Here is a 71122-nt window from a genome sequence, read left to right on the forward strand (position 1 = left end):
AGAAATCAATGAACGCATTTCAAACATGTGCCATCAAATAAATTCCAAGATCTCAAAACAAGAGAACTAATGCACTAAGCAAACTTGTATCTCCTATGTTTTGCCCACCTCACCAAGAAGGTACTAATTGAGGTGTTAAAAATCTCATCCATCCAAAGACTTAAGGTTCAAGATGTGATCACTGAAAAAGGGCCAAATTGGATGACTCCCATTGAAAGGTTCCTCAAATGGTAAATTACCTAATGACCAGACTAAGGCTAAAAGGGTTCGTATCAAGTCATGGCAATATGTGTTACAAGGAGATATCCTTTACAAAAAGGATACCTTGCACCACTACTTCGATACGTTGGCCCAGAACAAAGCCAATATCTGATCAAAGAGGTTCACGAAGGGATATGTGGAGCTCATTGTGGCCCAAAATCGGTAGTGTCAAAGTTGATGAACCTCGAACACTTTTGGCCTTCCATGCATCGAGATACCTCCGAACAATTGCGAAAGTATGAAGCTTGTCAGTTACATGCTCCGGTACCCAAAAGCCTCAAACATGACCCCGTTCCCATCTCCTCGGCTTGGCTATTTCACAAGTAGGGAATCAACATCGTTGGTCCATCCCCACTAGCCAAATGAGGAGTCAAGCTCTTATTGGTAGCTGTGAACTACTTCACCAAGTGGCCAAAAGTAAAACTATTGGCAAAAATCTCAGGGAAACAGGTCATTGATTTTGTTTACGAAAACATAATCTGTTGTTTTGGGCTCTAGGGGTACTAGTCACGGATAACGGGAAGTAGTTTGCCGAGAAGCCTTCTAGCTCCTGGTGTAAGGAGTTCAGAATAACCCAAGTATTCAGCTCGGTAGCTCACCCACAATCCAACGGCCAAGTTAATAGGACAAACAACAACATTGTTGAAAAGATTAAATCTCGATTGAAAAGATACGACAACAACTGGCTCGAATAGCTTCCCAATGTGTTATTGGAAATTCGAACAACCAAGAAAACGAGCCACAAGAAAACACCCTACAGCCTAATGTTTGTATCAGAGGCTGTAATCCTAGCTGAAATCGGAGTAACAACACAAAGAACATTTAACATCGACCTCGAGCCAAATAAGAAAGAGGCGATGTTGAATTTGGAACAACTCGAATAGGCTCATGATTAAGCAGCCATACAAAAAGCAAGGTACAAGCAAAACATGGAATTTCATTACAATACACGGGTGAAGCATGAACACTTCAAGCCTGTGGATTTTGTGCTTTGAAATAACGAGGCCTGCAAGAAAGAAAGCCAAGGAAAGCTCGGCCCTAAGTAGGAAGGGCCATACACTATCCTTAAAGCCCACAAAGGGGGGTCATACAAGTTGGCAGGTCCGCAAGGCAAAAAGCTTCCCCACCATTGGGATGCCAAAAACCTTAAAAGGTTCCATGTTTAACCAAAACGTGTTACAAATAGTTCCAAAAAGTTGTTCTATTCCCCTAGTAATCAAAGTACTTTGAAATGAATGAACAATGAATCAAAATTTGTCTTTCTATCCTATAATCAGGTTGAGAACCTAGCAAGAAACTCCATGGCAAGGGCCATGTAAGGGGATGAGCTCCCAGGCCACATCGCTCAATAGGTTCAAGGGTTGAATGGACCTATATGAGGGGTGAGTTCCTAAATCAATACAACTCCATGAGACTCATAGAAATCTTGAAAAACATGTCTCATAGACGGGTTTGAACAGCCTACACCAAATGTTCCTTAAGCCCCAACATTGGCTTATGAACCAAAAAGACTCTAAGTAAATGTCATACATAGGATAGAGGTTGTATCTTCTTGTTAAAAATATCCTAAGGCTAAGTGACTGCAGCACTGAACCCTTTAAGGTATAAATAACATAAGATGCACCACCCAAAACAAAGACAACATACAAAACCAATGAAAACACAAGGGAGTAAACAGAACAACACAATAAACATAGCAAGATAAGTTAAAGATAGCAAGGGCCATAGCCATACTGGCCATCAAACATGAAACATGGTCCACAAGCCTTCCAGGCTTTAACCACCAAAGGGATCTAGACGGTTCCTTTAAAACAAAAAGATGTTTAAGCAAACAACCCATAACATTGTTCGACATGCTAAGAAAGCTATGAATTAAAGTTTCTTCTTCATATGGCAGCATCAGAAATGATAGACTTTGCTGCATCATCTTTATTCGAAACCCCATCATCTTGGGAGTTTTTAGCCTTCCTCTTTTTCCTCCCTATGACACCCGTTGTCTCGGAGGCTTCAAGGCTTGAACCCTTTGAGCCCTTACCACCTTCAGAACATGTTTCTTCGCTATCTCCGGAGCAAGAATGTTTCTTCGAAAGGGATTTCAACACTTCACTACAAACAGCCTCATTAAGGCCCTTGGGTTTTAGCTCTTGCAAAACAGGCATAAGTATAAAAACATAACAAAAATAGCATAATTAACCAGCATACCATAGCAAAGAAAGTCATAAAAGACTTTCAAATAAAAGTTAAGGCAAGTCCTAGTAACTTGTAAGTTTAACTACTGTTCAAACAGCCATACAGGCCCAACACACAACCAACAGGAACCTTAAGGGTTCCTGGAAACCTAATATTGTTCAAAGTAACATTACAAACCATAAGTTGTTTTGCTAAGAAAGCTACGAATAACCATTAAACAGCAGAAGGCTTAGAGATCCCAGAACCTTCAGCTTTGGCCTTCTTTGCTTTCTTGGACTCCTTAGCCTTTGCACCACCATCACCACCCACCGCTGAAGCCTCCAAGCCCGCATCCTTCGAAACATCCGGCACACTTGAAAAAGTATCATCACTATCTCCGGAATAGGATCTTTTCTTCGAAAGTGAGCCCAAAACTTCCGCACAAACCTTTTCATTAAGGCCCTATGGTTTCAAATCCTGTAAAACAGATAAAGGCTTACCAAAACAAGAGGAAACCTGATGTACATAAGGATAAGTCAGCCTTTCCATCTGTTCAACTGAGCCTTTAAAAACATCAGAAGCTTCGGGACGAAACAAGGGGGACTTTTCCAAAGGATGCCCAGCTTCATGCAACTTATAACCAGCAATGAGGCCTTGGTGTTTTCCCAAATTGAGCAACTTTGTATAAACCTCACCAAGAGCGGAGTTAAATTCAGCAGAATGAAGCAGATAAGTGACAACTTGTTGAAAGCCCTGCTCAATCAACCACTGGTTATCACTAGTTGCCCGGGAAACCAAAGCCTTCAAGCTCTCCTTTTCCTCATCAAAGGCTTTCTGAGCAACAGACAAAGCCTCCTTGTCTGCCTTTAGCTTCAACCGATCGGCCTCAAAACTCTTCTTAAAAGCACTCATCTCAATCTCATGCTGCTTGGACAAGCCTTCAACCTTTTTCGACCAAGCTTCCTCCTTCTCAGCAAAACCACTTATCTCCTTCTTCATCGCTGCCATCGAAGACTTCATTTTGTCTTTCTTCTTAGAAAACTTTTCGTACTCTTGCATCCTCTGACGAAAACGGGCAACGCCCTGAGGAAGCATGGCAGCAAGATTGCAAGTGCTTAGAATCATACGAGATATGATCACATCATCATCCATTTCGGAGATAGTATTATGAACAGAAGGAGGAGCAATATGACTCAAGGCATCTTCACAAACAGCAGCGTCTTTAAAACTGTCGTCAATTTTCACAGACCAACCTGGTACATAAACCGCATCCGGATCCAACCCTTCAACATCCATGCTCGAAGAACCCTGAACAGGAGCAGCAGCAACCTTCTTGGCCGAAGCCTTTTTGCCATGAACAACTAGTTTCTTCTCTTTCTCAGAACCCGCTTCAACACCTTGATCCCCAGACACTTCGACATCATCACTCAACTCCATCGGTTCAGTAGAGGTGGATTGAGGAACACCTTTTAAATGACGAGTAGATCGCCGGGTCAAAGTCTTGGGGACAAGAGGTTTAGAAAAACTTTTCACGTTGGAAACACTAACATACCCAGTACCCTCAAACCTTTGTTCAGCACCTTTCACCACAACATTCTCATCAGGGATAACAGAAACGTCCCCAAAAACAACATCAGAAGTGTCGTCACTCTTAATGAAATCCAAGGCAGACATAACTGCAAGAAACAAACAGACAGAACATAAGACATAAATTAAGAAAAACACGAGAAAAGTGGCAAAGAAAATGCATACCCGTGCCATCTCTCATCAGAACCGGATCCCGATTAGCTTTTTCCCACAACTTACTAACCCCTAACAAGACTAGCAAATGCTCAGGAAAGGGACGAACCCTTGAAGGGCATTCCCGGATGGCTTTCAGAAAAGCATCATTCAAGTCAGATTCAAGGGGTTCCGGTTCATTGAGAACAGCATCCGGGTGCCTCCACACCATTTTAAATGGAACAATAGTATCGGAAACCCAGAAAAAACGATTCTTCCAAGTCCCAAGTGTTGTAACCATAGATGAAATAAGGCAGGAATCAACCTTGGATGTTTCAAAGGTAAACCAATCGCCATTTTTGGCCAAACGGAAAAAACGGCGAAAAAGCAATAACGAAGGATCATATCCGAGGGCACGGCACAAAACCTCAAAATGTAAAACCCTAGCCATGCCCTTCGGATGAATCTGACCGAAGGAGACTCGATAATACTCCAATAAGTTCAATACAAACAAGGAAAACGGATAACGAAGGTTTGAAAACTCGAAATAACGACAATAAAAAGCGACAAAACCAACCGGACATTTGTCAATCGAAGCATCACACGCAGGGGCAGTAGGTTTAAATTTAGTCCCAATACCATATTCCATGCAAAACAACTCTACTTCTTCCTGGGTTAATCGGGAAAAGGATTTTGCTAAATCCTTAAGAGCACCCATTTTTTACAAAGAAAATATGAAGAATGTAACGAAATAAAGGGAACCGGAACTAACCTTGAGAAAAAGGAAAGGAGTTGCAGAGAGAAACTTGATGGAATTATGAGGAAAGCAAATGAGAAAATGTAAATGTAATAATCTAATATAGGGGTAATAATGTAAAACAATAAACCCTGCAAAACCGCCACCCTACGAACTGCCATACATCAATCAAATCAGTTGTCAGATATTCAAAATTGAAACATTAACCGTTGACAACCTTCCAAGCCTTCAAGGCAATAAGATAAATGCATAAAAGTCAGAAGTCTTTGAGCTACTCCCAAAAACCTCTGACTTGGGGGGCTGATGACGGGGGTAGCCCGAGACTAAATAAAATGACCAAATATGTAAACGCCCAAAAGGTTAAAAGGTTCAATGGTTGAAAAAGCTGAGAAGATAGAGTAAAGTAATACGGGAACAGTAAACAAGTCACGTCCCCAAACAGTCTCACCAACCACAGCCGTAAAAGCAACGCAGGTCCACAGAGCACATGCTATTATCCAGGGGTCAAAAGGCTTCAACCCCCGAAAGGGTAAGCCCCTCGCTGCAAGCTAGTTCACTAGTCAAATGAATGCCTCTTTGGGAGATGTTTTCTCCTATATAAGAGACACTTCATTTACTGAGTTGGGACATTCCGATCAGATTTGCTTCCTTAAACTCTGGTCCTTCACATCGTACACTTGCTTCACGCAAGTGTCCCTCACTCACATTCAATTCACACTTATTCTTTTTGTTCCTCCATCCTTTTCTGGACAACACTTCAGAATTGGATCTACAAACAAGAAAAACAAACTAGTGAACCTCCTTCCACGTCTTGCAAACGTGGGGGGACCCCACGACCTGCGTTAGGCAAGGTTAATCCCTTTAACCCTTCTGCCTAACGACCCTCGCTACTACGTTTGGTCTGTTATTTGTTGTCTCAACACACCAGGAGGTAGAAGGTTTCTCGGCAAACTATTTCCCGTTATCCATGACTAGTACCCCTGGGAACCCAAAATGATAGATTATGCTTTCGAAATCAATGACATGTTTCCCTGAGATTTTTGCCAATGGTTTTACTTCTGGTAACTTGGTGAAGTAATTCACAGTTACCAATAAGAGCTTGACTCCTCATTTGGCTAGTGGGGATGGACCAACGATGTTTATTCCCTACTTGTGAAATGGCCAAGCCGAGGAGATGGGAACGGGGTCATGTTTGGGGGTTTTTGGGTACCGGAGCATGTAACTGACAAGCTTCATACTTTCGCAGTTGTTCGGAGGTATCTCGATGCATGGAAGGCCAAAAGTGTCCGAGGTTCATCAACTTTGACACTACCGATTTTGGGCCACAATGAGCTCCATATATCCCTTCGTGAACCTCTTTGATCAGATATTGGCTTTGTTTTGGGCCAATGCATCGAAGTAGTGGTGCAAGGTATCCTTTTTTTGTAAAGGATATCTCCTTGTAACACATATTGCCTTGACTTGATACGAACCCTTTTAGCCTCAGTCTGGTCATTAGGTAATTCACCATTTTGAGGAACCTTTCAATGGGAGTCATCCAATTTGGCCATTTTTTAGTGATCACATCTTGAACCACAAGTTTTTGGATGGATGGGGTTTTTAATACCTCAATTAGTACCTTCTTGGTGAGGTGGGCAAACGTAGTAGGAGATACAAGTTTGCTTAGTGCATTAGTTCTCTTGTTTTAAGATCTTGGAACGTTTTTGATGGAACATGTTTGAAATATGTTCATCAATTCCTTTGATTTCTCTCGATACTAATACATGTTGGGTTCTTTTGCTATGTAGCTGTTATTGTCTTAGCTTGAGAGAGTCTGTAAGGACTTGAAGCTTTTGAACCCCTATTTCTTTGGCTATGTAGTTGTCACTTACTTGGTTTGAAGCAAGCAACGAGTTTGTGAAGACTTGAAGCCTTTTAACACCCATATTTTTGCAAGCTTGAGCCCGACAATCAATGCTTCATACTCAGCTTCGTTGTTTGTATTCTAAAATTCAAGACGAAGGGCATACGTGAATTCCAATTCGTTAGGATCAATTAGAACTAGCCCTGTTCCTGACCCTTCAATGCTGGAAGCTTCGTCGGTAAAGAGCTTCCAGGTATGGGGGTCGGAGGGTTCAGTGGAGGTTGTATTGACTTCCGTTGTGACTTTTTTAGGGACTTCTATGATGAAGTTAGCTGAGACTTGGGCTTTGACAGCTTTTTTCAGGACATAGGTGATTTTTCAAGTACATTCTTAATAGGTTAGTCAGTGACTACTTGTATCGGGTGTGACTGAAAGTACCTTCGAAGCCTTCTAGCCGTTTGGACTAGGGCTAGAGCAAGTTTTTCTGAAGAAGAATATTTGATTTCTGCTAATTTTGAAGTTTTGGAAAAGCACACGGGTATCTGAACTTTGTTTCGTTCAAAGATCAGATCCGTACTTATGGTCTTTTCAGCAATCGAAAGGTAGATAGAGGTTGTTCCTCCTGTTTCCGTGGCTAAAATGGCTGGGAGTGAAGCCAAGTGTTGCTTCATTTGGTTGAAGGCTTCCTTTTGAGGTAAAACGCTTCAAAGCTGTAAGCTTTCTATTGAAGTCTTTCTTGTTAGCACATCCCTTGAGGGTTGGCTTTTATGCTTTGTTTCCCCATGATATGCCCTACAAACGAGCACTTGACTGGATTAAGCTTCATGTTGATCTTTCTCGAGTTTTGGAAGGTTTCTTGTATGTTATCGAGCATTTGGTATCCCGTTTTGCTCTTGATCACCAAATCGTCAAAATAAGCTTTAATGTTTTTGCCGATTTGTCCGGCAAACGTTTTGTCAACCAGACGTTGATAAGTGGCACATGCATTTATTAAACCAAAAGATATTTTTTGATAGCAAGATATACCTTCATCAGTGTGAAATGTGGTTTTTTCTTCATCTTTTTTTTTTCATTATTAGGATCTGATGGTAACCCTTTTAGGCGTCAAGAAAACACTTGAATGGGAAGCCTGTGAGCGAGTTATCCTTGAGGTCTATCTCGGGTAGCAGGTAGCAATCCTTTGGGCGTGCTTTGTTCAACTCTTTAAAATCGATACACATTCTCCCAGCCTTGTCGGGTTTTTGAACCATTACCGGATTGGCTACCCATGATTGATACTTAACCTCTCGAAGGATTCCGTCTAGAACAAGCTTTTCCATCTCTTGGCGTTATACAAGGCTTCTGTTAGGGGCTTGACTCCGTTTCTTTTGTATAATGGGCTTAACATCAGGTGGAATCCATAACTTCATGTTTCAACAATGCTACGAGGGGTGTCGGTCATATCTTCCGGGCACCAAGCAAAGACATAGTGCAAGAGCAGCTTTTTAAGGTATGAGATGGTTTCTTTGGAAAGGTTAGTGTTTACCCTTATCCCCTGTTGAGGATATTTTAGGTTTATGTCCAACCCTTGTTCATCGTCTTCGTCCTTTCTTGAGCTTTCCCCTTCAACTACAAAAGCTTCTTGGGTAGGTTGAAGGGTTGCTATTCCTTTTTCAGTGGCAAACTTCACAGTACCTTAACCAACTAAAACTACCATTCCGAACACACTTTGCCCTGGCCTTCCTATGATGGTATCATAGTTGGAAGGGATATTGATCACCGCAAAAGTGAGTTGTTCGGTTCGTCCCTTTGGTTTCTCGTTGAACAAACATTATGGGTTATTTGGCCTAAAGGCTTGATAGGTATGTTTGCGATACCTTCGATGGAGGATTCAGACTGTTGAAGCTTTGAACGTTCATCGTCGCTGAGAGGGTTAAAGCATTTCTCAAACATGATTTTGGTGGTTGCACCGGTGTCAATGTAGGCCTTGTGTGTCTTGATGGTTCCTATGTTGGATTCCATCACCAGAGGGTTTGAAAGCAACTCTCCTTATGTTGATGTTCCCATGCCTCGAAATGATGGCGTTTGTGGGAAGCTTTGTTTCCAAGGTCGACCATGTTCACTATTATTATTATTATTATTATTATGATTATTATTATTATTATTATTATTATTATTATTATTATTATTATTATTATTATTATTATTATTATTATTATTATTATTATTATTATTATTATTATTATTATTATTTAAACCATCTTGTCCTTGACCCCGTTAACCAAGTGAGCCAGTTCGGACTTGACGGCTTCTTCGATCCTATTTTTGGGTTGGAAGAAATCATTGGTATGGTGACCTTTCTATTCGTGAAACTCACTATATTGGCTTGATTTTTTCGATCTTTTGTTTTTTGGCAAAGTTTGAGGAGGGTGGAAGCTGTGTTTTACTTCTTCGGTTGCCAAGATCTCTTGCGGAGTATTGGTTAAGGCTGTAAACTTTATGGTTTTTTCTCGGCTTGGAGGGTTCCGGCCTTCAGGCCTTCTGGAATCCGATCCTTTGAACCATTTGTCATAAGAGCCATACTGGAAGCTCCGGTTAAGAGTTTATTTTTTTTTATTTTTTTTTTTTTGTTCTTTGATGTCTACAGCTTATTCTCCTTGAATGTGGGCCTCAGCCCTTTTGAGTGTTTCTTCAAGGGTTTTGGACAGGCATTTATTAAAGTCTCTTGTGAGACATTTGAAATTTATAGCATTCATGAACCCTGTAACCCTAATCTTTTCATTGGCGTAAGTTAAACCTTCCTTCTGGTACCTTTCGGTGAAGTCTCTGAGCCTTTCATCGTCATGTCGTTATGGGAAACCTTTGCTAAAATCGTCAAAGGTCTGAATGCTTTGTTCAGGAAGGTCATTAAACCATATGCGTGGAGACCCTTCAAGGGTTCGTATGAACATGAGACATCCAGGGTTGGGCCATTTTTCAATTCTTGTTGCCCCGACGAAGAATTGGAGGTGGTTTTCAGCACCGTAATAGTATCTTTATCTGGGTTTGAAACTCGTACTCGACAATTTGTTTGGAAGAAGCAAGACAAGTTGTTGGGCTTGTAAGGTTTTGAGAGGTATTTTACTACCCTTGAAGCTGGGTTACCGCTTGAGGTACCCTGGTGAGTGGTTGGCATTGGTTGATGAAATTAAGGTTAAAGCCTTGAAGGCTTTCTGTGTCATCAACCAACTTTCACGTGCTACAAAGGAAATTGTGCCATCATTTGTGTCATCAGCTAGGGCATAAGGTTAAATCCTTAAAGGCTTTCTGATGGTACTAATAAAAGATGCCATTATCTGTGTCATAAGGTTAAAGCCTTACAGGCTTACTGTATAAGGCATTCCCATGGATGTGCTCATGACCGCACCTCGAGCCAAAGGCGGGGTGACCATGGCTTGTTTTCACGAAGTAGCAATGGGAGGGGGAACACTTGAAGCTGGTGACTGTCATAATTGATCAAGAGTGGTTTTATGCCCCATAGGTGCACCAGTTGTAACGGGTTGGGAGGTAAATAAGGGAAAAGCGGTTGGACTCGGCCTCCCCAAAAGCTAAAGGGCTTGAGTGGTTGTTCTGTCATACTGGGACCAGCTTCAAGGTAAGATGTGGCTGAACGTGAGCTGCTAAAAGGAAGAGATGGAGGACCAGGTGACAATGAGGGTTAAGACTCCTCATAATTTAGTCTTATTCTCACCCTTTTTTCCCTTTCTAAGCTCACATGCTAGTTGAAAAGAAATCTTTGTAAGAAATTTCTAGCTACTCCCTCGGGTGCTAGATCTATGCGTTCCGGTGTATGCATTGCATCGATTTGAGTAGGTGCAATCCCTGATCGAGATGGGGGTTGGTGTTTGAAAAGAAGTGAACTCCGGGAACATAGTTCCCGTTGGAGTTCTTCCGGGAGTAGAAAGAGGTGTAGATCTAACCGGTGAGATCCGACCAGGATATTGTGTTAAATCGGTGTTGTTAGGCACCTGATTTACCTTGCCAAGAGACTCGCTTTCAGACATGATGTAAAAAGAAAATGGAGCTACACAACTGGTCTTTAAGATAAAGTAAGCGGCGTAGCCCCACGGTGGGCGCCAACTTGTTGACGCAACAAATACAAGACCAAGGCCTGTAGCGATATCTCCGGGTAAAAGGGTTCAGGGTTTCAGTTAGCCTAACGCAGGTCGTGGGGTCCCCCCACGTTTGCAAGACGTGGAGAGAGGTTCATTAGTGTTATTGTTGTTCTCCTTGAATTCTAGACCGATATGAAACCAGCCCAGAACGTAATCGTGGGAGAAGATGAGTTATCTAGTGTGAAGAAGAGAAGCATAAAGCTAGTTCTCATGGGAGAAGAAGAAGAGAAGCAAGCATGAAGCTTGTTCTCGAGAGGGAGAAGGAGAATCAGAGAGTTAAGATAGTTTTCTGCTGATTCTGGAGTGTCCCATATGCTTAACATGGGCTGCAATTTATAGGGGAAGAGGTTTCTCAAAGGGGAAACTTTTAACTAGTAAACCTGGCTTGCAGTGAGGGGCTTACCCTTTTAGGGGTTAAAGGGTTTGGACCTGCGGACAAAAGGGGGTTCTCTGTGCACATGTTCTGTCTGTGTAGAAATGGTTCACACGTTAAGTGTTGATGTGACCGGATACTGTGCTTGTCCTTTTTACTGTTCATGACCGTTGGACTACTTCCGAACCTTTTAACCTTTCAACATTTTAAACTGTTGTGTCTCTAATCAGGTTGTTAAGGTTTGAGCTACCCCCGTCATCAGAGTTCATTTACCTCCACATCCGAAAATGGTTCCCTTGACCAGGACCAGACCATTTGGTGCCCGATGTATCTCCTTCTTGGTTCAACCTATCCAATTATCCATAGCCAAACAATCTTTTACCTTTTCATGAGTTTATTTATGTGGATGTCATCTTGTTTTAAATCTTGAATAATAATTCCTTTTTTTATCACAAGTAGGCCAATTTGAATATTCATGATTCTTTACTTATCATATAACTATAAAATACGTATACATATGCAAGCGTTCACGTAACATAACAATCTAAAACAACCATATATAATTCATTACTTGTCAACATCCATTAGTCAACTATTTGGCATTTACCACCAATTTTTATATAAAAATTGTTAGTGTGCATATATAGACTATCATCAAGTGACACTATATATACATACAACTACCCCTCAAAAGATCAAATTATTTGAAATTGTTCTAAAGAACTTAGAAAATGGGTTCTCTAATGGCAGGTTGGGGATCACATGTTCATGATCTTCAATATGGTATGTTTTCTTCTCTTCTTTTATTGATTTGAATTCAAGATTTCTCATGGAATCCCGATCACAGACCAGTGGCGGATCCAGAAATATTTTCCAAGGGGTTCCTTTTGGTATATTCTCACTAATTTTTTCGAAATCATTCAAGGTTTCTACTAACTTTTTTCTATTTTTTTCCAAACGGAGGGGTTACTGGGAACTGGGTCCGCTGGTGTCACAAACACAAGCTCAATATATCGATCAAGTATGTGTTTAAGTTTCTCTAATGGGTTTTTGTTTGTAGAGAGGAATAGGTCACTAACCAAAGAAGAGATCGCTAGTTTTTGGAGATTGAAGAAGATGGAAGAGGAAGAACTTTTCTTTCTTAAAGCTTCTCATAGACTCTCAAAGGAAGATAAGGTACAAACAATCATAAATATATATTTTTTATTTATTTATTTATTTATAAGTTAATATATATCAAAGACTACACGTATTTAATTTTGGGTTTTTTCATGGATAATAGAGTGAGCCTCTTTCTCCAAGTCTTGTAAAGGAAGAAGATAGTATGGAACCACTTCTAAAGAAACATGGCTGGTATGGTTTTTTTTATTATTATAATTTTATTATATTTATTTATTTAATTACAAATTTAATACATTTTAAATTTAAATTGTGCTTTATGCAGGTGGATTAGTAGCAAGTGGGCTTTTTTGAATGAACCACCAAACATGTCATGGAAAGCAACATCCAATTATGTTGCACAATTTCACATTGCTACTAAACACATTGATACCTTTGATCTCCAGCCAGCTTCTAAAGGCATTACTGTTTAAGGATTAGGTTCAAGAGTGAACACTAGTGTAGCTTGCGAACTGAGTGAACTAATCCTGGCCATACACGTTTGTAGATCAATGGCCAATATTTGATGTTGAAATACACTAGTGTATTTTACGATTTGATGATGAGATCCTGGCATACACGTGTGTAGATCAATGGTCAGAATTTGTTCACTCGGCTCGTAAATACACTAGTGTTCACTCTAGAACCCCACCCTACTGCTTAAAGACCACAATATTTATAAAAAAAATTGTTGGTTTGTTACATTAAGTCATTATCTTATTTATATAACGATGATATCATAGTCCAAAACTGGAATTTGTAATATCGTTGTAAACGTGTAAATTGTGTGTGTTTGGGTCTTGAAGTGTACATTTATTAAACGTATCATGTCGTTTTATATATGTTATGGTGTTTTGTATAGTATGTTATAGCGTTCGACCATCATTTTGGTATGTTGTGTTTACGTTGCTAGCACGACTAGATTGAAAGATAATGACACGATTGAAAAAGATGTCGATGTTCATGACAACCGTTCATTTCATCAAGAAAGTGACATATGAACTATATGATAAGTTTTTAAATTCTTTTAATAATATTGTACAACAAGGAATCTTTGTACCCTCCAATTATTTAAAGCAAATTGTCATTAATAAAATTATCAAGTTTGAAACTCAATTCACATGATTTAGTTTGAGTTGAGATGTGCTTTATGATGTCCTTAAGCGGGTAGGGATCTCGGCAAAAAAGGAAGCTCCGGTGAACTTTTTGACCGATCCATTAGAAGGGAGATCTACCCTACGGTCCACTGACATTCTTGTTTTTGGGTGGGAAGGAGGGAAACATGTGTGCGTCGATTTGACAGGTGTGTCCCCCCTCGTTGAGCTAAGGAACCACGGGTTTGTGGCGAGACAGGCGATAGCCAAGGCAGAAGCGAGCAAAGTAGCTAATCACGAAAAAGCTTACATAGAGAATCAGCATGTGTTCGTCCCATTCGCTTTCGATACTTTTGGCGCTCTCGCCCTTGAGGCGGTGTGGTTCCTCAAGCGGGTTCAGCAGGTGGTAAGCAGTAACACCGCGCATGTTATGGGGCAGAATTTTGTGTTTAGCATGGTAGGGTTTGCTATTCAGAAAGGGGTAGCGTCGCAACTTGTTGCTCGTCTAGCTGCCATTAGTCTGTAATCGTCTCTGTTTTTAAGACAAATATTTGTACTTGCATTATAAAATTATGTAATTTAAAAATAAAAAAATAAAAAATAAAACCTGGGCTCAAGTTACTTTTTACCACTAGTGGTGATAGAAAACAAAAGTTGATTTTAGCATACAAATAACCTATATACGCAACCTAAAAAGCTATCTATACCACATCCTAATGTACAAACAATATGTCACGTGTAAAGAGGCGCTCCTGATGTATGCGCCTAATGTACAATAGTCCCCGCAAGCACTGAGAAACGTTGGGGCTTGCGCCTGATTGTGCTTCGCGTCTAGACGTGCTTATTTAAAACCAAGCCGACACCAACACCGCTAACCAGTTGCTATTGGCGCCACCACAGTCGTTGCCATCACCATTGACGCTAGTCATCATAAAAAGATATGGTGGGCGAGCCAAGCATGGCCAAACCATCTTTGACCCAAACTCAATTGTCACGTTTTTTCTTAAAGATGCTCATTTCAATCTACTACACTTGAGGTGCACAAAAAATGGTTCCAAGAACCTAAGCCGACTTCAAAACCCAACCTGACCCGTTTGCAAAAGCGATCCATATAGGACCCGGTTCAGTTCTAGATCAACCCACTAGTTCTTAACCGGTTATTGTATTCTAATCCATGAATTGGTTCTCAAAACCCATTAACCGACTATTACCATTAAAAAAAGAGTTAATTACTGTTTTTGTCCATGTGGTTTGTCAAAAATCACTACTTCAGTCCATTAGTTTAAAAATTGCGATTTCAGTCCCTGTGGTTTCACTTTTGTAACCATTTCAGTCCCTGTGGTTTCACTTTTGTAACCATTTCAGTCCCTGTGGTTTCACTCTCGTAACCATTTCAATCCATTTATTCTGTTAGTACAGGGACTGAAATGGTTACGGAATTGAAACCATAGAGACTGGAATCGCAATTTTTAAACTAATGGACTGAAATAGTGATTTTTGACAAACCACATGGACGAAAACAATAATTAACTCTAAAAAAAATTAAAAAAAATAAATAAATAAATCTAGTCATTTATAGCCATTAAACTAGCCAAAACGAATTTTAATTTATGTTAACTTTATTTCTTTAGTTTAAATTTTATAAACGCAAAAAAATATAAAAACTATATAATATGTAATTTTGTTAGATTTATCGTTTATAATAATTTACATTGAATACATATTTAATGTTTTTAAAATTATTATAAGAGTTATTGGATTTTATACACAATAAACGGTTAGTGACCCAAAACGGGTTCCACTTGGAACCGATTTTAACTCGTGTTAACCATACCCAGAACTGGTTTTGTGCACCTCTAGTTACATAAACCAACACAAACCGACCATTTGCTATTCATAAATGGTCTACATGTGAAAAAGAAGAAGAATACATTTAATGGATTAGTTTATATCATTGAAAAATAAAATTATATTATTAAGTATATAAATTATTTTGTACAACTCTACAAGCACTAAATGATAACCTACTCATAAAGAGGTGTTCACAAACACACAAGATAAGATTCATTATTGTTCAATGATGGTTGATTCACCTTGAAGCAACAACCTTTAGCTTTAAGATGCCATCATTAGGATTATATATATATTTTTTTTCATTCGAGATAACCGCCTTTCTCGGTCTGTCTTGTATACGAGTAAGAGTGGCGTTTTATAAAAAAAAATGGTCAACTTGGTTCGGTACGTAACTATACAAGATGAACCAAGTAAATCAAGAATATTGACCAAATTTCAGATAAGTTTTGATGATGGTGATGGAGATGGAGATGGTGAAGGTGATAATGATGGTGACGCGTGTATTTCTTTCTTGGGGCGTCCGATAGATCCAAGAGCTCGTCTAGACAATAAACTGACCTCTTTGCTACTTTGGACAATGCCCTCGTTCTTTATCCCACCTACATAACACATAACAAAAGTTATTTCAAAGATTTAACGTTTCTTTCTTGAACGTAAAACAAGAATCAACGACCAAGATGACAAAAGTTGAATGATCATTTAGACGATAAAAGAACATACAAATGTCATGAACAATCATGTTATACGATTACATACCATTGTGATCCAAGACGTTTGCAGATGCAGACAACCGAATGAGGATAGGTGTGACGACAGTGAGAGCCGCCCAGAAGAACAGTATCACGACAAAGGTTCTCCCCAGCATTTCTTCAAGAAATGATTGGTAGCACAAACTCACAAAGCTTGGAAACTTTGTCAGAGAATGTAATTTATACAACAACACACACATATATACATATATATTTATAAATGAGCTGTAAGAGATGAATATGATTAAGAAAGATAGTGTTGTTAAGAATATAAGATTATTATAACCACCACCACTTCAAATAACCATATTATTTGGACATGAAAAGGTCAGAAAGTACTTAACAATGAACTTGGAGAGTCTCTCTAGGTGGTAGTTGAGAAGTGGTTGTACCAATCAGGTACATACAGATATGACAAATATTCCATTTGGTGGGGTCAAAACTGTAATTATACATACCTTATGCAATTATAAGGTTCTCAAACAAAAAGGGCCACCTGTTAAGTGTTAACTGATGCATATATTGTAATAAAACCAGCAGACAGTATTATTCTTAGAGAATCATTTACGCTTAATCGGCAATCAGAGTTGTTTCTACTGTGTTATAATAGCAAAATATCAGAACTCGTTTACTGCTACACTATCATCCTGAAATCTGAATCCTAGTCAACCTCGGTGATTTGGTGAACCGCCAGCTGCAGGTGTCTTCCTTCCGCCGTATTTCTGAGTCACGAGAAAATATGAGTTGGTCTTCTTGGCTGAAATTTTAAACTTTAATATTTGTATAAGAGTAAACTGCCGTTTTGGTCCCTGTGCTTTGGTCACTTTTGCCACTTTAGTCCAAAACTCAAACCTTTTGCATCTGGGTCCCTCTGGTTTCAGTTTTATTGCCATTTTGGTCCAAAAATGAAATCAGATCACATTTTTCTTATAAAATCCTGCTATTTTGTCTTTTTCCTCAGGGGCAAAAATGGTCATTTCTTTTTTATAAATAAATACCAGATTTTATAAGACAAATATGACCTGATTCGCCCCTGAGGAAAAGGTCAAAATTGCAGGATTTTATAATACAAATATGACCTGATTTCATTTTTGGACCAAAATGGCAATAAAACTGAAACCACAGGGACCCAGATGCAAAAGATTTGAGTTTTGGACTAAAGTGGCAAAAGTGACCAAACCTCAGGGACCAAAATGGCAGTTTACTCTTTGTATAATAATACGGTGGTCTTACCTGCTTTCCGAAGCTAAATGGGACGTATTTGTATTTAATCATGTGCATGATTTGGCGCTTCATGGTGAGAGCGAAAAGAACAATCCAATAGCAGAGCAGTATTGGCCAGAAAACGGGGACATCGAATAGAGAAAAGAATGTCATCAAGAAGGCTACGATAAAAGCCTTTGTGATGGCATACCTGAAAATATGAAACAGATGAACTAGTTTAGGGGCTGTTTGTTTACCTCTTAATGAGGCTCTTAATGGTTCAGACCCTCTTACTGGTTCAACACTTAATGGTTCAGACTGTTTGTTTCACGAGCAGATGTCTGAATGGTTCAGACATTTGCCTCTGAGTGGTTAAGCATTATACAGAGTCTGAATGGTTAAGACCTCTAATCTGAATTGGTCAGACATTTGCCTCTGAACGGTTAAGCATTATATAGACTCTTAATGGTTCAGACTTCTTACTGGTTCAGCACTTAACCATTCAGATGTTGTCAAATAGCCTAGTCTGTTTAGTTACTAACTACAAATGATTAAGAAAACATTACGATATCCTTAATAGGCTTATTAGTGCATAGAGTTTTTTGTATTTGTATTGCATACATTTTAGAAAAAGTAAACAAATAATATATGTATACTTTTCAATTATCAAAAAACTGAATACTTTCACATCATCACGAAATGCGATAGATGCTAAACTCACCAAAACTTAAACTCCGGAAGGCGGCGAATGAAAGGCCTAAACTCGTCAGATTCTTTTGTAGGAAGTGAAGCCCCATCCAAAGCTTCCAACTCAGGATCAACTTTTGGAGAGAGAAATCCAATCAGCAAATTCAAGATGTAAATCCCGAGACCATAAGAGATGACGTAAAATCCTGCAAGATAATACACCCGCAACACGTAAATCGCCGCAACAGCAAGCGTCCCGATCCACCTATGAACAAGAAGCGGTGTCGATTTATCTAGATAAAACTGAAATGCCCTTGAGAATTCAGTCTTCCACTTGGCTAGTGATGCCATTGGGGACGCAGCATCACCCCCTAATCCTTCCATTTCAACAAACTTTTAAACCTTTCTGCACATCATTGCTTAATTAGATGATAACATAAGTGAAGGACAAAATTAACAACAATAACTGTAACATAACTATTCCAGTTATGGCTGTTAACGACCCGAACATTCGTTGAACCGTTCGGCAGGAAGTTCGTGAACGAACATGAACAAGAAATTCCATTCGATTAACTAAATTAACGAACATAAACAAAGGTCGTGTTCGTGAACGTTGGTAATTTGTTCGTTTACGTCCATTCATGGTCGTTTGTTTTGTATAGTTTATGTCCAGTCATTAGAAACTTAGATCGTTAAAACATTATTTTGGGATAATTATTTTATGAGTATGCCATTTTAGTCCTGTGGTTTAGGCCATTTTGCCAGTTTAGTCCAAAGGTTTCATTTTTCGCCTGTGGGTCTGAAAAGATTTCACCGTTGCCATTTTAGTCCACTGGGTTAACTTCATCCATTTTTTCTGTTAACAAGAAGGGCAATTTGGTCATTTTATATGGCCGAATTGCCCTTCTAGTTAACAGAATTACATATAAAATGACTGAATTGCCCTTCTCGTTAACAGAAAAAACGGATGAAGTTAACCCAGTGGACTAAAATGGCAACAATGAAACCTTTTTAGACCCACACGCAAAAAATGAAACCGATGGACTAAATTGGCAAAATGGTCCAAATCACAGGGACTAAAATGGCATTTGACTCTTATTTTATGCTTTACCTTTCTTTTGAAATAATTATGTTTATGAAATGTTTGAAATTAAAAATGTTGTTTTTTAATTTAAAAGAGTTAAATGCCATTTTAGTCCCTGTGGTTTGGGCCATTTTGCCAGTTTAGTCCAAAGGTTTCATTTTTAACATGTGGGTCCAGAAATGTTTCACATTTGCCATTTTAGTCCACTGGGTTAACTTCATCCATGTTTTCTGTTAACGAGAAGGCCAATTCGGTCATTTTATATGGCTGAATTGCCCTTTTAGTTAACGGAATTACATACAAAATGACCAAATTGGCCTTCTCGTTAACAGAAAAAATGGATGAAGTTAACCAAATGGACTAAAATGGCAACTGTGAAACCTTTTTGGACCCACAGGTTAAAAATGAAACCTTTGGACTAAGCTGGCAAAATGACCCAAACCACAGGGACTAAAATGGCATTTAACTCAATTTAAAAAATGATATATGTTTGTTTATGTGAACTGTCAAACAAGGATTTTCGTTTGACACGTTTAGCGTGAACAAGTTTAACGCTAAATGAACGAACATGAACAAGGCTCCGCTCGGCTCGGTTCGGTTACAGCCCTAGTTTCAATTTTGCAGCATCTAAAACAACAAAATTAGTACAATGAATCGGTCAAATTAAGCAGTTAAGATGTAGAATTACACTAGGGTTTCAGTACAATGGATCTAGGTCAAGGGGAATGACTGTGTTGAGACGATCATGAATGGAGGTGTTATACAGATAATATTTGACCTAATTTACAGATGTGTATGTATCAAGAAATTGTTGAGTGCGAATCAATTGTGATTATTGAAAGATAAACATGTAAATGGATCGAAAAATAGAAAAAGTGAGAGTTGAAGAGCTTACCGAGATGAAATTTTCTTGATTTTTAGGGTTCTTTGCGTGTTATTTGGTCCGATAAGTTTTCAGATTTCCACCGAGTAGATTTTTATTTGGGTTTTAGGGTTACACTTTGATAGATAGATCTTAAAAACTAGTGATTCTTTGTTTTTTACTGGTTTTATGCCCCCGTCTACGTTACGGGGCACTAAGCCAGATATCTCTAAGTTTCATAACATATAGTGTTTCGGTTATTTGTACAAACACCATTTTATACCTAAAAATAATTAAATTCAATATAATTAAAAATTATTGTAAAAAGATCAAATCGCTTTGGTTCATGTTTTAGTAACATGCGAAATCGACAGTATAATATGCGATATATTCAACACCTAACTTTCATGTTTATTAACATGAGATATTCCCAGTTTGCGAAATCATATAACATGCGAAAATATTAAAAAACGTTAATGTAACACTTACTTGTTTGTTTTGAAAGTAGCATCAAACGATATCACATCCCCGAACTCCATAAAGTTACGCTTGCATAACCTATCGGCCCAGAACAAACCAGTTAACCGTTTGTCCTCATCAACAGAATATTCAAAAGAAAAATCAACTAAATATTATTTTTTATCAGTCAGCCTATTGATCAACATGTCTGCGTCATATTCTCCTATATAGCTATTAATTCGAGTTCTAAAGTTTTTGAAATCGTCGACCATTGCGCCAACTTTCTCGAAACCACCATCTCGTTTTCTCATTATATGAAAAACTTTGACAAGGCCAAGGTTTAGAGTACCTAGTTCCCATATCAATTCATCTTGGACTTCTGAAAATTGCCTGTAAGCTGGCAACATATGAATATCTTGTGGACATACAAACTTATGATTATGACCATCAACAAATTTATTGACTGTAAATGATCTCTCATCCACTGAACAAATCATAAGTTGAGCTTTGCACCCAGTTCTAGTGGTTCCTCTATTCCTTGTTTTGTATGGCTTTCTTGACTTCGAATAAGCATCGTCAATAAACAATGGCTTATGTCCATCTTTAGAGCAAACAAAATACTTAGTTTTGATCATACCACCACTGTGGACTTCACCACCTTTGCGGGAAGAAAAAACAGTTAACTTAGCATATGTTTGGTAAAACACGTATGCTTGTTCGACAGAATTAAATTGCATTCCAACCACAGAGGTAGCTGATGCTTCAACCTCCAGAATATAAAGCCTTTCATCTACAGAATTAAATAAAAAGAGACACCAACATGTTTTATATATAATGAAAAGAGTAAACTGCCATTTTAGTCCCTGTGGTTTGGTCAGTTTTGCCACTTTAGTCCAAATCTCAAACTTATTACATCTGGGTCCCTGTGGTTTGCATTTTGTTGCCATTTTAGTCCAAAATCCAAAAACCCTAGTTTTTTGACTGTTGCAACCTCCTATTTTGTCCTGTAGTGCAGGGGCATTTTGGTCATTTTTTAAATTTAATTTGTTTTAGTTTTTTTTAGAAAAAATATATGAGGATGATGATGATGATGATATTGGGGATGATGATGATCAAAATGGCAGTTTACTCTCTCTCTCTCTTCTCTCTCTCTCTTCTCTCTCTCTATAGTACCACAACCGCCACCTCCTTCCCCACCCCTCAAACCCTACCAGACCTCACCTCCTTCCTCACCCCTTAAACCCTAAATCCATCGTCGGTCTGCCAGAAAATCCGTCCTCCACCTCGACCCCACCCCCACTACGGCTTCCACTACTCCACTCTCACTCTCCTCGACCTCACCCCTCAAACCCTAAATCCCCAAAAATCCGGCACCGAAGAAGCACCGGATCACACCACCGCTGTCTTCGTGCCATTTTCACTGTTGAAAAGGGTGGTGATGGTGGCTGCATTTGGTGGGATTTTCACTGTTGAAGTGAATCAGAGGTAGTAGGGGTGTTGTGGTGGTCGTCGGAAAAGATTTCAGAGGTTTCAGGTTATGTTGGTGGTGGTGGCCGGAGAATGGAGGTGGAGGTTATCTGAAAATAGAAATGGTGGTGGTTGGTATTTATACTTGATTCAGAGTCCTTGATTTATTTATACTTATTTCTTTCGGTTCGTGAGTCCTCCAGATCTGGATCTTTGTGTTTTCATATTGGTCACTGCAAATTCATTTGATTTGATTTTGTTATTGTTTGTTTGACATTTGTAGATCGGATGAGTGTTCGATTTGAATTTTGATCAGTTTTGATGTTGAGTTTTTGAGTCCTCCAGATCTGGATCTCATATAATCAATGATACATTTTGTATACTTTTGATGTTGAAGGTGATGAGTGTTCAATTTGAATTTTGATCGGTTCTGATGTTGTGTTTTGAGTCGGTTTTTTGTTTTGTAACTTCAGATCTGAATTTCGTATAATCAATTATACATATGTGCAGGCTGTGATGATGATGTTTGATGATGTTCTTGAAGATACAGATCTGAGCCTTGTTTCTTTTTACAAATCGGTTTTTGATTTTCTTGAAGATGATGTTCTTGATTTGCTGGTTTTTCCAGGTTTTGATGATGATGTTTGATGATGTTCTTGAAGATACAGATCTAAGCCTCGTTTCTTTTTACAAATCGGTTTTTGTTTTGATTTAACTTTAATGAAATTGTATTTTTATTCTGGGTTTTGTTCTGGTTTCTTGATTTTCTTGAAGATGTTCTTGATTTTCTGGGTTTTGATGATGAAGTTTGATGATGTTCTTGAAGATGATGTTATTAATTATTGAAATGTTATAATAAATTAACATGGACCAAAATGCCCCTGCACTACAGGACAAAATAGGAGGTTGCAACAGTCAAAAAACTAGGGTTTTTGGATTTTGGACTAAAATGGCAACAAAATGCAAACCACAGGGACCCAGATGTAACAAGTTTGAGATTTGGACTAAAGTGGCAAAACTGGCCAAACCACAGGATCAAAATGGCAGTTTACTCTAATGAAAACTACATGCGATTTATCGGACTCGTAACATGCGATTTATTGAAACTCCAAACTTTCATGTTATGAACGTGCGAATTGTTGGACTCATAACATGCAAACTTGACATTTTGATTAGATGTTTTATACATGCGATTTATGATATCATAACATGCGAACCCAGCATTCAGGTCTAACTTCGCATGCGAATTGTTAGACTCATAACATGCGAACTTAAACACTTTGATTCCATATTAATTATCCTCTAATAACATTGAAAACCTTCCAATCAATTATAATCATACAAAAATCATTACACCGAGTACATAAAACAACTGACATTGAACAATTTAAACATCTAAATTAACAAACTTACTATTGGAACACTCATTTACACCACTTGTATTTGCATTTGCATTTGCATAATTAAGATTTATTACTTCATCAGTCATAACTCTCTGATAAGCAGACAATTGAACGTGATCACCGACCAATCGAGCATTTTCAAACTCGACATCTGTGTTCCGTCCGGTACTGCTCTGTGGATCCATTGAAAACAACAATCGATTCAAACCCTAACACACAAAAACGAAAACTGCAGTGTATTGTTTTGAGAATTACAAAATTTGAAACTGATACGATTCATAATTACCGGGATTGTGTTGCAACGAACTTCTCGCGATCTGCTTATTGAATAAATAGACTAATTTGCCCTCCGCTGATTGAATGAATTGTCTGATATACCCTTACGAAAGAAAAATGAATCAGGGACACGTGTACGGCTGTGGATATAACGTATGTAATGTAGGATTAGGGTATTTGTATTCTACACTTCATATATATATATATATATATATATATATATATATATATATATATATATATTGGAGAAGGATCATTTAGGAACCACCCTTTATTGCGAGAACCAATGTGAACATAACCAAAAATACCTAAAAAACACACACATTTTTTTATATTTTTTTAATGAAAAATAGCTGGATTTCGTTATTAAAAACATTAAAAATTTTGGCTACTAAAAGTAGTGTTTTTTACATAAAAAATATTAAAAAAAAATTGTGTGTTTTTTATATTTTTTTTAGATTTTTTTAGGTTTTTTGGGGGGTTTTGTTTTTAGCATTTAGCTTGGATGGGGGGTGGGGTTTAGTATTTTTTTTTTTTTTTTTTTTGTGGGGGGGGGAGGGGATTGGGGGGGGGGGGGGTTAGTTTGTTTTTTTGGGAGGGGGTGTTAGATTTTTTTAGGCTATTTTGTTGTGTTCACATTGGTTCTCGCAATAAAGGTGATTCTCGCATGAACTCTACCATATATAAATATATATATTACAAATTTTTCACTATTCAACCAAAGGGCTGCAAACGAACTGAACGAACACAAACAAGACCTTGTTAGTGTTTGTCTGTTAAGAGATATATGTGTTCGCGAACCGTTCACGAACACTTATCGAACGAGATTTTATGTTTGTGTTCGCTTGTTAAGGAAATGAACTTGTTCGTGTTTGTTTGTTAATTTTAGGAAACGAACAAAAACAAACGTTGACGAACACAAACGAGCATAAACAAATGTTCATGAACACAAATGGAAACAAAAAACACAAACAATCGTTCATGAACAGAATATATAATTCACCGACACTTATTAGATATTTAATTTGTCAGAATTTTGAAGTATTTAAATAAATATAAACACTGATTAACTATCGAACACAAATGAACACGTTACCGAACGTTCACGAACATAAACGAACAAACACGACCTCTGTTCATGTTTGTTCATTTAACTGAACGAACGAAATTTCTTGTTCGTGTTCGTTTATTTAATAAACGAACTTCCCGCCAGTGGCGAAGCTTGAGATTTCCGACGGGGGGTCGAAAACGCATATACCCAAAAAAATTTGTAGAACCGGAGGGTCAAAAACATATATACCAAAAAATTTCTATACGAAAACTAAATGCTCTCTGAGCGAAAAGTTCGGGTGGTCGGCCACCCCCTCCCGCCCACTTAAGCTGCGCCCTTGCTTTCCATCGAACGGGTTCACAAACTATTCGCCGAAAGTTTGGTTCGTTTACATCCCGTTTTCAACCATATTTTGTAAGAAGTATTTGTACGCACACAAATAAGCTGTTGAGGCAGGCAGGCAGGCTGGTGTAAACAAGGGGCAAAAGGTTGAAGAGAGTCAAACAGTGATCGGCGATGGGAACCCTAGGAAGAGCTGCCTACACCGTCGGATTTTGGATCCGGGAAACGGGTCAAGCCATGGATCGTCTCGGCTCACGCCTTCAGGGCAACAATTTCTTCAAAGAACAACGTATTCAAATCCCAACTTCTCATTTCTTACTTTCAAATCCCCTTCATTTCACTTTTTGGATTGTGGGTTTTGTGACCCATCATTAGATTTAACATACAACTCAAAAAAGTTGAGATTTTGATAGCTCATATGCTGAAAAATTGTGTTTTTTTTTTTTTTTTTGTGCTGGGAATTTATGTTATTGTTTGTGAATAGTTGATTGTGATTTACATTTAATTTGTATTGTTAGTTTGTTATTGTAGGTATTAGTTTTGACTCAGTTAACATTGTGTCTTAGGGGCTGTTTGACAACTTCTGAATGGTTAAGTGCTGAACTAATAAGAGGTCTGAACCATTAAGTGTTGAATCAGTAAGAGGTCTGAACCATTAAGAGCTAGTATAATGCTTAGCCGTTTAGAGGCAAATGTCTGACCAATTCAGGTTAAAGGTCTTAACCATTCAGAATTAGGGGCTGTTTGTTTACCTCTTAATGAGGCTCTTAATGGTTCAGACATCTTAATGGTTCAGACTGTTTGTTTCATGAGCAGATGTCTGAATGGTTCAGACATTTGCCTCTGAATGGTTAAGATTTATACAGAGTCTGGATGGTTAAGACCTCTAATCTGAATTGGTCAGACATTTGCCTCTGAACGATTAAGCATTATACAAGCTCTTAATGGTTCAGACCTCTTACTGGTTCAACACTTAATGGTTCACACCTCTTACTGGTTCAGCACTTAACCATTCAGATGTTGCCAAACAGCCAGTATAATGCTTAACCATTCAGAAGCAAATGTCTGAACCATTCAGACATCTGTTCCCGAAACAAACAGTCTGAACCAGTAAAAGATCTGAACCATTAACAACACTCTAGGAAAATGAAGTAGGACGGTTTCAGTTGGATCAGATTCGTGTTCGGTATCCGTTATAATAAAATTCCACAATCATCCTTTCTTCTCTCAAAGCAGAAATTTCATATCAATTCTTGCAGGTGTAGGGTATTCAATACTATCATGTAATTAATCTTTCTTTGAAACTATCTTTCTTTTTGTCAGTGTCCAGGCACCGAACTCTTATGAATGTATTCGATAAAGCCCCTGTGGTTGCTAAAGATGCATTTGTGGCCCCGAGTGCGTCCGTCATTGGGGATATTCAAGTAGGATCAGGATCGTCTATTTGGTATGGATGTGTTTTGAGAGGTAAGGTTTAACCATTTTGGTTTGTATTAACGGATTTCAATAGTCTCGTACATCCTTTAGCTACAATCATATTCCTGGTTGCAAAAGTCGCTAGGCGCTCCCTAGTCGGTCGACCGGGGAGTTGAGAGTACTCGGGGAGTACTCGCCTACTCGGACATGTTAAATTATAAAGAAATTAGTTTTTGGAAACAAATATATGTCATATAACATAAATTTACTAATATCTATAAAAAAGACGTGAAAATGATATTCATTCTTTAATATGATAGGCATAGAAATTATGTTTTGTTATTTTTTAACTCAAACTTGGCCCGAGTTGACCTACGAGATACGATTTTGGCTGAAGTTGACCACGTTTGACCGATTCCAAGTAATTAGGCGGAGTCAGAGAAAGTCGTCTCGGCAGCCTACCTTGTAGCGACTACTCGGGGAGTACTCGGCCTTGGAAACCTTGTTTTACAACCATGATCGTATTTATGCAACAAAAAAATATTGCGTTAACTGTTATCTTGATCATTTGGTATGTGACAGTAATTGATAAACGAGAATCGATGCTGAAAAATATGTTTTTTTAATTATATAGGTGATGTGAACAGCATTAGTATCGGATCGGGCACTAACATACAGGACCATTCACTTGTTCATGTTGCAAAATCTAATCTACCGGGAAAGGTGCATCCTACGGTGATTGGTGACAATGTGACCGTCGGTGAGCAATCTGTTTTGTAATGTTTTTAAACGTTTCTTGTTTTCATGAAGTGATTTAAATTATGAGTTAAATGCCATTTTAGTCCTTGTGGTTTGGGCCATTTTGTCAGTTTAGTCCAAAGGTTTGGAACATTGCCATTTTAGTCCAAATAGTTTCAAACGTTGCCATTTTAGTCCACTGGGTTAACTCCATCCATTTTTTATGTTAACTAAAAGGGCAATTCGGTCATTTTATATGACTGAATTGCCCTTCTAGTTAACAAAATTACATATGAAATGACCAAATTGCCCTTCTAGTTAACAGGAAAAATGGATGGAGTTAACCCAGTGGACTAAAATGACAACGTTTGAAACTATTTGGACTAAAATGGCAACGTTTCAAACCTTTGGACTAAACTAGCAAAATGGCCAAACCACAGGGACTAAAATGGCACTTAACTCTAATATATATTATGCAGGTCATAGTGCTGTTTTACATGGATGCACGGTTGAGGATGAAGCTTTTGTTGGTATGAAAGCGACACTTCTTGACGGAGTTGTTGTAGAGAAACATGCGATGGTTGCTGCCGGAGCCCTTGTTCGACAAGATACTAGAATTCCCAGTGGCGAGGTACCAATTTTTTTTTTTTTTATCTCATTAGCAATCTTTTATTATTTTATCTACCAATATAGATTTCTTGATGTTCAACTGGGCGGGTCGGGTTAGCGAACCCAAACAAGTTTCTTATTTGTGGTTTTAATTTTCTAGTAAATTAACATGTAAAACTAAAATCTCATTGTAAAATGCCATTTCGTCCCTGAGGTATGGCCAGTTATGTGACTTTCGTCCAAAGATTTGTTTTCCCGCATTCGGATCCAAAAGGTTTGAAATCTTGCCAATTTCATCTGGCTCGTTAACTCCATCCATTTTTCTCCGTTAAGTCAGGGGTATTTCCGTATTTTTTGTTAACTTAAAGGGCAATTCGGTCTTTTTAGCGGTATTCGGTCTTTTAACATAAAGTGAAAAGGATCGAATTGCCGCCCTTTAAGTTAAGAAAAAAAGAAGAAAATACCCCCGACTTTAACGGGGGAAAATGGATGGAGTTAACAAGCCAGATGAAAATGGCAAGATTTCAAACCTTTTGGGTTCAGATGCGGAAAAAACAAACCTTTGGACAAAAGTCGCAAAACTGGCCAAACCTCAATAACTTTTTAATAAAGTGATAGTATGTGAATACACCTTAACTACCTGTTTTCTGTTGAATATACACTTCTTAACTTAACCCTGTTGACCCGTTAGAGGTCAAACATTAATGGGCCAAACCCATTAGAGATTGAACATAAATGGGCCAAAACACGTAACATTTGGGAATACGGTAACAGGTATGGGGAGGTAATCCTGCTAAGTTCCTAAGAAAGCTTACAGACGAAGAGATAGCTTTCATTGCTGAGTCAGCAGCCAACTACAAGAGCCTAGCCCAAGTTCATGCCACCCAGAATGCCGAGCCACTTGACCAAACGGACTTTTTAAAAGTGGTACAAAAAAAGGCGAATGAAGCCAAGACTCTAATCCAATAATTGTTGGCAAAAGCACGAAAGAGGTTATCTCGTTAATAAATTTGTCATCAAGGTACTTTTCTCCTGGTGAGTTTTTTTTTTTTTTTTTTTTTTTTTTTTTTTTTTTTTAATAAAGAATGAACATATCAGTGTTAGAAAGGTTATGATTTGTTGTATTGCTTGTTTACCATTCATGCATTTGAATGGATCTGATGTATTTTGTGCCCCAGTCGATGTGGGTTGAATCGGAATTAAAGTTATTTGAACCATGCGGGTCTTTGATCCATTTAACATCAATCTTACTGTTCTATATTAACTAGTCTTTATTGTCGGATGCGAGTAATGAAGTATGTATGTATGTCCCGCTATCACACGACCCGTGGCTTTAGAGATAGGTTAGTTGGGTGACCGTTTATCGTCTTTTGGATTCAGTTGGGCATGTACATATAGAGACGGTAAGAATCAAATAAAAAGTATTTTTTAAAGAAGCTTAGACCAAGCGTAAGCGTAATGGGCGTTTTTTTGCCCCCAATCCCGCCCAAACACGCCGGGGAACCACCCCCTGGGCGTGTTTGGCTGGTTTTTGTGTTTTGGCGTGTTTAAAATCACACTTGGAGCAAATTTGAAGGGCCAATCACATTTAATCTTCCTTTTTTTTGCCAATAGCTTTTTTTGTTGGTTTTTTTTTATTTTTATTTAATTCTCTACACCCTTTAACATAATGTCCACATCCTCACTACACCCATTTTAGAAAAACGCTCAATAATGCCCCTTGCTGATTGTACTGCCACATGGTGGAAAACGCTCAAGGTGGGGGCATTATTCACCCTTACCACTACGCATGGTCTTAGAAAGAATTTAATGACAAAGATATAATTAATGAAAAGTTAAATATGGTTGAGATGACCAAAATATGTAATGCAGTTGAGATGAGCAAAAAATGTAATGCAGCAAGTTTAATTGTTTTATTTAAATTTAGCTGTAATCAATTTTTTATATCTCTAATAACTTTTATATACTTGACTTTTAAAAAATAGTTATACTATAAAATTCAATTTTGTATTCCTTTTAATATGATGATAGTCCAACTGTATAAAAAAAACAATGTGCCTGTTGACTTTAACTGTGTTTTGAAGCTCGTTATAACGATGCATCTAAAAAGGTTTAATACTATAACAATCCGTCTAACTTGGTATATAAGTTACATGCTAGCTTATTACCAGGGCCGGCCCAAACCAGGGGTGAGCACACCTGGCTTGGGCCCGTTTCTTCTGAAAGCGAAATTTTACATTTTCTATATATATTTTATTACATATGTATACATGCTTTTTTTAATTATAAAACCTAAAAACTTATTTGCTTAATACTTAAAAATTAAATCTATCCCAATATAATACCTAAAAACTTATTGGCTGAATGCCTAAATACTTATTGGCAATGTTGATCCATAAACAACATTAAAAAAATAGTTTATATAATTTAACTCCTAAGAGCCTTTTTTTTTGGCTCATCTAAGGCACTTGAATCTTCTCGACCATCCCTGACAAGTGACAATGCATATTTTACTCAATTGACAAAGTATAGAAAATTAGTTCAAAAGATTTTAAGATAACTCCTACGGCCCTACAATATCAAAGAAAATCTTTATCAGTTCACGTTTCAGGTAAAATAGATTATCTAAATGGGCTAATTATATATCCATGACTATAAAATGTGAACATTTGAAGTTTTCTCGTGTGGGCCACGCCACTAGCCATGCATTGCATAAAACTTTAATTTTTTCTGTATATAATAATAAACTGTTTTTGTTAAAACTTATTGGCAATATTGATCCTTAAACAACATAATAGAAATTAGTTTATATAATTTAACTCATTAGGTCCTAAGGGCCGTTTTTCCGGCTCGTCCAGAGCTATTGAATTCTCAGAACCGGCCCGACCCTCATTACAATGTGCATCCAAACTTTTTATTGTTAGTTTTAATTTTAGTGACTTTTAATGGTGTGTTCATTACAACTAGGCGCCAAGCATCACAATGCTTCCAGTTGTTTTAAGTCATATATAGCGCAAATAACATGCCCCGCTACAATGGTGCGTTATTCAGTTGAAGAGTTTCCCACTTACGTATATTACCACCAAAATCAAATGTAACTAAATTAACGCAACCATCCTTTGCGCCAGGACCTAATGGATATACGTGCGTCGCATCATGTTTTAACAGAATACCGAAGGGCTGGTTTAATCCATAGCTGTCGCAATACGCTACCTGAATCGACCAGTTTAAGGTATGAATAAAAGCAACCTTTGATAACCTTACCTTGAACATGAAAGCTTGTCATTTTCCAAGCTTTCAAGTTTTAAAAAAATTGATCGGAAACTAATAATATTGCATCAAGGCTGCAAGAAGCCATCTAGCAAACTAATACACGGCAGTTGATCTCACACTCCCACGGTCGGAAATTTGATCACAAACTATATACTAAGCAGTTAATGCGGTAAAAAATCGGATTCGGTCAAGGACCGATATTTGAGATATCAGTAATCGCGGTGGGATATCGGTAATTTTAGTTCATGCTGAATTTATATATATAGCAATTTAACACTAACAATTCACAATTGTAGCAAGTAGTAACAAATTAAAACTTATAACACTAACATTTAACAATTAAGACTTAAAACACTAATGACAGCAATAAGAAGAAAGATGAAAGGTAGAACTAAGAAGAAAAGTACTAATATCGGGAAAATCGGTGATTTATCGGTCAATACTGCCGATAATGTCGGTACCAATATTCTCTGATCAATACTTTGTACCGATATCTCACCAAGGGACTGATAGCCAATATATCACTGATATATCGGCGATAATAACTGCAAAGACTATATATGACACAACGTTAAAACTAATAACGAAAACCAAGAATTAGTAGATACCACACTTCCTGTAACTTGCTTAATTAAGAGTTGAAAAGGTTCCCATCATTGAAATAAAAGCTCAAAATAAAATTTGCAATTCCAACACATCATGTCCATTTAAAATTCTAGAACAATAAGTACGATCAACGAACCATCTGCAGCCCTCAGATATCCATCGGAGCGGTCTCTTCCTCCGCAGCAGCTCCTCCCTGGTCAGCAGCGGCACCACCAGCAGCTTCCTCTGCACCACCAGCAGCTGCAGGGGCTTCTTCCCCAGAAATCTCAAACTCGTTAATCAATGCTTGTACAGTTGCTTGATCCAGTATATTAAACGCTTCTCCTACTCCAACCACAGAAACCGTGCACACACTGCTGGTGAGTTTTTCTCCTTGCAGGGTCTCTCTGATGGCAAATAGCGCGTCCTTGATGAGCTCGTCTCGGGAAGATTGTGGGAAATTCTCAAACTTACGTTCCAAGTACGTTTTAGCAGCTTGTGAACGGGACCCGATGGCGAAGGCTTGATATTCGAAGTAGTTTCCACTAGGGCAGTTGTAGTAGAGATGGGCCCCGGATTCGTCTAATCCAGCAACTAACAGACCCACACCATATGGACGTTTCCATGACCGCTGGGTGCACACCTGTCATCCCAAGAAAAATATGTATGTTATTAAAACACTAATGTATTGATGCCGCTAACTAGCAGTTATTTGTGTTTGAAGAAAAATATGTATGTTATTAAAACACTAATCTATCTAGTATTAAAAGTAGAGTAAATTACAAAAATCGTCCTTTATGTATGTCACTTATTGCAAAATGTGTCCTTTGTCTTCAATAATTACAGAAAACGTATTTGATGTTTGCAAACCCTTGCAAGTTATGTCCTTTAGCCCTTACTCAGTTAATTTTTGTGGTTAAATCTGAACAAATGGACCCCACATGAGGGTATTGTTGTGGTTAAATTTGACCAAATGGACCCCACGTGAGAGTAAAATGACCAAAATACCCTCATGTGGGGTCCATTTGGTCAGATTTAACCACAAAAAATTAACTGAATTAGGGCTAAAGGACATAACTTGCAAGGGTTTGCAAACATCGAGTACGTTTTCTGTAATTATTGAAGACAAAGGACACATTTTGCAATAAGTGACATACATAAAGGACGATTTTTGTAATTTACTCTTAAAAGTATTATAAAATTACTCTATGTTAACAAGAGATGCATCTATTTTGGTAATCCCGGTAATTGAACAGTGAATTGATTAACTTATAACAAGAATGCGTGTTTCCACACTGAACTCTGTTATCTTTCTATCCCCTCAAGTTATCTACAAGTCTAAAGTCTAAACATCAAACTTCATCACTGCACCTTCACTACTGACTACTCTGAATATGTCATTTCACATTTCCAAGCATGATTATAGTACTTTTTTATATTGTATTCAACAGTTATGGAAATGCATAACAATTGTCATCTTGATTCAGCATAGCATTACTTAACAGTAACTTCCGTAGACAAAGAATATGTTAATATAACCATGTGTGAGAAACTAGAGAAAAAAAAGCACAGGCCATTTATATTTTACATAATTAAAATATGTAATAGAATGTACAATAAAAATTGCAAAAAACAATCTGCAACAAATACTCAGGGTGGGCGTACTCATATTTACCGAGACTCCTTACGAACAATCTGCATAGAATATTGAGCAGCTAAAAACGGCACAAATGCCACACACAAAAACGCGAATAGACACAACTTCATGCACCTATAACCTTAAATGAGTAGTTCATTTGTTCATATAAAGTACCAAACATAACTATTCACACACAGTTGCTGAAAAGAAGTAAAAAGGAAAGGGGCTGAATGAACAATAACTTAACCACAATAAAAGTTTTAACACATACTGTAAATTTACCATTGTATACATCTTCTTGTTACCATCCAAACAATAACCATCAACAAATAATTCACGAATAAGTGAATAACACGACCACCGATCGACCAAACCAACAATTAACAAAACAACTAAATCAAGATGTCGCATTTACAACATTTCCAACGCAACAAAACATCTATCCTGTACATCTCAAATGCGTTTTTCCGTAGACAGTTACGCTCCAACGGTTTTCAAACTTAAAACCATCAAGGCATTAACCTCAAACTTACCACTCACATTAGCATGTATCATTAATCTCCCAAAGCATTTCAGTAAACTCTAGTTTCATACACATAGCTAACATAATGTCCAATATTTCACCTCACACACACTATTCATATATTATTAACTAAAAAACCTCCTAGCATACCATAACCTAGTTCCCATAACCAATCCAATAACTAATTAGAACAACAAATATAAACTATCTAACAATCTCCCCAAACAAAACCCTAACAGTTGAATACATATAAATCTATTGGTAAGAAAGGACAACCTGAGCTTTATCAGCCAATTGAACAACTAAGCGGCCAACAGGAAGCGGAGATTCATAAGTATAGCCATAATTAATACACTCGGATCGCATATACCGCGACAAAACACGACCGTCGGCGGTTAAACCGGCGATAGCGACACCGATATGGTCATCAACCTTGAAGATCTTCCGCTGGTGGGAGGAAAGCTCGGAGTTGGCCTTGTTGACGCAGGCGAGAACGGCGTGAGTGTTGGATCGGAGGCCTATGGCTGCAGATCCTTGCTTAACGGCTTCCATGGCGTATTCTACCTGGAATAAACGGCCTTGTGGTGACCATGTGGTGACGTCGGTGTCGTATTGGTTTCTGAACATGGTGGAATGATTGATGAAGAAGAAGATTGGTTGTTTAGGGTTAGAGTGTGGTGATTTGTTTGGGACGATGAGTCTGGTGAGGGTTAACTATGGGCTTTTCTTTTTCATCAAGCCAAGTTTTGGTGTTTTTTTTTTCTTCTTTTTTTTTTTTAAATAAAGAAAACGGTGTCAAGCCAAGTTTTTTTTTTTTTTTTTTTTTTTTTTTTTTTTTATACATGGTTGTAAAAATCCATACTAGACGTCGTTACTGATTAATTCCTAGTTAATCAAAATTAATTCTAATTAATTCCTGATTAGTCTTGATTAATCGCTAGTCTTCACCTCACCGTTCGACTAGCGACTAGCGATTACTTCAATACTGATTGAAGGAAATGAAGAATTTGTTTCATTTTCGGTGGATGCAATGAAGGTTTTCAGCTAGGTCATGTGTGAGGTTTTCAGTTCGAATCCTGAGCTCACCCGAGTTTTTTGTCCCATCGTGTGTTGCGCCAGAGAGTTCTGCTCTTGTGGTGGCACAACGACTGTCAAGTGATAGTTGACGATATGGTTTTTCGGGGATGTCCAAGCCAAGCTCTGAAGCCAGTGTGGGCCTGATTATGATAACATAGTCTGGCCGGAGTAGAGCAACAAGAGCCTCCAATTTAGGAAGTACGATAGCCAAAACACAAGAAAATCGCCGTTTCAAAAGAAACTTGTTCTTATTTTTCTATTTTCTGTTGTCCAAAAAAATAATAGCAAATAGTGAAATACACTAAAACCGTGTACTGTGCAGAATTTAACTAAACCATTGGGATGTAAACTCCCGATGGATGGATGGATTATGTAGTTTGTAATTTGTAACGCATTTAGTCCTTAGTCTTTTTAAGTACATAGATGGTCCCTACGGTTTGCATTTTGTAATGCATTTAATCCCTAACTTGGACTTATTAAAACCTTTAGATTTGTTAGATGAGGATTAAATGTGTTACAAAATGCAAACCACACGGATCATCCGTATACTTTTGAAAAGCTAGGGACCAAATCCTAAATTTTGGTAAACTGCAAGGACCATTCGTGTACTTTACTTTTTCTTAAATATGACTTAAAAATAGAGAAAATCATTTCTTATTCTTATGAGAATATGTGTTGTCCGTTAACTGAATTTTCCATTAACTAAGAAAAGGTGCAGTCACGTCAGTGCCAACTCAACTCCGTTCTATTAACTAGGTTTTTTGTTAACTGGGCGTTGTAGGTTAACTAAGTCGCAACCATTTAACAACCATTATTCAATTATTATTTTGTATTTAATAAAATATTAATAAAAATACATTTAAAAAAATAAAAACTAAAATATTACAAAATTTAGGTTTTATAAAAGATCCAAATTAGATATCTAACAATCAAAACATCAGGGATTGAAATAGCATATTTGAACCTTGAAATAAATGTTTAAAGTTTAAAACTTTTTTTTAAATATAACCAAAGTACAGAAAGAGCTTTTTTTTTTTAACTTCAAACATCATCTTCTTTATTAATTTGAAAACCTATAATTTCTCTTCTATAATTTAAAACCTGCAACTTCACAAGTGAGTTTATCTTTTTTTTTTTAATTAAAAATCCAACCCAAGTTCCCACCCAACCCACCCCACAACGTCTCTCTCTCTCTCTCTCTCTCTCTCTCTCTCTCTCTCTCTCTCTCTCTCTCTCTCTCTCTCTCTTAACGATTTGCACCATCGCCAACACATTAACAAAATCACTCTTTAACGAGACTCGTTTGTAACGCTTCGCATTTTTGATACTTTCCTTATTTAGAAAATGTATTTGTATTTTCTATTTTTTTTGGAAACTTGTAACGATACCGCATTCGCATCTTATTCCCAATTTGTAATCTGAGGCTTTGACCGTAATGAAATTCCATTTTATACATATACTTGTGTTACACGTTACAACTTACATGCATAATTATACGTGCATTGATACTCAAAATACTTATATTTATATGTGTGCTCAATACTTGTTAAATACATGGTTATTCCTACGTACCTAACGGGTTATAATACGTAAACTAATACAACCCAACTTAACCCAAAGCCACACTTTGGGCCAAAGCCCACACGAAGGAGGCCCGACCCCTCATGCGAACCACAAGCCAACCAAAATGGGCCTTGCCCTTTTCTTTTTGCTTATCCGCGCGAAGCAAAAGAACCCAAGCTAATGGGCATCCGTGCCAACTTGGGCCTTCGCCCCTTTCCTTCTTTTTCACGTCCCACACCCACGAACCACATGGGCCTTCGTGGCCTCTCTTTCTTTTGCGAACCACATCCACATGAAGGCCAAAGCCTTCGTGTCTCCCTATGCCGCACGAACCACCTTCCACTCACACGAAGGAGTCTCCTTCCTGCGAGGAGCCTCACCTTCGCGTGAACATGCTGCAGTGGCGTGCAACTTCTCAGTAAGTTGTTTTAAGTGTTGTTTCACTATTAACTCAACTCCTATCAACCACCGACCTTATTAAATGCTTAAACCCTGATTTTAGCTTATAAATACAAGCCTCCCTTCACTCTAAATCCTTTCCACTCACCCCAAACACTCTCAAAGCTCTCTCTTTCTCTCAAGACTCTCAAGCAAAACAGTGAACTCTTAAGTGTTCATAGTGAGTTTTACTCACTAATCCTTCTCTTTTCTTCTTTCTTTTATGTTCTAAACTTCTTGGATAACCTATAGGAAGGTTTCCACAAGTTTACCATGGCAAACTAAGGTGGAAACTCACCACATGGAGGTCCAAGAAGTTATAAACTTTCTGGTTTGCATTTACATTTCCTATTTCTTGGTTATTTTACTAAAAACTTGGTGTAATATTGTACCCACCAAACTCCCAACTAGGTTCATAGTTGTCGGTTTGTGTTGTGGTTGATTTCCACCAATAAACAAGCTTAAACTTACTTTAAATTTCTGTCCAAATGTTGTAAGTAATTGAAAACCATCCAAGCTTCAACCTTCTATATTGAAAGTCTTGTGCATGAGTTGTGTGTGAACCATGGAAGCTTTGGGTATCCAAATAAGTTCCACAAAACCTCACTTGTTCACACTTTTCATACACCAAGTAGCTTCCAAGAATCAAAGTAACATAACCCCGCTGCACCTCCAACATTTGCCATGATGGGTATGGAACAACGGGGTTGATCTTACTTGGCTACTTGACGAACTAGTTAGTTATATTTTATTTTTATTCATGACCAACCGGGTCATCAACTAAGTTGATGACTTTGTGCTTTGGTGAAACATACAATGAGGTTAATCTTATCTCCATGCTTGACTTACATGATCTATATGATTATACATGATGGACTATATTATATAATATAAAAGATATACTTAACCGAATTCTTGATACTAACCGAATTATGGTTAGATGTCATGAACTTGGGTTATGTTATCTTCGTTCTAAACTTCTCATTTGAGATTCTCATGAGGCAAGTTAGGGCCCATGAAAACACATAAAACTTAGTGTCCAAACGGGTACTTAGACAAGATATATTTTCGTTACATATATACTTTTCATATCAATTCCGAATCCAACCTTCCTACAAATTCCATATACTCATACACCTTCGTTTCCCCAATGTAGGTTGACTTCGGTTTTCTCAGTTCTCAACACACTTTAACTCACGTACGCGGGATTACTACGCAAACTGTGAGTATACTCGATCCCATTTTCCTTTTTTACACTTTGGGTGCAACATGTACACTTTATACAAATCACATATCACGATTAAACTTGTTTACGCACATACTCTATCCGTTAATAACATGATACTTGTATTGTTCTTGTTATCGCATGCTATGTTATACTTGTGTTCTATATGCTCATTAACTTTGCAAGCCTACCTTAACAATTATAGCACTATAGGATTAACGCATCTCCCGTATTCTTGTGGTATTGTTAAGTAAACTATTTTACAGCCTTGTCGTTTCGGCGACAACGGTATGCACGATTACTACAATTTACAAAAAAAGCCCTTTTTGTGTATTTTTGTTTACCTCGACCCCTCAACTTTCAGCACTGTCACTTACATCCCGTTAGCTTTCTAAAAACTTTGAAATGCCATTTCGACTCCCTCGAGTTTTACGTGCTTATTTTATGTACGTTGATCAATTATAATACATTAATACGTTTCCGTTCTTATTTTTAAGTACGTTTTCGGTTGATCTATGTTTTGACATGTATTTTGTTTGAAAACGAGTCGGGTCAAATAATATGTTTTTACTAGGCGGTATAAATTCGAGCTAGTTTACGTTTCAAAGTTGTTGCAACGTGCGGGACCATTCTTTAGCTTAAAAAAACACTATCTACTTACGTGCTTATTTTTAAGTACGTTTTTGTATAAATTCAAGTTGGTTTACATTTCGATGTAAATTTTATCCGTAGTGACTCAGATCAAATATAATACGTTTTCATGTTTATGTTTATGTGTATTTTCAGTTGTTTTTACGTTTTGGTGTAAATTTTGTTACGGAACAATTTGGGTCAAATATATGACGGTAAAAATTCGAGTTACTTTAAGTTTCGATGCCGCCACGCGATGAGTCAAAATAATTATTGATTAAAATTGTCTTGTAAAACTAAACACTCACTCACTTTATTTTTATAGAAATTATTTCTAGAAAAATCGTATTTGAATGAAATTCTACACTCGATAATTTTAATACAGAAAAAAATAACTTCTGGAATTAAAAAAAAAAAAAAAATCCTCAAAATTTATCTGAAAAACTAGCCGGTGATTAGCGTGATGGACCTATACTCAAACTGGGCCACAAGCATACTAAAATCAGGCCGTTTCGTTTGGGTTTTATTTTTTTTGGATCTGTTTGGGCCAAAATCGAATTATTCAACTTGACCATTAGACTGATTTTAGGCAGTATAGAACCATCCAAAAAAATTTGGATCTGTTTGGGCCGAAATCGAATTCATTCACAAGACCCACACTCAACCACGTTCAAATGTAACCTGGCCCACGCCATTCATTCTTCCTCCCCGTTCATACCCCCGTTATGAAGCAAGCAAAGCGGTCTATCCCGGGTATCTTGGATGAATATATCAATGTCGAAGCGAGTGGCTTGGATGAAGAAAGGAAATTGCAAAACCGATCTAACTTGCTATAATTTGGTTAGAGTTCATACCCTTTGAGTATAGTTTGGATGGTTTTGTTTCATATTTTAGAGAATAAAAACGACCCACTTAAGTTAACTGGATTGGGTTGGACCTTATTGGCAAATTTAAAGTCTTGGATGCAATTTCCTACTAAGATGGGTAACGAACGTCAATTTTAGGGAAGGAGGGAGGCGACATCAAAGGGTGTTTCTTTATTATTATATTTTAATTTAATTTGATGAATTATGTTGTAGTAAGTTACATAAGTAGTTCATATACTTGGAATTTGTGTACTTGTTACATAAGTCAAAAGACTATTATACCATCCCACGTAATATCAGAATGTGCTAGTGTTACTCTAAGAGTCTCTGTTTGGTATGAGATAATGAAATGGATGAGAAAATGAAATAAACAAAATAATGGAATGGAAAACGGAATGAAATCCATTGTGATGTTTAGTTACTCATATGTAAATAAAATGAATCTTTATTTTGTACAGTTTGATAGACAAAAAAAAAACAAAGTAACGAAACACAATTTATTGAAAATGACAAGAATATAATTGTCTAAGTAATAATAATAATGGTAAAAAATTAATAATAAAAATACTAATTTATATTAATAATAATAAAAAATTAATTTCCATTCCTTAAATGAATGAAAAAAACATCCGTTACCAAGGAATAAATTATAATATTTGGAAGTAGTTACATTTCTTGTGGAATGCTTCATTTCACTACCACTTATAACCAAACTTGTTTCTTCAGAAAGGATTGGCGGCGCAGCTTGTTGCTCGTCTACCTTCTATTTTGATGTAACTTAACAAGTTTTCCGGACTTTTTTATTATATTATATAAAATTTATTCGATTGTGTAAAAAAACACTATCTAATAGACTGAAATAATAAAGAATGGAAAATTGGAAACCACAAAAGGTCGTAGGTAAAAAAGTATAGGGCCTGGAACCAGTGGTGTAGTTCGAACGAAAACTCGGTAGGGGCTGGACTCTCAAAATTCAAATCGCTAGGGGCTGGACTCTTAAAAATCCAATCTTTTACGCTACAAGAAAAAAAAATTTGGAAATTTTCGGTAAATTTAACACTATGAACGAAAAATCGGTGGGGACTGGGCACCTCCTGACCTCAGTAAAGCTCCACCAATGACTCGAACCAAGATTTTTGACAAAGAAAGATACGAAAACCATGATCAACTTTATTTCTTTTCCATACAATTATTTAAGAAAAATGTAAAATATACATGAAAGGCAAATTTAGATCCAATCTATGTCCCGAAAAGAAAATAAAGCAAAAGTAGTGATCTACCGGTGGTGGAACATAAGCTTTATGATGACCATATACTATTTTTGATCTGCACTTTGGTTACCCTTGGGTACCAAGCTAACGAGACTTAGATCCATAAACTTATGACATTATTAATTTATTATAGATAAAAGTAGGGGTGTTCAAAACCGGATATCCGAAAATTCGGATATCCGAATTTCGGATATCCGAAATTTTCGGATACCAGATTTCACTATCCGAATCCGTATCCGAAATTTCGGATATCCGAAATTCGGATATCCGAAATTTCGGATACGGATTCGGATAGTGAATCGGATATCCGAAAATCCAACTTTTTATTTAATTTTTATTTTTTTATTATTTTTTTCATATTTGGAAACGGATATTTTGGATAGTTTCGGATATCCGAATATAAGTTTTCGGATATTTTTCGGATATTTCGGATATTTTTCGGATATTTCGGATATTTTTCGGATATTTTCGGATATCTTTCGGATATTTCGGATATTTTCGGATACTTCGGATATTTTCGGATATTCGGATATCCGAAAAAAATGAAAATTAAATTTTCGGATATTTCGGATATCCGAAATATCCGAAAATTTTGAAAATCACTATCCGAATCCGAATCCGAAAAATTCGGATATCCGAATTTTGGATATCCGAAATTTCGGATATCCGATTTTTCGGATATTTCGGATTCGGATATCGGATACTTCGGATCGGATTTTCGGATACGGATACTTTTGAACACCCCTAGATAAAAGTAATCACTTAACACATTTCTTTCGGTGATAAATTACCGGTGATTTTCATAAATGTTTAAATGAATCGGTGTTTCTCATTTATCAGATACATTTAACTTATAATAAAAGACTTCAAATAATGTCACATGCCATTCTCTTATTCAACCTCATAAATTTTATTTATATTTGTATAATAAATTTCTTTTAATATTAATATTAATTAATAATCAATATATAGATATCACTTAATCTAAAATTAATAAATAACTTCAATTTTACAATTTAGACCCTTTGTTTTTTTACTTTTAAACCTAAAGTTTTTCATCTTTTGCAATTTAATCCCAACTCCTTTTTATTTTCAGTTTTGATCCACCGTACTTTTCATCTTTCCCAAGTTTTCCGTTTCGTTCTAAATTTTGTAAATTAACGCACCGCAACATGCGTGTGGGCTTCAAGATTTTTTCGTATAATTTTTTCCATTTAACTGGCCCGTCGCGTCACGTCTATTTTTCTGCATGTGACAAGTTCGTCCAACATGCGGGTCCTGGATGGACTTAGTTATTTTTTCTATGTTTTACGTGTCGGTTTAATTTATCAGCAACGAGCGTGTGTGATTCAAAGATTTTACGTCTGCTTTTCGCTTGGTGTTATTTTTTTCCCGTTTTTATTTATTTTGTTTTTACGAGCCTTCCGGTGTTGGTGGTCGCTGACATTGGTATAGTATTACTACTACTTAACATAGTTTTATGACAACTGCTGCAACACAGGGGCTTAATACTAGTATATAACACAAAAACGATTATACACCACTATATAACACAAACAAATATTTTTGTGGTGATAGAATTAATAGATTCACCCTGGAATATTTTTTAGTTGATTAAACTAGATAAAAAAAGAAGTTAAAAACCCACTTTGATGAACACATGTGTTTTTGTAGAAGATTATATACGTTGACGGAGAACACATGTTTTCTAGTTCGAAAGGTTGCCATCAAAATTTCAGTCAACCACTCACAATACAAAAGCAAACAAAAGACTGAAAACCGTGTAATTTGTATTCTTGTTATCATGACTATTTATTTAATGGATAAAAGGCAAAAAGGTTAAATAGATATTTTAAAAAGCTAATTTACAGTGATAACTGATTTGTATGTTATTAATTTTATTTTATTCATATATTAGGTTAGTACACGAGTAGTAATAAAACAAAAATAAAAATAATGAATAAATATTTAAAAAAATACATATAACATGAAAATACGTTTTATATATTTTATTACTATATAATGAAAATATTTCTATTGATAAATATCTTATATCATTTTGTTTCCCATTGGACTTGAACTCTTGTGACTTTGGAAAAAAAACGCCTTTATCCAAACCTTGTACAGCTAATCAATTGTTTGTTTTGTATATGTTGTAGTTCCGAGTTTTCCCCCATGATGTTGCAACACTAATGATTTTGTAGTTGAACTATTGGTATAAGCAACCTTGTAGTTGAATTGTAACATATTACCCATTACCCATCAGTATAATTTATAACATTTTTAGGCACATAGGTGTTGTGCCTTGTGCTTTGCGAGATTTAAAAAAAAATTGATTTTTTTTCTTTTAACCCAAAACATTTCTTTACTTTTAGAGTAAACTGTCATTTTGGTCCCTGTAGTTTGGCCAGTTTTGTTATTTTAGTCCAAATCTCAAACTTATTACATCTGGGTCCCTGTGGTTTGCATTTTGTTGCCATTTTAGTCCAAAACTCAAAATCCCTCATTTTTGACTGTTTGAACTCCCTTTTTTTTGTCTTTATCTGCAGGGGTAGTTTGGTCATTTAATGTTCATTAAATGAATTTATTTATTAAAAAAACACATAATATAAGTACCCCTTATTAATCGCATTAGATCATCATCATCTTCAAACCCTAGTCTCATCTCATCTCAGGCGATTCATCATCATCTTCAACCGACGATCTTCATTCTTGCCAAGGCGATTCTGATGGACGACGATGGGGATGATTTTAGCTGCTGTGTTCGAAAAGAAGGCGTCCATTTTGACCCAGAAGTAAAATACGGTACGTATTTGTAGTTGATTAACTGGATTTGAAAACCCATGTTTCTGATTGAAAGCTATTTTCTTATTCTACAGCAAATCATCCTGATTTATTCACCCTGAAAGTGAACCATGGTGGTGATTTCACTGATGAGGATGATTTTCAATACGTCGGGGGTAAGGTAGACTACGTTGATAATGTGAGTGCTGATATGTTTTCAATCATAGTGCTGAATGATATCTTGTTAGCATTTGGTTATTCAGAAAAGGATGTTGTGGTTTACCATTTTAGGGTTCCAGGGGATTGCAGAGGCTAAAGTTGCAGCTTCAAAGGAAAAAAAGAAGGCTAAAGTTGCAGAATCTGTGGTCAATGTCAGCAACATCATCCCTGCAACTGGTAAGTTGCCAAGGAAGGGAGGCTCAGTGACATGTAAAATCTGCAAGGGTGTTGGGCATAACAAAAGAACTTGTAAAAGGAAAGGGGCACAAGCACAGCCAGGGGGACAAGGTCAGGAAGGGGCACAGGCTTAGATGGACTACAGTTGACTACAGTTGACATTTTTGCAGTTTGTTTCAAACTGTGATGTTTACAGTTTGCAACAAACTGTTTTAGTACATTAGATCATGTCAAACTGCTTAACTTTTAGTTTTAATGGTTGTATGGTGCTTATGTTTTGGTACATTATGTTCATGAAACTGTTTATGTATGTTTGGTATGTTAGATCATGAAACTGTTTATGTAATGTTAAAGACTGCACTTTGCAGATCTATTTTGGTATGTTAAATGATGCATATTTGGTATTTGGGTGCACAATTCTTAGGTTAAATGTTGCATATTTGCAGATCTGTTTGGCTGCACATTTGGTGCAGATTTGCTGCACATTTGGTGCAAATTGCATGCACATTTGCTGCAGATTGGCTGCACATTTGTTGCAGATTTGCTGCACATTTGTTGCAGATTTGCTGCACATTTGTTGCATATTGGTTGCACATTTGGTGCAGATTTGCTGCACGTTTGGTGCAAATTGGTAAACTGCACATTTTGGTAACTGCACATTTGGAAAACTGCTCGTTTGGTGCACATTTGGTAAACTGGACATTTGGTAAACTGCACATAGTGTCATAAGACATTAGACGCACATGTCGGCACATTTGGAAAACTGCACATTTGGTAATTCATTACAAAAAGCCCCAACATTGGCATTACAAAATCCATCATAACAGATTAGATGCACAAAACTGCACATTAGATAATTCATTACAAAAAGCCCCAAGATTGGCATTACAAAATCCATCATACAAAAAGCCCCAACCATACTAGCAGGTCGATACTACAGACCAAACTTACAAAATCCAAACACAGCTCAAACCCTAACCAGACTTAAGATAGTAAAACATGAACAACAAAAAACTGAAACCTAAGATAACTTTAAGCATCTTCTTCTCCTGTGCCAATTTTTTAGCTTCTTCTTCAAGCTTCATGTTCCGAGCAAACATCTGTCTTGCATTCTCTTCATGCCGCTTGATGGTGTCCAACAGTGCAGGAATCATCACAGCCAGATTCTCAATCTTCGGTGGCTCAGCCCAAGCAACGAATCCACAGCTTGATTGTTTGTTGCACCGGTGAAAACGACGACCTGGGTTTGTGTTGTCCATGAGGTTCTCAGTGATGTTGAGGCTCCACAAGTGCAAACCACCATTGTCGTTCTTCGATCTCTTATGGATTAGGGTTTTTCTGGGGTTTGATCTCTGGTTAGGTTAGGGTTTTGATAGGAACGATGAAGATGATGAACTGATTGTTTGAGATAATAAAGGGGTTTTTATATTGTGTGTTTTTTAATAGATAAATTCATTTAATGAAAATTTAATGCCCAAACTACCCCTCCACAACAGGACAAAAAAGGGTCAGTAAATCAGTCAAAAATGAGGGATTTTGAGTTTTGGACTAAAATGGCAACAAAATGCAAACCACAGGGACCCAGATGTAATAAGTTTGAGATTCGGACTAAAATGGCAAAACTGGCCAAACCACAGGGACCAAAATGGCAGTTTACTCTTACTTTTAACTTAAAACTATTTGATTTTTTTTTACTTTTAAACCCAAAATTTTTTATCTTTTACTTTTAACCCAAAACTATTTAATTTTTTTCTTTTAACCCTAAAACTTTTCATCTTTTACAATTTAATCTCATAACTTTTTTACTTTCAGATTTGGTCCTCTGTACTTTTCATTTTTCGTAAAATTTTCGTTTTACGTTCCGTTCTAAAGTTTGCGAGTTAACACGACGCAACGTGCGTGTGTGGTTAAACGTTTTTACGTCGTCTATTTTTTCCCGTTTGACAGGTTCATCGTCACGTGCGGGTCTTAGATCGACTTAGTTATTCTTTTATATGTTTTACGTTTCGGTTTAATTTTTTAACATTAACACGCCGCAACTTTAATGTTGGTGGTTGCTGGCAGTAGTGTGGCATTGGTGTTCGCCCCCACCGCAACGCGATGGTACTTAATACTAGTTAAATGTAATTTATAACAATCATTCTAAAGTTAAAGTATACAGTTTTCAAATACATTGTATAAACATGATATTAATATGATTTAATGATTATTTACTTTGAAAGTAAACATAAGTCAAAAATTCGGTTACCTAGGGTTTTTTGCTTTGGTCCTGTATGACCAGAAAAGTCTTGTATGACTAGAAAAGTCAGCCAGTGTCAGAAAAAAATAATTGATCATCAAAAGGTCAAAATAGCTTAAAAAGTCTAAATTGACTAAGGTGCTATTTCTTTTTCAGAGGTAAAATGTCTGCAGTCTACGGGCCACATTTGCAGACATCTGCAGCAGAAAAGGTGGACCAAACCTCTCCAATCTGCCTGAAGAAGACTGTTTGTTTTTTAGCCTCTGCAAACTGCTGAACATCATACAAATTCTAATTACCATTTTAACACAATGAATACCATAAGCAAACAACATAACAGGCATGAGTAACACCAAAATTAACAAATCATGTTCAATAGCAGCAAATTTAGCAATCAATTAGCAAACAAATCGTCAAACAACTAGTGTGCATTTTATTAAACAGTTGGTGATCACTGTATTACCATTGTTCTAAACATTCAAACATTGTTCTCAAACTCATCATCATCATTATCATCATATACATAACCCCATTTGCAGAAAGATCACACCAACATATACTAAAGAGTAAAACAGTCATTTGTAAATAGAAAGAGCATAAAAAAGTGAAACAAGAAAGAAAGAAAGAACGAACCGTTGTTAATGAGGAGCATGCAAATAGGGAGTTCGCATTTGAAGGCATCGATTTTGCGCATTTCGGATTCTAATCGGGAAACGAAATCATCGAGTTTGAAAATCTTGTTGCGATGATCATCGATTGTGGAAAATTGTTTGAGAAAATGGGAGATTGTTTTGGGGAGAAAAGTGGGTTTGAAATCCAGAGTGAGCTGCTCAGGAGGTGGGAGGGTGACGAGGTGATGGCGAACGGCAGTAGGGGTCGACGGCAATGGCAGCAGGGGTCGACGACGATGGCAGCAGGTGGCAGAGGAGGTGGAGGTGATGGAGATGTGGTGGTGGCGGAGGAGGTGGAGGTGGTGGCAGAGGAGGTGGAGGTGTCGGCTGGGAAAAGGATGCTAGGGTTTTGAGATTGTGTTTTGAAAGAGCAAAGCCTTGAAGAGCCTTGAAGATGTGAGTCCAGATCTGCGCGAGGAAGAGGTCTAGAAGACCTTTTTAATGAAATCACTTCCAAAAAACTAACACACCACAAACTCAAACGTCTGTGCGTGGTCTGCGTGGGGCAGACATAAGAGGTCATGAAGTGCTTTTCAAAAAAACAAACACCCCCTAAAACACTTTGAACATGGAATTTGTCGTATTATACCTCCTGAGTCCTGGAAGCCACCACCACTTATCATATAAGAAATTATATTTGAATCTTGTAGATTTGGTACCCGTATGCAATCATTCAAAAGGAAAATTTAATAGATTTAGATCATCGACGACGTGAACATCAAGTATCTAAACCAATCTGCAGAGAATTCACATAACATAATATTTGGGATAATAAAGGTATATGACTGCAATTGTGTAACATACATGAGTTGAATTAGAACATCCAAATCTCCTTGTGAGAGAAAGCGTTTAACTTTAACATCTAAAGGCTCATATAAAAACCATGATATTCAAAGATAACAAACGTTGACTAAACAAATTATGTTTTGTAAGATTGTATTGAGACAATCTCCATAACAAAAAAAACACAAATTTATTAGACATGTAAATGCAAAAAAAAAATGGGAATTAAGAATATTTAGTTACCTTCAAAGTCTCATGGTGTGTGTCAACATCATTCATCATAAGCAGAGGAACATTGCATCAGTAATTTATATCCAAAGACTATACATACAAAACTCTAGATTTAAATTTTGGATTGAACATAAATGTACTATAAAATCATCGAAATGGTAGGAGGCAGAGTAACAATTTAAAAAAAAATATGTTAATATAATTAGAGAGTAAATCTAGAAATGTCAATCCATTAGAAATCTCAGATGTGCATAACGTTTATAATAATGTATCATTATTATACTTTGATAAAGATGACCATAATGAATTTTAAGTGAAAAGAGTGAATCAAATTAAACAGTTACCATCAAAAGCAGGAATAAGGCTTCATATGGTAAAATCAACGATTGATTATTTATACCATTTGTTTTAATCTTATGAGTTGGTGGTAAAGCAACCTCAGTGTAAATGATTTATTTATTGTTTATTTCAAACAATCGTTGTCATCTCACAATGTATAAAACCAAATCCGTTAGTTTTGTAGGATCTTCTAACAAACCGAAACTAAGTTACTAAACATCTTTTAGGATTAATGAATATTGAATATCAGTTCCAATAGCTGGTGAAACATGAATAATAAACTGAAATTTTGATATTAAATGTTGTCTTTTTTCTTGATATGTTTGGATGTAAAATGTGAATCTTTTCTGTTTGTTTGTTTTATATAGACTGGCATACCAAACACACTTGTAATCGCAAATTGTGAAATTGTTAAAACCTAGGAAGGGGCAAAACACATATTATATGTGAGTCCAAAGTGTTTTGAAAATTACGGACTCACATATGATGTTACACAACTCTACAGGTTTGCCAAGATGGTGTATACAAATCACATCAAATTTACAACAAGAAGGTGTTTATATATAACTAATGTTACTATACATGCCACAAAATACGTAAAAGTATATCTATAACGTATGTCACATATAGAGGTTTAAATAAGAATCAAATTTACAACAAGAATGTGTTTATATATAACTAATGTTACTATACATGCCACAAAATACGTAAAAGTATATCTATAACTTATATCATATATAGAGGTTTAAATAGGAATCATTAAATAAACAGTTATCAAAATAAACACATTTGCACTTCAAAAAGAGAAAAAAAAAAACAATTACTTTTTATCACTTGAATCTCACTATAAAAGTATAACTAAGTTTTTCATTTCTTTTATTTTTTTTTTTTTTGAAACGAAAACTTCAATAGAAAAACCGGCGAGCCCTCAAAGCAAGGACCGCCACACAAAAACACGATTACAACATATACAGGGGACTACGACACCAATCCTTCCAAATAATACAAGAGAATTTAGATCTATATTTTAACCATAAGAAAGACCAAGACTTCACAAGCGCAACCGCTTCGACCACTTTTGGATTCGTCCCTTTAAAAACTCTTTCGTTCCTCAACTTCCAAACCACCCAACATGTGGTATAAACAATACCCCTGATAATTTTTTTAGCCCATTTCCCTTTCTGCACACCATCCTGCAAGAGTAATAGATCTCTGAAATCGAAAGCCAAAATCGGACCAATATCGCACCAAACCCCAACCGGCGACCAAACACCACAGGCAAAGATACAACCCGTAAAAAGATGCATCATACTTTCAACTTGAGAGCTACATAAAGGGCACTGATCATCCAGAATATTAACATTGCGCCGGATAAGAGCTTCCTTAGTCGGGATGCGACCCATCTCCGCCCGCCAAATAAAAATTTTAACTTTATTCGGAACCCAAGACTCCCATCTCATCGCGTGCTCTCTCCGAATTTCAGAACCCTCCCTTATCCAAGATTTCACAGCCGAGACCGACATCGGATCCGTCCCATCCACACCCCAAGACCAGCGATCAACATTGCTAGATAACGACACCATATTAAGAAGAAATTCCACGTCTTGCATCTCCGATAACTCCGCTACCGTAGATAATTTATGTTTCCACATCGGCAAGAACCTCCACGTGGAACCGTCCCAACCCAACCTGTCCGCCACAACACACTGCTTATTTCTTTCCAACCCATATAGATTAGGCCATCTATCTTTTAAAACCGTCAAACCTACCCATTTATCTGACCAAAATTTCACGGACAAGCCATTCCCAACCTTGACCGATAATAGATCCATAAACGTCTTCCCGTCAATCATACGTTTCTCCACCGCCTTAACCAAATTGAGCCAGCAACCTTTGTACCGACGGTTTACCGGTAAACAACCCCACCTACCCTTTCCCCCATGGTAAACAACCCCACCTACCCTTTCCCCCATGGTAAACAACCCCACCTACCCCGCCTTAAAGGAACTTGTTCTTAGGATTTTATTTATCTGTCACTTCATGAACTATGACAATTATCTTATATTTTTTTTCCATAATCAAATCCTAAGAACAAGTTCCTTTAATTTCTAGGTTTAAATCTCCTTCTATTACATGGCGTGTGTGTATGTATATATTGGTACACATCCGGTGTCATATACATTGATTGCACTTTGATGTACGATTGATCCGATTATGAAACCATTACTTTTGCTAAACATGCCCGATGCATGAACCAAAACATGGTACATACAAACCACCTCAAAATACCAAAAAGGAGCTGTTTACATAATACATGCCATATAATAGTAAAAAGTATATCTATAACGTATGTAATAGATTGAGGTTCAAATAAAAATTATAATATTAACGATTATCAAAATAAACACTTTGTCAGTTCAAGAAAAGAAAAAAAAAATAAATACATTCTTTTATCATATGGACCATATTTTAAAAGATAACTTAGTTTTCCATCTCTTTTATGTCTATTTCACTTCATGATCTATGACAATTATTTTATAATCAAATCCTAAAAATTAATTCCTAACTTCTAGGTTTGAATCTCCCTCTATTATAGGCAGTGATTGCACTTTGAGATGAAGTCTCAACTCTTTTTTTTTTTCTATAGCAAAAATTAAGGGTCATGCTAATTACACACGCCAAAAATAATTTTCACACCCCTAAGCGCCGCGCTATGGTCAAAGCGGGGCGCTTAGGGCGACAAAAGTTGATACGAGGTTTCGAATGACTGACTGACTGACTGACACAGAGATATAAAGGTGATACGAGGTTTCAGTCGCCCCGTAAACCCTAAGCGTCGCGCTTTGGCCATAGCACGGCGCTTCGACCCCAAATGCTGCCTTTAAATCCCTGGACAGACTCGACATTCATAATTCGGATTGTTTTTTGTCGATCTTCTTTGCTCTATTAGTTACATGTTTTGAAAAAACGATGTCGTGGTTAAGTAATTATATTTTCGGTCAATATTCTGACGAGTCAGTTGTTCCTGATTCTTACGAGGGGACCGCTATTTCTGACTCGTTTGAGAAACCGGTGTCGTCCAACTTGAGGGAGACAGAGGTTGTATCTGGCATTTATTATCGTGATAACACGGTGCAGCTGGATTTGAATACCCCTGTGGAGGACCCTTACACACAACAAGGTTATTCGAATTTCGGTTACGGTGGCGACTATAGCTTTGTACAGCAGGAGTGTTATCCAAACGACAGTTACGGTTGTCAACAGAGCTTACAAGGTTATTCGAATTTCGGTTACGGTGGCGAGCAAAGCTTTGTACAGCAGGAGTGTTATCCAAACCAGAGTTACGGTTGTGAACAGTGCTTTGAACATCAAGTCTATTCGAACCTCGGTGACGATGGTGAGCCGGAGAATGTGTCTGTTGACGAGGAAGGTTGTTACCCGGTTACATTTTCGTTTGATACAACGCAGACCTTTTCGTCACGTAAAGAGTTGGTGCGTTGGGTACAAGACACGGAAAAAGACAATGGTTACCTCATTGTGACTAAGAGGTCGAATAAAAGAGGAGAGAATTACAAGATTTGGTTTCAATGTACTTTTGGTGGGGAGCATAAGAGTATAGCTACACAGAGGAAAACGGGTAGCAAGAAAATAGGCTGCCCGTTCGAGATGATCGGGTTTTCGGAATCATCCGGAAGTGTTTGGAGGATCGAGGTGACAAAGGCGAAGCATAACCACACTCCTATTGAAAACTTCGAGGGTCACGCGTATGGGAGAAGGCTTTCTTCGGAGGACAAAAAACTGGTTAAGGAGTTGGCAGAGCAAGATATTCCCAACCAAAGTATCTGGCGAACGCTGACAAAAAACAATCCGGCTAGAAAGCTTATTCCGAAAGATATACACAACGCTGTTTAGAAGATCAACGCCGAAAAAAATGTCGGTAAGTCTCCGATGCAAAAACTTGAAAACATTCTTATCGAAAAAAATTACACTTATTACATGCGCACGAATGAGATATCGAACGAAGTTGAAGACGTCTTCTTTGTTCACGAAAAATCATTCACTATGTGGTGTGCCTTCCCGCATGTGCTAATGATTGACGCCACTGATGTGTGTAAAATGCAACATATAAATCACATCAATTAAGGCATAAACCTAACCCTTTTTAAGTACTAATGTTGGAAAAAGAGTGTTTTTGTCTTTCTTTTGTATTTTCAGGATGAAATGAGCTCAAATTCACAAAAGAAGCAAAAAGACAACTAATTCTAGCATAAATACAAGAAAAGGAATAAAAGTAGACTGCCCGGACCCTCAACGGCATCCTCCAAGGCAAAGAAGAGAAAGCAGAAGACTGAACACGCCCCGTGTCCAGCGGACACGGGGCCGTGCCCAAGAAGCAGCATAAAAGACAAACCTATAGAAGCTTCTATTGCCCACCACGGGGCCGTGTCCAGCGGGCACGGGGGCGTGGTGAAAGTACAGCAGGCGCATTAATTGTAATTGCGAATTACAATTAATGAGGAGAGAGAGTGTCAGACGGGCACGGGGGCGTGCCCAGCCTTCTGTTCAGCCTATAAATAGGAGTGCTTGGTTTCATTCCATCTCATCCCTTGGCACACCACCTCTCTCACACTTCATCCACCACCCACCACCACCATAACACCATCATCCACCACCATCATCCATTGTCCATCATAGAGTGTGTGAGTCGTCTCGGGATCCAAGATTGATCGTAAGAGTTCTTGACAATCAAGGTCATGTTTGCCTAAGTCTCTTACATCACTTGGTGAAGACAAGTGTTTAGTATAATACTTTTTATTTTTAATCTTTTGCACTTTTTATTTGGTTTTGTATTAATGACTTTAATAACTAGTTACTTATGTTGAAGGTGATCTTTCCTTATCGTTTGTCCGTGGTGTCTTGGCATTATTTTACTGTCTATATAAAATAAAAGATTTTCACCATTCATATCTCCACGGTCTATATGGAGGTATGTTGGCTACCTGGTCGGGGGTTAAGGGAACGGTTTGGTAAGGGTCTTGCCCTTGTTCAGCGTTTAGAGGTCCTGCTTGGGACCTGGGTTAAATTTAGTAGGATCTCCTTCAATTCCCATAGGTATTGGATGGCGGGGATCCAAACTCTTTGACCCCCTCATAAGTTAACTACTATTAATACTATAACCCGGCTATTTAGGACTGTATCCCTGCTGACTCAGACTACTTAGCCGAGGGTAACGTCACCGCCAAAAGCGGGGCCTACCACAATTTGCATTAATAACTTAATTCATTATCTTTCAATAATCCGACCCTTTAGGATTGTATCCTTGCTGACTCAAACTACTGGGTTGAGGGTAACGTCGCCTTCAAAAGAGGGGCCTACTACAATAACTAAGATAATCTCTTAAACAAGTGCAAAAGTGCGAAAATAATCAAAGGTTATACTAATACACGTGTCGGATCCAAGTGATTCATCTTGTCTATCTGTTTTTATTTTATTTTATTTTTCAGCATTTAGTTAGTTTTTATTTTCTTAGATTAAAACATTTTTTCTCACTTTTTGATTTGATTAGACGTTGAAGATAAACCGGTATTAAAAGCTCTTGTGTCCTTGGACGACCTCGGTATCTTACCAACACTATACTACGTCCACGATGGGTGCACTTGCCCATATGTGTGTTTAGTGTTAGTGAATATCGTGTTTTATAAATTTAAAACTTGGCTAAAAGTGTAAAAAGGGGCTTAAATATACATCAAAAATATATTACACTACACGCACATCACCACCTACAAAACGAACATGTACAACCTGCCATTTGTTCAGGTCGTAGGCATGACGTCGACAAACAAATCGTTTACGGCTGCTTGTGCGGTAATTTCCGCTGAGAAGTCAGAGAACTACCTATGGGTGTTGCAGAGGATCAAGTCTATGCTGGCAGGATGTATGGAACCGCGCGTGATTTTAACAGACAGGGATTTTGCGCTAATGAACGTGTGTGAACAAGTTTTTCCAAAAGCGCATAAGTATCTTTGTCGGTTCCATATTCAACAAAATATTAATAAGAACAGCAAGAAGAAATTCTCTGACAAGGAGTGGAAAGAATTCGTACGTACATTTTGGACATTGTGCGAGTCTACGACCGAGGAAATATACAGGTATAACTTGGAAAACCTTGAAGCACAGTTGAAAGAAGCTGACCGTGAACGTGAGTATTTCTTACATAATTATGTTCAAATTTTATATAATAACAAAAACTGACTATTTACGTTTTTTAATTTTAGAGGTTTTTGATTATTTGAAGAAATCCTGGTTGGATCCGTACCGTGAAAAGTTTGTATCTTGCTGGATTAACCAAACTATCAACTTTCACCAAACTACGACCAACAGGGTTGAGGGCATGCATGCAACAGTAAAAAGTCACTTTCCAAGTCATCGCAACACACTGGATAAACTTGTACTGTATGTTGATCATGTTGTTGATAGATAATACGCCGAGATTAGAAGTAGCTTTGAAACAAGCCTCCGAAAAGTGATGATGCACCACAAGAATCAGCCCATGCTTGCATATATTCTCAGAAAGGTTTCAATATATGCGATTGAGCTTTTGAGTATGGAACTAAAACGTAAGGAAGACGGGTTGAGAGCCTACGGTGCAAGCTGTGGTTGCCAACTTTTTACCAGCTGTGGTTTGCCATGTGCCTGTCGTTTGGAAAAGTTGGAAAATAAAGGTAATTAATATTTTTGACCTTTCTCGTTATGATTTTGCCACCTAATTTGTTTTCATCCACAGGTCAGCAAATCCGGATCACACACATAGACGTGCTTTGGAAGAAGCTTGACTTCAAGCCTGTAAGGAATAACATAGAGGATATCGATGTAGACGCGGAATTTGAAAAATTGAAAAAACAGATCGATCCAACACCCACTCAAGTGAAAAGGAGCTTCTTTGAAAAGTTTCAGCAAATCCTCAATCCAGGGAACAATAACAAAAAACCTCCTGCTGTTCTGAAGAAAACTCGTGGTCGCCCAACATTGAAAACGCAGGAAGAAAGAAAGGTTGAAACCGCTAGAAAAAGCTCTTACATTCCGTCAGAAGAAACTTGGGCCGAGGCCTCAGACGATCTTCCCCGTCATAGCTCGTACATATCAGCCGAAGATTCTAGAAGAGAAAAGAATACCAAACCGCTCAACCTACACCCCGATTTCCCGAATATCAAGCTCGGTCCTGAGACAGATATAGCGATCCGCAACTACGCATCTCAGATTCCCAAAGTGATCCATCCATACATCGTTGGAATAAAGGACGTGAAACCAGATGGTCATTGTGGGTTTCGATCGGTGGCTGTTGGGTTAGGAGTGAGACAAAATTCATATTTGATGATCCGGGAACAACTTCTAAAGGAGTTACGTATGAACGAATCGCTTTGGAGGCAAGTTTTCGATCCGGAAAACATAGGACATTATGATGCGCTGGTTACACGGATCGATTTCAAGGGGGTGGGACGAGCAGGTATCGAAAATTACATGTCGATGCCTGAGACGGGGTTTCTTATTGCCCACGATACGGTGTGATTGTTCACACCTTCGACATTCGTGGGAGCGATACAATTTTCCCTCTGCTGGGCGGGCCAAACGAAGCTGAGGAACCTCACCTGGTGGTTGTGGTTGTGTTCGTCGACGATGGGCATTTCATACATGTAGAGCTTGGAGGTTGTTATCCAATGCCTCCCCCAAACCTACTCTGGACAGCGAACAAAACAGAGCGCGCAGCAGCCTGGCATACATTATACAGGGATCAGATCAACGTGTACGAAATGCTTACGTATCGTGCCCCTGACCTTAGTGTAACCCCATATGTTCACGATGTATCTTAAATGTGTTTAATAATAATCACGTTTGTGTTTGTTCAATATACGCGTTACATCACGTTAAAAACCGAATGTCACCGACACGACCCAATCATATTCAATACGCACTTGTACGACCCGAAATGACAATATACATCATAATACTACAATTAATGAAAAAATACTTCATGTTCATGTACGGTAGGCGGCTGATACACATAACACTTCTCACAGGAGTACTTGTGCTTTCAAACCTAAATGATACGAGATAACGGAATAAGACATCACACTTAACCGATTTGATCCGGAACTTGCAGTATAGTCTATATATATTAAAAAATGATGTATAATGGAAAAAACGGAAAATTTAGACTATTTATCGACGCGTTTGTGAATTAAAAACAATTTTAAAAAATTTTAAAAAATGCCCAAAACGCCCCGCTATGGTCATAACGCTGCGTTTTGGAACCAAAGCGCCGCGCTATGGCCATAGCGGGGCGCTTCGGTCCCTCGTTATACACTGAAGCGGGGCATCTTCTCCCCCACTTCACCCAAACACAAAAATACACACTAAGGTGCGATCTCACACAGTCGAGCCGGATTCGGAGATTTTTCGTGATTTCAACCGCTAAAAGGTGCGATCTCAAACCCTTAGTCGTTTCTTTAAACTATACTTGTTGATTGTTGTTATGCTTGTTCGGTAAGATCGATTGTTGCTGGATCTGTTCTTCAGAATGAAGAACCAAAGCGCGGCGTCGAGGCCAAAGCGGGGCGCTTTGGTTCATGTTTATTTTTTTTATTTGTTATTTGTTTAATTATTATTATTTGTTTAATTATTATTAATTGTTTAATTATTATTTGTTTATTAATATTTGTTTAATATTATTATTTGTTTATTAATATTTGTTTAATATTATTATTTATTTAATATTATTATTTGCTTATTTAATATTATTTGTTTAATTATTATTATTTGTTTAATTATTATTAATTGTTTAATATTATTTGTTTATTAATATTTGTTTAATATTATTATTTGTTTATTAATATTTGTTTAATATTATTATTTATTTAATATTATTATTTTTTTATTTAATATTATTTGTTTAATATTATTTGTTTAATTATTATTAATTGTTTAATATTATTTGTTTATTAATATTTGTTTAATATTATTATTTTTTTATTAATATTTGTTTAATATTAATATTTGTTTAATATTATTTGTTTAATATTATTATTTATTTAATATTATTATTTGTTTATTTAATATTATTTGTTTAATATTATTTGTTTAATTATTATTAATTGTTTAATATTATTTGTTTATTAATATTTGTTTAATATTATTATTTATTTAATATTATTTGTTTAATTATTATTAATTGTTTAATATTATTTGTTTATTAATATTTGTTTAATATTATTATTTGTTTAATTAATATTATTATTTGATCAACGTGCAGGGATGGATTTATCCGATGAGGAGATTGAGCATATGGAGGCTGAGGGAGAGGTGGGGGACGAGGAAGAGCCGGCATGTCCGTACCTGCAGTTTCCGCAGGGGTCACGGGCGAGGGGGAGATGCGCTAGGTTGCGCACCATAGAGATTGGGGAGCATGTAGGGATAGACTGGGAGCTGCTGACTACCTTGGGAGAGGTCGAGCGGGCGCGTGATATAGTTGGACTAGATACTCCTTGGTCGCGCCTATTTGAGTTAGCGATGGAGGACTCGTACCCTGAGCTTACGGTCGAGTTTCTTTCTACGTTTACATACGCGCCGCATCCGGCGGATTACGTGGAGGACCCTCATTTTCCAGTCCACGAGGTTACATTCCGTTTCGCCGGTCAGGAGTTTGAGATGAGTGTGCGGGAGTTTGCTGTCCATACAGGTTTGTATACTGAGCCTGAGCTTGATACTGATTTATATACGCAGGCGGTTACGATGATGGACAGGCAGACGCTTATCAGTTTCTGGAGTGTCATTTCCAGGGCTCCCTTTGGGAAATCCTGGCAAAAGGCCACCACCATTAGAGACCCCTTGCACCGATACCTGCACCATGTTATCGCGTCGACTATCGTGCCGCGGGGTTCCAGCAAGGAGAAGGTTAACCCTAGTGACCTTTTCTTTCTATACTGCCTACTACGCCGCCAGCCTGGCAGATTACTTTTCTACTGCATACCACCGGCAGCTCCGCGGGCAGCTGCACACCGGCTCATTTATCACCGCCACTGCACGCTCGCTAGGGATCGTGCCCGAGCATGATCCGCTGCTGTCCGATCCGGTCCCGTCATCCAGGTTGGGCCGCGCGTCAGTATCCGCTATGCAGATCACCCGTACCTTTGATGTCGGTCTGAGGTTCAGGGGTGCTGACGGGCTGATTTGGCAACTTGAGGTGTTGCCGGAGGTCATCCCGGTTGTTATTGAGGTGAGGCCTGGATTGTTAGCCCCTCCTGATGTTCAGCGGGCCGCTCGGCAGGCTCAGCTACAGGCTCTGGGCATCGATCAGCCTGAGGCTCAGGCTCAGGCTCAACCTATATTCGAGGATCCGGCGCAGGAGGAGCGGGTCGAGGAGATCCCGGTACCACCAGTTCAGCCAGCTCCTGAGCCGCCACAGTACCCGCAGCACGTTTACGCTGACCTGCCTCCGGCAACGCGTGAGGTGGCTCGGGACTTCGACCGGCGCCTTAGACGTCAGGGCGCACGCATTGACTGGATCGTCCAGACGCTCGTTGATCTACGAGAGCTCGCTGCGTTGCCTCCACTTCCCCTCCCACCGTCCCCACCGCACGAGGATTAGTACATTACTTTGTTTGTTTAGTGTTTTGTTATGTATTATGTACTCAGTTGTACCTTTTTGTTGTGTATTGTATGTACAAACTGATATATATATATATATATATATATATAGGGTAGGGTTCCAGCGTGAACAACCTCCCAAGAGTGAACTGTGTGAACAGATATGGACCCTTGATTTCCTTTTTAGTTGTTAAGGGTAGGATTGTAATTATATAAAAAAATTAGATTTAAATTATTATTTTAATAATTGAATTAAGTTACATCTTTCCTAATTTAAATTCATTATCCACATTATGTTTATTTATTAATAAGATAATTATCAAAACAAACAACAAATCACCAGATTTCAATTTTAATTTTATTTCAAATTTCATCACCAGAATTCAAATTTTGATTTTTAAGATAAACGTAACTTTCATATTTCAACGGTATACACATGTGTACTTGTATATAAATAGAACAGTACACATGTGTACTCAGCATCGTACATATGTGTACAGTAATTCACAGGTGTACATCAACATTCAATACAAAAAAATTCTGAGATATCACAAAAACAGACGATATACACATGTGTACATCGCATTAAAAAGAGGGCAAAATCAGAATACACATGTGTACATTGCATTTAAACAAATAATTATTTTAATAATTGAATTAAGTTACATCTTTCCTAATCCTTGATTTGATTTGGGAAAGATTTATGCAATCAATTTAAGAGGATAATTGATTACTTGATTTGTGAGAGATTTATGCAATCAATTTAAGATTGAAATTACACATATATCCTTTTTGTATTTAATTAAATGGAAAAAATTAACCAAATAATTACCATCATGCCACTCACTTTAATCTCAAGATCATAAAAATCAAGGGCCCAGATCAGTTCACGCAGTTCACTCTTGGGATTTTGTTCACGTTTGAACCTAATCCTATATATATATATATATATATATATATATATATATATATATATATATATATATATATATATATATTGCAGTTAATCTTCTATTTACATCACGTTGGTTCTGGATTGTTTACGTTTAATTCTTGTGGCTTTCTGTACATTTTATTTAACGTGTTCGTTTAATTTAACAAAATAAAGAACATTAAGAACTTATATTATACACAATCTATAAAAATAATGACGTAATGACGTAATTATAAAACAACTATGAATTATATGTAATAAAACTAAAATAAAAATTTTTTCCTCCAAAAATCTATACCAAACTAATTCAACCAAAAATCCCTACCAAACTAACCCATATCAACCCCAAATCAACCCCAACCAATCTGTTTAAAAAAAACATCCAAAGCGTCTCGCTATGGCCAAAGCGGGGCGCTTTGGATGTGCAAAAAGACAACATACGTGTGCGAATAGACCCACCCAAAAATAAATAAAGAAACACAAGCAATGAAAAAGAAATCCAAGTAGGATCCATGCAAGATGTTTTACAAAAGGGAAATTGAGATCCAATCTCCACTAAAGTAGAAGAAAAAGTAATGATAAGCCAATGAAACTTTATAATGCGGATGACTCCATTATTCATTAGCTAGGAAAGACCTACTATTATTCATCCTTTTTATAACTTTCAAAATTAGGTTTTTTCAGGTTGTTTCTCTAGAAGTATATTATAAGAAATAGAAGAAAGATGATAGTGAGTTGTTTGTCCACTTAATTTATGTATTCCCTCTTTATAACATATACTTAAAAAATCAGTAAGCGCTATTTACATTATCCGACAATAGTATAATTTCTTACGATAATCCACTAACTTAAACTCCAAAAATACAATTATTGTACGTTTAATGACATATACACAAACTTTATGTTTTTTTAAACAAATTAATACTGTATTAATTTTTTTTTAATATAAAAATACATTGTTTATTTTCAAGAATAGGTAAAAATAAATTCAAGTAGAAATTTTCAGTTTTCTAAAAAAACAATAAACAAAAGGTGACATCAATTTGTAGTAAACATGTTTTAGGCATAGAAACTTCAAATTGAATATGTTTAAAAATAATTAACTTTGTACAATATCATGCATGTCAAAATATTTAAATGTGTTCAAATCTATTGTGCACAACATACCATATTTTGCCTTGTAACCAAACGGTTGATTCTCTGCTCTAAAACGGTTCATCGTGTTCAAATCCTACAACTCATTCGACGGTGAAATTGGGGGTTTTGATGTTGGAATTGGGGATGATATAAAACAGAGACTGATGGATTTTCAAAGTGTTATGTGTATAAAAATTATTATTTTCTTTTAATAGGAATTAGGTGGGTGTGAATGACAATTATACCCTCAAGTTTAGGGCACGTGAGGGTGTCTCAGTTACTTATTAACATCACATTGACGTTAATATCTGGTTGTGTTAATAAATCAAAAGTTAATACCCTGAAATGTGATTTTAAAACATTAGTACCTTAGCTTGTTACTTTGTGTAAACCACAGGGACTAACAGTGTATTTAATTCTTTTTTAAACAAATTAATACTGTATTAATTTTGTTTTAATATAAAAACACATTGTTTATTTTCAAGAATAGGTAAAAATAAATTCAAGTAGAAATTTTCAGTTTTCTACAAAAACAATAAACAAAAGGTGACATCAATTTGTATTAAACATGTTTTAGGCATAGAAACTTCAAATTGAATACGTTTAAAAATAATTAACTTTGTACAATATCATGCATGTCAAAATATTTAAATGTTAGCAAAAATAATTATTAGTTTAAAAACAATTTGGAAAGCAAAATTGGTACATAAAAGTCAAAGTTAGCCCCTTTGGTACGACGGTATTTATTAGTTATTAAATTCAATTAAAAATTGTCAAAAACACATTTGTCACTATATTAATAACATTATTTGATTTTGGACCTGGTACACCAACAATTTATTCCCACTAATCCATTATACTAAAACACCCAATAATATTATAATCTTTCCACCCTTTTTGAAAAGAAAAAAAATGATGTATATGCTATTCTTTTTATAAAATATAAATAATAGTTCTCTTACTTTGAGTAAAAAGAATAATATATAAATGTTTGTTAATACCGAGCAACATGACTATATAAAATAGGGGAACGTCAAATACACAACCAATTTTAAAAGAAAAATACCAGAACAACATAACACATTTTTGCCAAAGAGAGAAAAAGAGTAAGATATGCATGTCAAAATAAAAGTGTTTATTATTTTTTTTAGGATAAGGTTCACATATATAATTGTGTAAAATAAGAAGTCGTAAGAAGGGTATCAAACAAACTCTGTTTGAACTTATTCAAGCAACATTAGAACCGTCTTGTCGAACTCTACGATATGAAAATTTAGATTTTTCGCTTTTGGTTTTTTAGCTTGTAAATTTTAAAATTTTGTGTAGATCATTGTGTCTTTTTATTTAGTATTGTATCTTTTCTTTACCTGCGTCGTTTTGTACTTTTTCCTCGACATTGTATTATACTTTGCAATTCATTTTATCTTTGTATCATTCATAGATTTAAGAGACTTTGTTTGATATCTTTACCCTATTTATGTAACTCCCTACTTATTTTCTATTCTTTATCAAAAGTTTTTAATTAATTTGTCCAAGACTAAAGTAAATTTATTAAATGATAAATTACTCTTTAATCTTTATCATATCTATTCAAATCATCAACTAATATTTGTAGCATTAAATAACCCTTTTTTTGATAAGCAAATTTGGATCATTGACAGTCTACTAAAGTATCATCGTGTCACCAGTAAAATCACCCGATCATATCCATCTCCATTGGTCCAAAAGACGTATCCCACCACCAAGATGCCACTAGACTATAAAACCATGGAGATTAAATTAAATAACCTTTTTATTCAAATCATCAACTAATATTTGTAGCATTAAATAACCTTTTTACATAAACTACTTTTTATTACTATTAAAATTATTATTTCTAATTAAATGCTAGTCAAAGATTTTTATTAAAACAACTCAACTCAAATTAAATTAAATCCCACAATTCACATTCTAACCACAAAAAAGCAAGATCACATTAAATTTTATAAACTCTATAAATTCAAATTTATAAAAGTAGACAATTACCATCAACTTTCACCAAACTAGTACTCTCACCATCTCTTCCACCACCCCTTTGTCCTGTTTATGCAGCAGCCCCTGCACCCTAACAAACAAAACACCTTTGCTTTCCTCCACTTTCTCACTCAACCCATTTTTTAAATTCAAAAAACTAAACTAAACCAAACAATATTATTATTATTATTATTATTTTAATTTAATTAATATTATTATTTAACAACAACAAACAAAGTACAAACCCTAGATAATTCTCATTATTCTCAGTGGAGCTTCATCTTTGATTATTATTATTATTATTTTTTTTTCTTTCTCTGTAATGGAGTCTCTCTCACGTCCTCTTCACCGGAGAAAACTCTCAAATGCTAATGGATTTTCCGGTAAACACGCTTACGACGGCGTTTTCTCCGGCCACCGTCCCGCCGGAGCTCCGGCGGTTAACGTTGATGAGTACCGTGAGATTTTTTCTACCTCTGGTTCTTCGATTCCGGTGCTTGATCTTTCTAATTTCGATGAATCGTCTGATGAATTGAAATTAAAACCGGATTATTGTAACATTTTTGGTGGATTTCGTGAGCATGATATCGCTATTTCGTATGAAGAATTGGTTGCTCGCGATAAAGCTAGGTAATTTTTATTTTTTTATTATTATTTTTTTCTATTTGAAGTGTAATTTATTGTTGTAATCTGTGAAGATGAACTGATTTCTGGCAATGTAGATGATTCTATTTGAGAAAAAGAAAGTGATTTAGCTAAAAAAAATGTTAATTTTTTGAAGTTTAGGTTATATGATTTTTTTTTTTTAGCATTATAAGCCCTAATTAAATTTATTTTTTTGGATCTTTATGATTAGCTTTTCTTGTGCTGAGTTTAGGTTTATTGACAAATTGAAGATTAATAACAAACATATAAGCAATAGTTTGATGGTCCATTGTTTCGGAAACCGACAAGTTGTAAATTTATATGTTCGTTAGCTATTTTCGAGGCTTAAACCTCAAGGAGCTTGATAATATATTGAATTGGTAAAGATATTCAATGTTGTTATGCAACTTGTATGAGTAAGGGGTTGTTTGGCAACATCTGAATGGTTAAGTGCTGAACCAATAAGAGGTCTGAACCATTAAGTGCTGAACCAGTAAGAAGTCTGAACCATTAAGAGCCTGTATAATGCTTAACCGTTCAGAGGCAAATGTCTGACCAATTCAGATTAGAGGTCTTAAGTCTTAACCATTCAGACTTTGTATAAATCTTAACCATTCAGAGGCAAATGTCTGAACCATTCAAACATTTGCTCGTGAAACAAACAGTCTGAACCATTAAGTGCTGAACCAGTAAGAGGTCTGAACCATTTAGAGCCTCATTAAGAGGTAAACAAACAACCCCTAAGTTAGGTAGTTGTTTGTTCACTATGATGGTTTTAAATATGCTATTGTGGTGTACGCTGCGGCCATCGTGAAATTGTAGGGATCACATTATGTGTGCTTGTTCTTTGTAGCATTTCTTTATAGTAACAGTGGTATGCTCATGAGGGATAACTTGTAGGAATATGTAAATTCGGGCCTATTTGATTTGGACGATGTTCAAGATGTACGCTTTCAAAGGGTTGCGTGAGCCGTTTTCGATTTTGTTTAGATCTTTTAGGGTTTCGAGTTGCACATCTTATCTTTTACTAGATTTGTAACTTCATTAGTGTAGTAATATGAACAAGAATTTTTGCGCTCCGAATCAGCATTTATAGTAGCAAATTTTGATTCCCGGGGTTGAACAGCCTAGTAATTCTCGTTTTAGGGTAAAAAAGTTTCCGAGTATTGATTGACAATATTTTGCATGCATAACGATCTTAAACTATCGGTTTCTCTTTCTTCTTGTGATTTGAACTGCAATCTGTAATCTTTTCCTAAAATATTGTTCGTAGGGCTCCTTCGTCAACAAGCCAGAGCTCTGAAGATCCGGGCGATACGTCTCATCAATCTTCTGATGCTTTGAAGCAGTTTAACATGTCATATCACAAGATCAGCCAAAGGAATAAAAACGGGTTAGATGGAACGACACATGTCACACAATTACATGCTGTACCTGGATTTACGTGTTTCATTGACGAATCAGCTTCTCAACCGAATAACGAAACTGTGAAGCAGAAATCATCTTCAACGAATAACGTTAATGTCAACTCTAGCAAGCAGGATCTTCCTGAGAAACAGACCACAATAAATAACGTTAATGCGAACTCCAGCAAGCGGGATCTTTCTGAGAAACAAACTTCACAAAGGCGTGTTGAATTTAGTATACATCAAGAGGAATCTTTATCCGATGCTAGAAATATCAAGAGTTTCGAGGCCGATTTCGAATCACATCCCGCTAAAGTATCATCATCACCTGAATCAAAGAAGGAAACAAAGAAGCAGAAACCGTCTGCAACAAATAACGTTCCGTCATCACCACCTGCAGCTTCTCAACCAAAGACGGAAACCGAGAAGCAAAAATCGCCTGCAACAAATAACATTCCTTTATCAACACCTGCTGCTTCTCAACCAAAGAAGGAAACCGAATCGTATCCTTCTAAAGTATCTTCACCACCTGAATCAAAGAAGGAAACAAAGAAGCAAAATCCACTTGCAACGGTTGACGTTCCGTCATCAACACCTGCTGCTTCTCTACCAAAGAAAGAAACTGAATCGTATCCTTCTAAAGTATCATCATCATCATCACGTGCGACTAACTTGGATGATCATAAAGATTATCGAAAGAGATCAACGGCTACAAACGAAGAATTTCCTCGTACTTGCTTTGACGAAGAACTTCATGTCAATCCTGCAGCGGCTGCTTTGAGAAAAGCTATAGAAAAGGCTCAAGAAAGTATACGAATCGCTAAAGAATCAGTCGGAAAAAAGAAAGACGGACTTAGAGGGTTTTCAAGCAAAAGTTTCAAAGAAAGCTTGAAAGCTAAAGTAAGAGTTGCAAACGTAAATGCAGATGTAGAACATAAAGAAAAGGATCATAAAAATGGAAGCACGGTCGTATTTTCAGACTTTGATGACGGTGAGAAGCTTTTCGGTGCGAAAAAGGGTATAAATGAACTACATGAGAAAATATCGGAAAGGTCTCCTTTTGTGTTTAACAATAATAAGACGGTTTGCAGTTTGAAACAAGTTGTTGGTGAAACAGAAACTGAATCGGTTGAGAATAATGCGTATCCGCGGAAGGATGATGAGAGACCCGATGGTTTTCTTGTACTTGAAAGTTGTGAAAAGAAACACGGAGATACCGTATCCGACAACTTAACCGTGTGTCAAAAGGTGGAAACCAAGACGGAAGTATCCCAAACGTCTGATCAAAACGGTTACGAGAAGAAATTCAGTGAAGAATCGTTTGAAAGTTGTGAAACGAAACAAGGAGATTCGTTATCCAACAACTTAACCGTGTGTCAAAAGGTGGAAGCCAAGAAGGAAATATCCCAAACGTCTGATCGAAACGGTTACGAGAAGAAATTCAGTGAAGAATCGTTTGAAAGTTGTGAAACGAAACAAGGAGATTCGTTATCCAACAACTTAACCGTGTGTCAAAAGGTGGAAGCCAAGAAGGAAATATCCCAAACGTCCGATCGAAACGGTTATGAGAAGAAATTCAGTGAAGAATCATTTGGATTATTAGAAAATAATACGCACGAGTATCTTGAACAAGAACATGAAGAAAAAGTAGCAAGTGCGGAAACGCAAGATGAAGCGGAAAGCCATAGCGAAGAAGAGAAGTTTTACGATGTTTGTGAGGCGGAAACGATTAAAAAAGCACAAACGTATGCTTATAGCAGAGAAACGAATGATCCGTCTCAAAAAGCGGATTATGAAAATCACGAGGCAGAAGAAACTTACGAGAATTCATCAAGTGATTATGATGATGCAGAAGAGAATGATAATGTGATCGATGCAAGCAATATTGTAGTTGATACAGAAGAGGCCCGCAAAGTTGACCAAAATTACGACAATGTGGAATCAGGTCATGATAATGATGATGTCAGCTCAAGTCACCGGTTCCAGGTCGAATACGAAAAAACAGTAGAAAAAGAAAAATTTGAAAACATTTCTTCAGATGAAACAGAAGACAACAAGGATGAATGCGAAGCAAAGTCCGATAATCTGGAAAACTGCGGCGTTGCTGATGTGGATTTTGGACAAGACGATGTACGATTTACATCCTCTTCGGACACGATACATGGTATGGAGATAGAAGTTAAAGAATACAAAGAAAGAGAGGAGACTTTCGAGAAAGAAGAAGAAAACAACAACGTCCAACAATCTCATGAACGAACACCTGAAATTAGAATAGAAACGGATACAGGAACACCACAAGAACCTAAGGATGCATGTAGACAATCCGAGCCAAGCAAAGCGGCACACGACAAAGAAGAAAGGGAGCGGGAGAGAATAAAGTTAGCTGTGGAAAGAGCGATCCGTGAGGCTCGGGAACGCGCGTTTGCGGAAGTTAGACAAAGAGTAATTGCTGACACTCAAGAAAAGGTCACTAAAGCGTCTATTGATAAAACCTCCGCGCAATCCAAACTTAAAGCCGAACGCGCTTTAGTAGAGCGAGCTACTGCGGAGGCTAGACAACGCGCGTTAGAAAAAGTTATGAAAACGTCTCAGCCGAGAACACAAGTTAACGAGACTAAGCAAACTTATTCTACAAGTCAAACGAATACCGAGTCGGCTTTGAGAAGTAAAGCAAAGTTAGAAAAACATAACAGGATTATGGAACGTGCGGTATGCTTCTTGCTACTTGTCGTAAATTCACTACTTGTAGTCTTATATTAGTCGTTAATATGTTAAAGTTTTACTTCCAGGCCAAGGCTCTTGCGGAGAAAGAGAAGCGCGATCTGCTTGCTCTTAGAGAACAAGCTGAGAGAAATGTAATCAAAATCTCCGTTTTCCCGCTTATCTGGTGCAGTCTTTTTGTTCCTTACGTATCGGTATTTCATTTTAATTGCAGCGGTTAGCAGAACATCTTGATGCTGATATCAAAAGGTGGTCAACCGGGAAAGAAGGGAACTTGCGTGCATTGCTTTCAACCCTGCAATATGTATGTACAACCTTCTTTTAGGGACACCCGTTAACAGAAACTTTAGCTCATCGATTGTTTCCTTTTGTGGCAGATTCTTGGAGCGGACAGTGGTTGGCAACCTGTGTCACTGACGGAGATCATAACCACCGCTGCGGTTAAGAAGGCTTACAGAAAGGCGACTCTATGCGTGCATCCTGATAAGCTGCAACAAAGGCGTGCAAGCATTCAACAGAAGTATATATGTGAAAAGGTTTTCGATCTTTTAAAGGTATTCCAACGACAATCATGCCTCCTTTTTGTACCGATTGTGATACTTGTATATATTTAATATCTGATATTTATTGTATTATAGTAAACTTCCGTTTTGCTCCCTGTGGTTTGGTCACTTTAACGGTTTTGCCCCAAACCTTTAAAAATAGCCATTTTCCTCCAATAGTTTGCTATGGTTTTTCCATTTTGCTCCCCGCCTCTAACCCCATCCAAATTGTATGTTTTTCCATTTTGCTCCCCGCAGGGAGCAAAATGGAAAAGCCATAACAAACTACTGGAGGAAAATGGCTATTTTTAAAGGTTTGGGGCAAAAACGTTAAAGTGACCAAACCACAGGGAGCAAAACGGAAGTTTACTCATTGTATTATTAATTGTTGTCAACAGGCAGCTTGGAACCGATTTAATTCAGAAGAAAGATAGCCTAATGTTTGTTACCTAACCGATCTTGAATTATTTCACCGTATAGAAATCTTCTTGAAGTTATGGTATTTTTTTAGTCATTTACCAAATTTGGTAGATATTGTTTGTAGCTTGTATGACTGTAAGAGTGCAAGTGTACATACATTTTAGTTTTCGTTTTCGTTTTGAACGATGATTGTTTGTTGAAGCTGCGAACATATGATAAATGCATAGCCTTTCGGTTTACATGGCTGATATTTACATGGCTTGTTTATTCACTTGATCATATACTCGCACCATTACCAGAAGACAGATACTTTCGGTTTACATGGCTGATAAATGGTCTTTATATGATTCTTCATCGTTTAGACCTGAGTAAAGCACAGTTAGTCTTACATCAAGAGGGGGTCTTCCACGATATGCTTTCAACGTGATAATAAATACAAGCCTTATAAGATCATCCCTCGTTCGGGCGGAGCTCCATGAGTCCCTTGTTACGGCCTTTGATGGTATTTTTGATAGATTGATCGGTTAACTTACCTACTTTTTTTTTACGACGAAGAATGCATATATTGAAAAAGCACAAGGTGGAATATTCTAGCTAGTAGCTAGAATAGAACACCAAAACCGTTGCATATTGATATTAAAATTTCCACTTGAAAGAGTTGGATTTCGATCTAAATCTAATCTAACCCAACACAACACAATACAACGGAAACACCTTGATCTACTCCACAATTTTGTCAATCCCCTTTTCGTTTTCGATGTTATTAAATACTCTATCGTTTCTCTCCTTCCAAAATTCCAAAGAACCACTAAAATACTTAGAGGCTGTTTGTTTAGCTCTTAATTGTTCAGATCTTTTACTGGTTCAACACTTAATGGTTCAGACTGTTTGTTTCGCGAGCAAATGCCTGAATGTCAATGATTGGTTAAGTATTATACTAAATCTGAATTGTTAATACCTCTTATCTGAATTGGTCAGACATTTGCCTCTGAACAATTAAGCATTGTATTGACTCTTAATAGTTTAAACCTCTTACTGATTCAGCACTCCAACCTCTAACTGGTCCAGCACTTACCCATTTCGAATTTACCAAACAACCCCTTAGCCTACTTTAACAAAACCCATCGAGGTCAAAAGCGTCTTTTTGCTACATCCGTTCATCTTTCTAACCCCAAATCCCATCATCTCAACATCATCTTCTTTCTTCATCGTACAAAAATGTCGCTAACTCTAACCAACACCTTCCTCTACAGAAACCCTCCTGCACAACCATCAATCAAAAAGGTCTCATCTTTCCACAATTACACTCCCACCCCCTTTAAATCCCAATCTTTCCAAACTAACCCTTTTACTTTTCTCTTCTTACCAGGAACCCACATTCACACCCCCAAAATGGACCTGCAGGAAGAAAGACATCCACCCAGAATTCTTCGAGGACGCCAAGGTTTACTGCAGCGGCGAACATGTTCTGACCACCGGCGGAACCAAGAAAGAGTATGTTGTTGATGTCTGGTCCGGCAACCACCCGTTTTATTTAGGAAGCCGGTCTGCAAACCTGATTGATGCTGATCAGGTTGAGAAGTTTCGTAAGAAGTTTGGTGGGGTTGGTGGGTTGGATCAGTTTATGCAGATTCCCACTCTCAAGGGTGAAATTGTAATTCCACCCAAGAGGAAGAATGCTGCTGGTAAAGGCAAGAAGAAATAGGTTATTTATGTTATTGGGATTTTGATGACATGTGGGTTTTTGCATATTGGAAGCTTGATTATGGTGCATGGTTTTAGGTTTTTCTGATGAAATGTTTTTTTTTAATGCAAGTTAATATGTTTTTCATGGTTTGATTGGCAGCAAACTAATACTATATCCTTGGTTTTAAAAAGCGATTGGCGCACAAAAGCGACGGGGTTTTAAATTGAGGCGCGGAGCGCAAAGCGCAAAAGCGGTGGGCTTTTCGTACCTGAGGCACAAGATGTTTATATAATTTTTTTATATATCCCATACATATCTCATAGGTTTTTAGCGTTCTTTAACCAAAATATAGCTATAAATAAGGCGTTTATACCATTTTACTTACATGTACAAGTCAAAAAACCCAAGGTACAACATTTTTCAGCAGTAAAACGCCTCAGATACATGAGGCGCGCGCCTCAGGCTAAAAAGCCCCCTAAAAACCCTAAAATTTGCGCTTTTTGGGCGCTTCTTGTAATTACACAAGGCACTGAGCGAAAAAGCCTTAGAGACTGCGCCTTAGTGCGCCTCGCGCCTAGACACGCCTCAGGCGCGCTTTTTAAAACCCAGACTATATCTTAGTGGTATGTGTTTAATATGTTGTTATGAGCGGATATGATTTTGAAGCTGGGGTCTCACTGGAAGTAATATTTCTGTACTCTGGGACAGAGGTATGGTTTGCTTATGGCTTATCTTC

At 37.1% G+C, this 71122-nt stretch overlaps 7 protein-coding genes across 8 annotated transcripts; 4 read left to right on the forward strand and 3 right to left on the reverse strand.

The window, feature by feature from the left end:
- Positions 1–11885: 11885 nt before the first annotated feature.
- On the forward strand, positions 11886–13277 carry LOC110915914. The gene is made up of 5 exons (XM_022160663.2): positions 11886–12038; positions 12316–12431; positions 12538–12608; positions 12700–12837; positions 13068–13277. The coding sequence occupies exons 1-5, from the start codon at positions 11987–11989 to the stop codon at positions 13075–13077; spliced, it is 387 nt and encodes a 128-aa protein (XP_022016355.1). The 5' UTR covers positions 11886–11986; the 3' UTR covers positions 13078–13277.
- Positions 13278–15546: 2269 nt separating this feature from the next.
- LOC110915915 lies at positions 15547–16401 on the reverse strand. Its single transcript, XM_022160665.2, has 2 exons — positions 16118–16401; positions 15547–15960 (listed from the first exon to the last, which is right to left on the reverse strand). Exons 1-2 carry the CDS (start codon positions 16308–16310, stop codon positions 15797–15799), a joined length of 357 nt encoding a protein of 118 aa, XP_022016357.1. The 5' UTR covers positions 16311–16401; the 3' UTR covers positions 15547–15796.
- A 135-nt stretch (positions 16402–16536) lies between these two features.
- LOC110915913 (protein RER1B) lies at positions 16537–20120 on the reverse strand. Of its 2 annotated transcripts, none has more exons than XM_022160661.2 (4): positions 19980–20120; positions 18035–18406; positions 17344–17524; positions 16537–16832 (listed from the first exon to the last, which is right to left on the reverse strand). In XM_022160661.2, the coding sequence occupies exons 2-4, from the start codon at positions 18382–18384 to the stop codon at positions 16776–16778; spliced, it is 588 nt and encodes a 195-aa protein (XP_022016353.1). In that variant the 5' UTR covers positions 18385–18406; positions 19980–20120; the 3' UTR covers positions 16537–16775. The 2 variants fall into 2 exon arrangements, with proteins under 2 accessions (XP_022016353.1, XP_022016354.1); XM_022160662.2 differs by having other exon boundaries at positions 18035–18402; positions 19980–20074.
- Positions 20121–25036: 4916 nt separating this feature from the next.
- On the forward strand, positions 25037–28952 carry LOC110915912 (gamma carbonic anhydrase 1, mitochondrial). Its single transcript, XM_022160660.2, has 5 exons — positions 25037–25233; positions 26268–26411; positions 26995–27120; positions 27578–27729; positions 28482–28952. Exons 1-5 carry the CDS (start codon positions 25119–25121, stop codon positions 28674–28676), a joined length of 732 nt encoding a protein of 243 aa, XP_022016352.1. The 5' UTR covers positions 25037–25118; the 3' UTR covers positions 28677–28952.
- Positions 28953–31561: 2609 nt separating this feature from the next.
- Positions 31562–34477, reverse strand: LOC110915911 (proteasome subunit alpha type-1-B). The gene is made up of 2 exons (XM_022160659.2): positions 34004–34477; positions 31562–32208 (listed from the first exon to the last, which is right to left on the reverse strand). The coding sequence occupies exons 1-2, from the start codon at positions 34352–34354 to the stop codon at positions 31735–31737; spliced, it is 825 nt and encodes a 274-aa protein (XP_022016351.1). The 5' UTR covers positions 34355–34477; the 3' UTR covers positions 31562–31734.
- Positions 34478–63228: 28751 nt separating this feature from the next.
- On the forward strand, positions 63229–68949 carry LOC110915910 (auxilin-like protein 1). Its single transcript, XM_022160658.1, has 6 exons — positions 63229–63595; positions 64884–67725; positions 67806–67871; positions 67952–68041; positions 68115–68291; positions 68678–68949. Exons 1-6 carry the CDS (start codon positions 63288–63290, stop codon positions 68711–68713), a joined length of 3519 nt encoding a protein of 1172 aa, XP_022016350.1. The 5' UTR covers positions 63229–63287; the 3' UTR covers positions 68714–68949.
- A 905-nt stretch (positions 68950–69854) lies between these two features.
- On the forward strand, positions 69855–70530 carry LOC110915492 (50S ribosomal protein L31, chloroplastic). The gene is made up of 2 exons (XM_022160201.2): positions 69855–69983; positions 70069–70530. The coding sequence occupies exons 1-2, from the start codon at positions 69918–69920 to the stop codon at positions 70402–70404; spliced, it is 402 nt and encodes a 133-aa protein (XP_022015893.1). The 5' UTR covers positions 69855–69917; the 3' UTR covers positions 70405–70530.
- The last annotated feature ends 592 nt before the right edge of the window (positions 70531–71122 follow it).

Source organism: Helianthus annuus, chromosome 16 (assembly GCF_002127325.2).
Source record: "Helianthus annuus cultivar XRQ/B chromosome 16, HanXRQr2.0-SUNRISE, whole genome shotgun sequence".
In the NCBI taxonomy this organism is placed as follows: Eukaryota; Viridiplantae; Streptophyta; class Magnoliopsida; order Asterales; family Asteraceae; genus Helianthus; species Helianthus annuus.

Excerpts from the sequence above, each read along its gene's own strand:
- LOC110915911 (XM_022160659.2), bottom strand. The coding sequence starts at position 34,354 with ATGTTCAGAAACCAATACGACACCGACGTCACCACATGGTCACCACAA. Across the intron at positions 32,209-34,003 it reads AATTGGCTGATAAAGCTCAG|GTGTGCACCCAGCGGTCATG; the intron begins GTTGTCCTTTCT and ends TTGGGATGACAG.
- LOC110915910 (XM_022160658.1), top strand. The coding sequence starts at position 63,288 with ATGGAGTCTCTCTCACGTCCTCTTCACCGGAGAAAACTCTCAAATGCT. Across the intron at positions 67,872-67,951 it reads GAGAACAAGCTGAGAGAAAT|CGGTTAGCAGAACATCTTGA; the intron begins GTAATCAAAATC and ends TTTTAATTGCAG. Across the intron at positions 68,042-68,114 it reads TGCTTTCAACCCTGCAATAT|ATTCTTGGAGCGGACAGTGG; the intron begins GTATGTACAACC and ends CTTTTGTGGCAG.
- LOC110915913 (XM_022160661.2), bottom strand. The coding sequence starts at position 18,384 with ATGGAAGGATTAGGGGGTGATGCTGCGTCCCCAATGGCATCACTAGCC. Across the intron at positions 17,525-18,034 it reads CTTCCGGAGTTTAAGTTTTG|GTATGCCATCACAAAGGCTT; the intron begins GTGAGTTTAGCA and ends TCATATTTTCAG. Across the intron at positions 16,833-17,343 it reads CATTTAGCTTCGGAAAGCAG|AAATACGGCGGAAGGAAGAC; the intron begins GTAAGACCACCG and ends CTCGTGACTCAG.
- LOC110915492 (XM_022160201.2), top strand. The coding sequence starts at position 69,918 with ATGTCGCTAACTCTAACCAACACCTTCCTCTACAGAAACCCTCCTGCA. Across the intron at positions 69,984-70,068 it reads CACAACCATCAATCAAAAAG|GAACCCACATTCACACCCCC; the intron begins GTCTCATCTTTC and ends TCTTCTTACCAG.
- LOC110915915 (XM_022160665.2), bottom strand. The coding sequence starts at position 16,310 with ATGTGTGTGTTGTTGTATAAATTACATTCTCTGACAAAGTTTCCAAGC. Across the intron at positions 15,961-16,117 it reads AAACGTCTTGGATCACAATG|GTGGGATAAAGAACGAGGGC; the intron begins GTATGTAATCGT and ends TGTGTTATGTAG.
- LOC110915914 (XM_022160663.2), top strand. The coding sequence starts at position 11,987 with ATGGGTTCTCTAATGGCAGGTTGGGGATCACATGTTCATGATCTTCAA. Across the intron at positions 12,039-12,315 it reads TGTTCATGATCTTCAATATG|AGAGGAATAGGTCACTAACC; the intron begins GTATGTTTTCTT and ends TTTTGTTTGTAG. Across the intron at positions 12,609-12,699 it reads CTTCTAAAGAAACATGGCTG|GTGGATTAGTAGCAAGTGGG; the intron begins GTATGGTTTTTT and ends TGCTTTATGCAG.
- LOC110915912 (XM_022160660.2), top strand. The coding sequence starts at position 25,119 with ATGGGAACCCTAGGAAGAGCTGCCTACACCGTCGGATTTTGGATCCGG. Across the intron at positions 26,412-26,994 it reads GTATGGATGTGTTTTGAGAG|GTGATGTGAACAGCATTAGT; the intron begins GTAAGGTTTAAC and ends TTAATTATATAG. Across the intron at positions 27,121-27,577 it reads TGGTGACAATGTGACCGTCG|GTCATAGTGCTGTTTTACAT; the intron begins GTGAGCAATCTG and ends TATATTATGCAG.